The following is a 72089-nucleotide window of genomic DNA, read 5'->3' as shown; positions in this document are numbered from 1 at the left end:
TTTGGAGGTGGGAGGAAGGGGGGACATCCCCAATTTTTCTTCATTGAGAATATTGTTTTCTTCAAAGCTTATCCAGAAGAAGCCTACTCTAGCAAGTTTTTGGAACTGATACAAGATCTTACTCAGCTGGCTAATACACTCAGGTCTAATTCTATTTTTTATTTTATTTCTTGCTCGCTGGAACTTAGGTCTCCTCCACAGATCACGCTCTAAGCTTCCGGCTAGCAAATCAGGGTTGCTTCCTAGTCTAATTTCCAGTAAGCCTCCCTTTAAGCAGAGGATACCCTTCAGGCAAAACGGCCCAAGGCTCCCTTTTCACTTCCCAAACTCCAGTTCTCTCTCATGTAAATGAATGAGAGGTGAAAAAGAACTAGACCAAAACTAAACCCCTCGAGGCAAGATCCATCTTATCTTCCAGATCTGACCACATTCCTCTCTTTATTATGAGCCCATTCTGACATCCTAAAAGTCCCTTACCTGGTTTCCTTTCTTTAGTCTCTGACCTTTCCAGTCAATCCATCATTCTGAGAGCTTTGAAAACATCCTGCCAAGGTATAGAGCTTTCAAAAATCTTCAGTAGCTCCCTATTGCCTAAGAAACAAAATAAAACTCTCCACCTGATTTTTATATTTAAGACCCTTGGGGGGGGGCAGATAGGTGGCGCAGTGGATAAAGCGCTGGCCCTGGATTCAGGAGGACCTGAGTTCAAATTTGGCCTCAGACACTTGACACTTACTAGCTGTGTGACCCTGGGCAAGTCACTTAACCCTCACTGCCCCACAAAAAAAAAAAAAAAAAGACCCTTCACAATCTGAGTCTAAAGACCTTTCTGACCTCATCATTCCTCTTACTCTCCATTTCCAGTGAAGCTGCTTCCTGGTCTCATCCTGTTGTAATGGTGGGAAATGGAGTACGGGTGTGGTAGGGGTTGGGGTTCTTAGGAATTTCTCTTTAAAGAATTACACCCTCTTGCACACAAAACGTAGTTAGAATAAGGTGATAGTTTATTTAGGAGGCAAGGGAAGGGAAGGGTTGGGGGGAGGGGAAACCATGAAAGAAATCCTTGACTTTCATAGGGAGATTGGCATAAAGCACATGGCTCAGAGGTACCAAATCTCCCCAAACAGGAGACTGGAAAGTACTTTTATAGAGGCCTGATGGGGGTGGACCATCTGCCTGTGGGAAAGTTCCTTAGTGAGGGTGGGACCATCCCCCACTGGTGGTAGCTGGGGGGAATTGGGTGAGGAGTGGAGGACCATCCCCCACTGGTAGTGACTAAAGGAATTGGGTGAGGGGTGGCTACAGATAACTCTTCAGAACGCAAAGGCCGAAGCCACACCCAAATTTATCTCCCCAGGGTAAGGGGAGACCAGAATATAGGGTAGGAATCCAAAACTAGCTCAGTCCGATTTGGTTCAGCTTATCTCTCTGTCCTCTGGTTTAGTTTCTCAAGGAGAAGGTTCCTTATGTGCTCCAGAGAACTTCTGGGGTACTCTGCACCCCATGACACTGTTGTCTCCCATCTCCATGTACCTCTCATGCCTATAATGTGTGCCTCCTTATCCTTCTCTCACTTATTGAAATTCTTCAAAGTTTAACTCAGATCCAACCTCCTTTATACAACTTTTCCAGCTAAAAGTATCCTCTTCACTCTTCAGATTTTACTGGAGTACTTTGTCCAGATGTCTCATATTGTGTCTTCTCTTAGTAGATTGGTAAGCTTCTTGAGGGCAGGGACTGTTTTGTTTTTTTTTTTAACTCCTTATCCACAGCTCTCTGTAGGGAGCCTTGCACACACTTGAAATTTAATTAGTGTTTATTGAATTGAATTGATCTGAGCAAACTCAGTCCTCAATAAGATTACAGGCATATGTCATCTAACATTATTAACCTGTTTTTTATTATTATTATTAACCTGTTTTATGAAAGCATGATGTTAAGCAAAATGGCATTACAAGGGAACAATGTTATGAATGGATAAATAGGTTTTTTGGCTTTACAGTTGGGTTTGATTATAACATACTAATGAAGCAATTGTGAAATTGTGTTGGTCAGATAGGTTTTATGTAGTTCATGCCTAAATCATTAAGAATAACAGCAGGGGCAGCAAGGTGGTACAGTGGATAAAGCACCATCCCTGGATTCAAGAGGACCTGAGTTCAAATCCAGTCTCAGACACTTGATACTTACTAGCTGTGTGACCCTGGGCAAGTCACTTAACCCTGATTGCCTTACCAAAAAAAGAAGAAGAAGAACAACAACAACAACAGTAAGCAATTGGGAAGTTAAGTTGGTCAGACAGACCTTATGTAGTATATACCTGTATCATTAATAATAATGATGATAATAATATTTTTATGGTAAACTATCATGGAACTGTGTTGGCCAGATAGACCTTATTTAGTGTATACCTGGGGGCAGCTAGGTGGCAGTGGATAGCGTGCTGGGCCTGGAGTCAGGAAGACTCATCTTTTTGAGTTCAAATCTGGCCTCAGAACTTACTAGCTGTGTGACCCTGGACAAGTCACTTAACCCTGTTTATCTCAGTTTCCTTATCTGTAAAATAAGCTGGAGAAGAAAATGGCAAACCACTACAATATCTGCCCAAAAATCCACCCCAAACCCCAAAGGGGTCACAAAGAGTTGGACACAACTGAAAAATGACTGAACAGTGTATACCTGTATCATTAATAATAATATTTTTAGTGCTTTAAGATCTTCAGAGTGCCTTATATTATCCCAATTTATTCTTTTTTCTCCAACTTATTCTTAAAACAACCCCATGAAGTGGGTGCTGTTGTTATTCCCAATTTCAAAAGAGGTAACTGAGGCTAAGAGAGATTAAGATTACTTATTGTTACAGGGTTAGGACTATTAAAGTTTAACCTGGATAGCTGACAGGGGTCTTCTCCTTGAGACCCACCTTGAAGAGACAAGCCCATTAGGCATTGCCTGCTGCCATCATTTGCCCAATAACCACTTATCAAGGCTATTGATTACTTATCAAGAGGTTATGGTTCCTTAACAAGAGCCATTACAGCTAGTGAGTGGCTGAGAAAGATTTGAACTCAGGTCTTCTTGACTCTAACTGAACTGAATTTGTTTTATTTCCAGGGCTGGAAAGACAAGTCATTATGTAGCAAGAAATAAACTGTATTGGAATGTTACCCTATACCTGCAGAGGGGTAGGGGTAGGGGTGAGTGGAATGTTTCCCCTTAGTTCCTGGTTAGTTTAATAAGCTTCCCCCAAAAGGCAGTTCAACACCTGGAGGCATCCTAGTGATGATCTGATATGTCACTGAAACCAAAAGAAAGTAAGAAGGGGATGACTAGGAAAGAAAACCTCCTATGTGATCACTTTTAAAAGCAAATTAAAGGGGCAGCTAGGTGGCGCAGTGGATAGAGCATTAGCCCTGGAGTCAGGAGGACCTGAGTTCAAATCTGGCCTCAGACACTTGATGCTTACTAGCTATGTGACCCTGGGCAAGTCGCTTAACCCCAATTGCCTCACCAAAAAAAAAAAAAAAAGCAAATTAAAGGGAATATTAGTTATGCATCATGTTACCAGGAAGAGAGCTGGCAGGAAGACTGATCTCTTTATACTTGTTATGACTGTCAAAGGGCTCCAGGAATGTTCACCAAGGCCCAACAATGAAACCACAAGTCCATTATTCAACCTTTGTGATGCCAGAGAGTGGTAAAGCAGCTGTTCTATGGTTTGGCTGAGGCAGACAAACTGCAAGGACTTTTGGCTCCCATGAGTTAACACCAGTGGAATAAGTTTGTGTCAAATTGATGACCATTCCTGGAACATTCATCATAACTCCTTGTTCAGTGAGCCAAGGCATTTTGTGTCCTGGCTAGAGGCATAGTTGTGGTGTTGCCATGTGTTGACCACCAGTTGCTTGGATAAGATGAAATAGATGCTCTGTTTAATAAGTTAGAATCTGGGAAAATGGTGAACCCAAAGCTGATGCTGATTATTTCATTTTACCAGCCAAAACAGTGAAAAGCTTTTCTTCCTTTTTCAACAAGCATGTATTAAATACCTTCCATGTACAAATTTAGTTGTTAATTTGTTTCTTGAAGAGTTTAGTTCATCATAACTAAGATGTTGAGTGGGGGGCAGCTACGTGGCACAGTGAATAGAACACTGGCCCTGGATTCAGGAGGACCAGAGTTCAAATGTGGCCTCAGACACTTAACACTTACTAGCTGTGTGACCCTGGGCAAGTCACTTAACCCCAATTGCCACGCGCGCGCACACACACACACACACACACACACACACACACACACACAGATACACAAAGATGTTGAGTGGAAAGACTAATGGATTTAGAGCTACTGTTGTTTGTTAGAGGACCATGACAGATGTCACGACTTGCAATAAATTGGATTTAAGTGAGGAAGGCTGGGCAGAGTCACCAGCCTCACTTTCTTTTTGTGGGGACCAATTTTTAAATGGGGAGTATTAGCTAAGCAGCTCACCACAATATTGGGGCAAGGAAGGAGACTGGCAGCCTCCCTCAAAACAGAACAGGATTTATTTTAACAAGAACAAACTTAAAAAAACACAAAACAATACAAACAGGATCAGTAGGATCAAGGGAAAGGAAATAAAATGGGGAAAGGGAAATATACAACCTGAAAAATACCACTGCCAGGAATCAGCTGAAAATACACAGCAGAGCTCCTGTCGCCTTTCCAGCTTCCAGCTAGAAATGGCGACTTCTTCCCCGTTCTCAGAAACCCCACACAGCCCCCCAACCAATTGTCTAGCCACTCTGACAGTCACATGGACTGCCTTCACTAGCTTCCAATCATTATATTTTGCCAGGCCCATGTAGGCATAGGCGAGTGGTGATGACATGAGGTGCCAGCACCATGGCAACGGCTACAACCAGTGTGTGGAGCACCATGCGGTTTGCGAAGCCCAGGCCAGTGTGTGCCAAGGCATAAAAAACCTCAAATAACAATTAATTATTTACATCTTCCAGAGCCATTTGGGTCCAGTGGCAGGATATATATATAAGGACAACTGGAGATTGGCCCCAGATGTTGAGGCATTGGGGTTGAGGGACTGTACTCAGAGTCACACAGCTAGTAAGTATCAAATATCTGAGGCTAGATTTGAACTCAAGTCTCCGGACTCTTGACTCAAGCCTGACAGGGCCAGTGCTCTATCCACTGTGCCACCTAGCTGCCCAGAGCTACTGTATGACCTTGGGCAAGTACCTTAATCCTCTCTTAGACTCAGTTTTTCTCATCTGTAAATTAGGAGGTTAGATAAGTTGCCTCTAAGGACCTATCCAATTCTAAATCTATGATCTTAAAATGGTTTCAGGGGACAATAGTGTTCCCAGTTAAAATCAGTTCAAGTCAATTACAATTCAATTCAAGTCAACAAGACTGCATTAAGGACATATATACTACAGGTATACTTAGTATGCTTTGGACTTACTCTTCCAGAGCAGTCAGGCTACATCTGCACTTCCAGGGTTCTGGGGTACCCTGAAGGATTTGGGGAGTTTATTTCTCTGCTGCTATTGGCCAATCCCTTAGCATGTGTCTCCTCAATCAGCCAGTCAGAAAGCATATATTAAGTGACTACTATGTGTCAAGCATTGTGCTAAATTCTGGGGGATACAAAGAAAGGCAAAAGATTGTCCCTGTGATAAGAGTTCTCAATGTAAAGGGGGAGAAAACATTCAAACAAATAGGTACAAACAAGCTATGTACAGAATAAATAGGAAATAAAAAGGGGAAGGCATTAGAATTATCAGGTATTAGGAATGACTTCCAATAGAAGGTGGGATGTTAGCTGAGACTTGACCCCCACATTAAGTGCCAGTTAATTAGACCCTCCATTCCATTTAACTATATAACATCAATTCGCTTTTACAAAAATATATTTTTGAAGAACAAACTTAAAATGTAATGAGGCCAAGTAGAGGAGTGGGCCCTACATATGTAGTGAGGGCCCATATGTGTCAAGAAGTTGTTCCCTGCCTGTAGCATGGAGTGGGAGGGAAAGAAGTGTAGCATCAGGTGGCTTGAAGGGAGACAATAGATATCTCTAGCCTCTTCTCCCTGGTACCCTTCAGGAGAGGAAGTAGGAAGCTGGGGCCAGAGGCCACCAGTCTACTCCTCAGAGAGAGGCAGTGCCTGGCTAGGATTATATATCTATCTGTTCTCTTAAATAGTTTTAATCTAAGGAATATGATGATCAGGCTCATTTAAACTTTTGGTAGCTGTGTCATTATTGGGGGGAAGAGGGACCCCCAAGCTCCATATCCAAGGCTTGACCCCTCTCCCACTTAATATCAATTCCACAATGAATATACATAGCAAATGACAAAGAAATCCATTTATCTAAATCATAGCAAAACAGAAATCAGAGAAAGGATACTTAAGGAGAATATATGCCACGCAATAGAGTGAAGGAGCTTTCCCACTGAGAGGTGAGATAACTCAACTCAACCAAGAGAGTTCTAGAGCTCCCCGGAGTGGGAGCTCCTCAGTCTTTAGTGTAGCAAGCTGGGAATGGGGATATGAGGGAGACTTCTAGCTCCTCTCATGTCTTCCCAGAGTCTTTTCCTTCAGCAGCCTGAAGTGGGGTTGGCCTCTTCCATCTTCCCTTTCAAAGCTGGAAGCCTGAATCAGGCAAAGTAACTCAAAGCTTGAAATGTCCCAGAGAGTCCCAGTGGAAGCTGGAGCTCTCTCACTCTTGCCAATTCCACCCTCCCCCTCAAGCAGGGCAGGCCAGGGCAGGCCAGGGCATTCATGTCCACCAGTGAGGAGAGAGGTTCATGCCAGCGGGCTTTGGGGTTACACAAACATTTTACCCAATACCTCAGGGCACAGTCTCCCCTTACATGCCCTTGGTCTCTGTAAAGAATAGACTCAGATTTAGTCCCTACACAACAGTGGTCCCACCAAATTCATGGACAAAGGACATCCAAAGGTACATTGCTGTGGATAAGTTCTTGTCTCAGCTACTGCTAGGCTTGGTTCCCAAATGGTCATTTCTGAAGGTTACTCCCTTGCCTCTCAGTGCAACAATGCTGAGCTGGAAGGGAAAGAGATAAGCATTTATATAGCACTTACTGGTGTGCCAGGCTCTGTGCCAAGTACTTGACAAGTAGAATCCCATTTGATCCTCTCAACAATCCTTGCAAGGTAAGTGCTATTATTATCTCCATTTTATGGTTGAATAAACTAAAGCAAACAGAGGTTAAGTGACTTGCTCAGGATCACACAGCTAGTCAGTGTCAGGTCAAATTTGAACTCAGGTCTTCCTGACTCCAGGCCCAGTGTTCTATCCATTGTACCATCTAGCTGACTGCAAAACCTTACCTGCCTTCTGACTCTGGGATTCTTGTGGCTTGGTCTCTGGAAGTCCAAATGAGTCCCCTTCATCTAAATGAACAAACCCAGAGGCCTAAGCTCAGGCCCAGGTCCAGGAGTATGCTGGCAAATGTTTAACAACCAGCTCTCCAAAAACCAAACCAACAAACCAACCTTGCCCAGGACACACTTAAAGTTTAATCTACACTATCAGCATTTTCTCTATCACTTTCTTAAGTTTAGACAATAGATAAAAAAATGAAGTCTTTCTAGCATTTCCTCATTTCTAAGGTTTAAACACATGCTCATGCTAAATATTTAACAGCAGTTCTTGTGAGCCGGCTCCAACACACCCCGCCTCAGGACCGAGGATGGTTTCTCAGGGCCATACATCCATTCATTGCTATCTCTTACTGGACACTAAACAAAAAGAAGGCCAGACAGAAGCCTACTAATTAAAGAGCTTCCCGTTGGACGCCACAGTCTGCCAATTAGAACCAGTTCTTGAACGTGTATACTTACTCCATAGTCTCTCCAAGACCTGTCCTTTCTCTCTTCAGCTTCTCTACATTGGGACAATCTGTCCTTTAAGTGCCAACTAAAATCCCGCTTTCTACAGGAATCCTTCCCTAACACCTCTTAATTCCTGTGTTTTCCCTCTCTTATTTCTTGTTTATTTTGTTTATCGTTTGCTTTGTATATATTTGTTTGCATGTTGTCCCCCACCATTAGACTGTAAGCTTCTTGAGGGCAGGGAATGTCTTTTGCCCCTTTTTGTATGCCAAGCACTGTGCCTGGAGCTTAGTAGTTGCTTAATAAATGTTTATTGGATTAAATCGAAATAGTCTCTGGGATGAATCCTTTTGCTGCCAAGTGAATATTTATTGTGCTAAAGCATGATAGGATAACTGATTCTACAGATAAGAAAAGCAAATTTACTGGCCCACTAAAGATCTTCGCTTTAGTGTTCCTGAACTAGGCTACACAGGGAAGAAAATCATTTAAATTAACATTCTTTCTTATTTGCCTTTAAGAAATTGTGACTGAATCTAAAAACAGTCAACCAGTTTTCAATTGTTCAAAAACTTTAGATCCATTTGGAAGCATTTTGTTTCTCCACACCCACCTCCCTGCTAATGGCCTGTGTGTCATTTACCCCATTGTTGGCGATGTCAGGAAAGGAGGTGAAATTCCATTCAGATCATTCAAGTAATGAAGCAGCTGTTGAAAACATGCAGTAAAATGAGGTTTTTGCAATATCCATGGATTTTAATTATTGTGCTGCACTGTTATCCTTGTTCCCTATTGCCACAAACCTAGTGTTTGAACACAGGGCAGACCAGGCCATTGAAAAAGGATTTTGATTGGCAAATGCACAGGAATATGGACAAAGAGAAATCTCTTTCCTGTTGATTCGTTGGTTACAGCAGAAGAATAATTTCTTTACTTTTCCTTCTTTCAAATAGGGACTAGAATCTTTGGTGTCCATAAATGAAAATGAAGTCACCTTGCTGGTGAAGCATTGACCAGAGATGTTCTTAGAGAAACAGTCCCCTTCAGCTCCTTCCCCCGTTTGGGCCCAGTATTAACTAACCCCCTCAGGATTCTGGAGGTAACTCTTATGGGCAGGGTTTGGGGCACTGTACTTCATGAGCCTCCACTGTATGCTCTCCATTACCAGTTAGCTAGTAGATGCTAATTAGCTTTTAGAAAAGGGCTTTCTGAGAAAGTGCAGCAAGAAAAGTTGGTATGAAATATTTTCCTAAATATTTAGGGTCGCATTTCTTTCTTGAAAACACTAAGGCCCTGCAGCAAGGGTCTCAATGGCAGTGAGGCACATGTGGAGAGATACGGATGGCTTCAGAGTATCTCCCAACCCCTAGCCTTAGATGACCTATTCTCTCTTCTTAGAGTCTTCGTGAAGGTCCCCATAGACACATCTCTCTGCTGGGGGGTGGGGGGGGTGATCTGCCTCCAGGACAGACTTCTCATTTGCTATTGGCACCCTCTCTACCCCTCTGCTTAGGAGCTGGGAAAGGAGAAGATGCCAGCAGCTGTTCAGCTAGCATTCTGGCTTCTCCCTGGGCTTGGCTGTTTCAGGGCTAGGCCGTTCAGACACCAAACTGCAATTTCTTCAGACCTTGAAATGTCCACAAGACTGTTGCCTGAGCACAACTGCAGGTTGCTTCTGAGTCATCTCCCAACTTTCTTTGCTACTGATATCACCTACCCTGGGTTCTGCTACCAATTCCAATTCCCAATAAGACTTCTGATGGGATTTTGGTATGTCCCAAACTCATGTGGTCACTGCCTATAGGTAGTCACCTAATTGCCTGCTATCAAGAGAGAAAACACAAAACAAAAAGAGGAGCCATGTGGTCACAGAAACTCACGTGAGGCCTGGTTGAGGAATGTGGCTAGCTGCCTTACCCCTACTTGGCAGCTCAGAGTAGTCCTCACTTGAAGCTACAGAGAAAAAGAAACCCGAGAAAGGGGTCCTTAATCCCTTTTGTTTGCATACTCAATTCCAGTTTAGCACCTCACTCAGTCATAAGCGTTTATGAAGAACTGACTAGAGTCAGGCACTGTGCTAAGCAATGGTGATGCCAAGATAAAACCCTAACAGTCCCTGCCTTCAAGGAGTTCATGTTCTGTTGAGGACAACATGTAAATTACTAAGTAAACATAAGAATGTGCACACACACACACACACACACACACACACACAGAGTAATGGGTCTCCTGAATCATCAGTTTTTGCTCCACAGCCATTCCCAGTACCAAGCCCCGGTTCTTTCCTAGCTGTATACTAACTCCCTGTGTGGTTGCTTGGGCAAATTGTACATGCTCTAAGAACTGGGCCCTCATTGTACAGTGAGGCCCCAATTGTATTAATGCTCTGGAGAGTATATACTTTTTCCAGGGCAGGTCTTTAACCTGCTAGAAATGGCAGATGATTTTAGCATTGTTAACTTTCAAACAGCCCAAGGTGGTTTTGTGAGTTGTTTGAATTAAAGCAAATTGGGGGGGGGGTGTGCAGCTAGGTGGCACAGTGGATAAAGCCCCAGCCCTGGATTCAGGAGGACCTGAGTTCAAATCTGGCCTCACACACTTGACACTTACTGGCTGTGTGACCCTGGGCAAGTCACTTAACCCTCATTGCCTCACACACACACACACAAAAGTTAAAGTAAATTGGGGGTGAGTTGGGGTGGGGGTAGGGAGATGCCTTTAGCTCTGAGGGCAGAGGAGGACGTTTTGTGGCCCTCAGGTTGTCCCTGTGCCTAAGCAGAACACAATTGTCTTCTGCCCTGCTTGTCACAGCTACACTTACTGTGACCTTTGGGCTGGATTCTCCCTTGATAGACCTTGCTTGACTCAGGGGAATCCAGATGAGGTGAGTTGACTCATTTGATTGTCTTCCCCTCAGTGATTTCTGTACAGGGATAGTCTCTGCCCTTCAGGTTGCCCACACGAAGCTTTCAGAAGGCTCTTCAGATTAACTGAGCTGATCATGGTGATAAACTGGTTCCTGAATGCCTCTGAAATGCTGTTAAAACCCATCCCTTGACCTTCCAATTGCCAGGAACTTAGCAACCCTCTTCTTCTGTCTGAAACTGCTCTCTCTGCCCATCTCAGAAGCTTGACTTGGCCTTGACTCTGAATGGCCTCCACGTTCCTGCTTGCTGAGCCTTGTCCTTTACCTCTGCCAAAACCATTCATTTCCAAAAGTCTATTAAGCTGTCCCAGACTAACCTTAAGCGATTCTTGTCATCTCATTGTAGGATGGGTTGGATAGAAGCATGACCTGGAGAGACAGCCACACACACTTAGGGCCCATAAGACGGGACACATGTACTCTGGTCCCTTACAAGAAAGCATGCATAGAGGGCAGCTAGGTAGCACAGTGGATAAAGCTCTGGCCCTGGATTCAGGAGGATCTGAGTTCAAATCTTGCCTCAAACACTTGACACTTACTTGGACCTGCACATTCTGTTTCTATAATAACTCTAATAAAAGGTATAATGTATGGGAGAAAGCTGAAACAAAAAAGCATTTGGTTTCACTCTTATTTTTCATTATTTATGCTGCACCCGATCCCCACTCTGCTCTACCACAAGAGTAAGATATTACACAACAAATCTTTAATCATCCTGTAGGACACCTCCAATTAATCTGACCCACAATTACTGAGCCTCATGATGTTTTCTAACCACAAGTCATCCAAAGTCATAACTATACACTGGGGCAGATAAGGGGGGGGTGGGGGAACAGTCCTAGTGGCGTAGAGAAACTACATTCCTTTCTGGGGGGATGCCATCAAATTCCTTCTAGATAGAAGGATGCTGTTAGGGCATTTTCCCAAGATACAAAGTGTGGCCCCCGGAAGAGTGGGGATGGAGACATGATACCTTTGAGGGTGGGGAAGGAGAATGAAAAATCAGTGATCCAAAAGTATTGGATATTTTCAAATACAACTCCTGCAGGAATAAATCTACCTTTTTCAATGAAAATTCAAGTCAAAGTCAACAAAAGTGATACTAATGTAGGAAATCTGTTTCAACTGAGAATGAATACAGAAGTAGTTGTAATTATGTTATGTGGTATGTGCAGAGGAAGTCAAGTCTGAGTTGGTACCTGTGGGATCCCAACTTATAGGTAGCTACAGGCTCACGGCACAGATTCGTTGTGTCATCTCTCTTGCTGTATTTCAACTTGAAATATATAAACTCAAAGGCAAATAATTTTTGTATGGAAGTTAAGAGTCCCACAATATCTACTATTTATTTCTCACTGTCATTCATTTTAGTAAGTACAATTAAATACAGAAGCCCCCCAGACACTGCAACTTAAAAACAAAGTGAAATAACTTTAGGATGATCATAGTTAACCACTGGAGATTTTCAATAATTCAATTTATGTTGTTATAAAATTGTTAACAAATTCATAATTTTATTTTTAATAAATACAAGCTAAGAAAAATATTTGCATAGATCATTTCATGGGAAAGGGCCATGACAATTTTTTGATGAAAAAGAAAAGCTTGGAAACTGCCGCACTAGGGTAAACTGATAGTTATTGGGTTGGTTTTTTTTTTTAAATTTCTGAGGAACTAGCTACTTGTAAGAAATTGTTTTGTCTTGTTTGGGAAGCTGTGTTAGAACAGTAGGAGTTTCCTGTCACTGCTGGCAAACTGTAGCGCTTGTTGCAATTTCTTTTGGTCCTGAGCCAAATTCAAGAACCATTATTTTCACAAGTTTTCAGATCTGACAGATGGTGGCTTCTCTAGAAACAAAGACCTTACCCGAACTACCACTTATTTCTGTAACTCAAAAGGATTAAAACTAGACAGAGTTAAAGTCATTGTTGGCTTCTGTCCACTAGCAGTGGAGAACTATCTCGATCCCCTTCAAAAGTCATTTACTTCAATGAGTATTCTCTTCTCCAGCATGAACTTTGCGTAGGTTAGTGTTTATGTCAGTGAGAGAAGAAAAAGAGAAAAGACAAATTAAGAAGTGAGAAAATAAGTTCTAACCCCAAAATTTTCTAGAGATAAAATATAAAGATAAAATCAAATTATGCAATACAATATACACATAGCCTTGTTCCTGTCTCCCTCCTCCCCCCCCAATCTTGGTGGAAACCATCGATCAGAGCTTCCCACGATGAATTTTCCCTTAGAATTCCAAGTTGCCATTTTTTCCTCTTATAAGACCCTTATGCTCTTTGAGACTTCCCTAAAAACCGCAATGGTTTTTATTTTTAATCAACAGCAAGTATCAGATTCAGTCTAACTGTACCCATATTTGCAATTTAATCCACTCATTTCTAGATTAAAGCTTATACCTAAAGAAGAAAAAGAGTTTTAGTGCCAAGTGGTACAGTGAACAGCTGCCTTGGAACTAACCAAAGCCCATCTCAATTAATGAAAAGGATGAAAGAATTAATGATACCGAATATTCTGTTCCCCCTCCCCCAATGATTTTTTTAAAAATCCTAAACAGTAAGTAGTGCTAACATCTCTGAAAAGAGGTTTTTCTCTGGTTCACTTTAATAAATAGATAAGACTCATTTGTAAGAAACAGCACCATTTGTATACAGGAATACTTAGACTATACTTAGAATTATCAGTAATTCCTAATTAGAACTGAGAAACTTCTGAAGAACAAGTTGTGGTCTAGCTTTGCCAGGACTGGATGACTTTATCTTGCTAATGGTAATTGTCCAAATCCCCGTGGTGGGGGTTTGGGATCCCAAAGGACTTCTGCAAACAGCCCCTCTGAACTTTAAGGGAGTCATTTTTGTGTAAACTGGTTTTGAATGACTGTTTAGAAACATCAATACAGCTGAACTAGCAGTCCTATAGTTGTATTTGGGGCACAGTGGATAGAGTTCTAGGCTTGGAATCAGGAAGACATCTTCATGAGTTCAAATCTGGCTTCAGATACTTACTAGCTGTGTGACCCTGGGCAAGTCACTTAACTTTGTTGGCCTCATTTCTCTCATCTGTAAAATGAGCTGGAGAAGGAAATGGCAAACCACTGCAATATCTTTGTCAAGAAAACCCTAAATGGGGTCACAAAGAGCTATACTTAAGTGAAAATGACTGAACAATAACAAAATGGTTGTATATGAGCAAAACTAGCCATTGAGAGGTGGCATAAGGAACCAGTGCAAACCAAGGTAAATCCCTGGAATTTTAGGATTGTCTGCTAACTGTGCTGAAAAAACTGAATTTTGTTTAGTTTTTTTCATTTGGAATTTGAGACACCAACCGTAATTTCGTCACATGCATTATTTAGATTATTTGGTGCAAGCCATGGTGGGAGGCATTTGAAAGGACAATGCTAAATTCTCCCCAGAAGCCCAGAGATATTTCTGCAATGAAAGATGTGGACAAATGTGCCAATTGAACCCCCCATTTAATTAACCGAGGACAAGCATTTTAAGTTTCTACTTTCACATCTAAATTAAAAAATGTGAAGTGTGTACTGGAACATCCAGTGAAAGGCCCCTGAAGAGCATAGAACTTGGGACCCAGGAGCATTTGTGGAAGCCCAGCAGACATGTCTACTGCTTGTACATGGGAAATAGAATTGAGGGGAATGTACTTCCCCCACTTTTGTGTTACAGAGTGTCTTTCCCCCAGCATAGGAAGGCAGAGCCAATAACAGAACCCCCATCAATCCTACCAAACAGAGGAGGCCAGAGTCTGGCCAGGGGATTCAGGCCCTAGTGATGGCAGTGCAATAATTCTCAGGCCTATGGTAACACTGTCTCAGTGTAGGGCAGAAGAGTTTGTGTCCCAACAGTAGCAGTTGTCTTGATAGCAGTGGACCCTGGCAGAGGAGGCAAAGGGTAGAGGAATGGGCCCCATGAGTAGTGGGTAGAGACAAAGTCCCCAGCATTGGCAGATGGTGGATTTATCTCCCAGCAGTAGTGGTAGGAGAGTTGGCACTGTTATGTGGCAAAAGACAGGCCCACTGTGCCCTATTATTTACTTTAAAGTAAAACTTGGGTCCCACCCCATTGCTACCAATACAAAATCCAATGATCATTGTACAACGCCTCTCCAAGGAGGGCTTGGAACACCAAGCTGGTGGTATTATTGGGAGGAGACCTGTTTTCTGGCAACAAGGGGGAGTCAAAGTGTCTAACCAGCCCCCAAAGAAGAATAAAGGCAGTGCCTCAGAGGCCTGCATGGGGCAAAGATTTTGTACTGTATCCACCCCCCTCCCTTCAACTATGCAGTCAGTGTTGTCTTTACTGTAGCCCTGATGGTCCTAGTGCTGCTCCTGCTTATGGTCACCTTTTTACATCGACAGACCCACTGTGAACTGCAAAGATTTGGCATAAGCACATGGCCCTGATCCCTTAGACCTTGAACTCCATCCTCCCTGGGATTCTCCCATATGCAGTCACTCTTTCAGGGAACGGTTACGTTATTTTTTGTGTTTCTGCTTTAGTTTCTCTTTTCCTATTTTGGTGCTGCCTGTATCAGACTTCTCACATACCTGAGGTTAGAACTGAGCAGTAACAGCCCAGAAGTCAGTAAGTGTTGGAAGGTTTTCTAGAAGACCTTAACGACCTTATCACTAAGGGGTGGAGTGTGAGAGGACAAACATCCTAACCCTTCCCTCCCATGCAGGTTAAGCTAATTTTCCTTAAAAGTGATTGAGGGGCAGCTAGATGGCGCAGTGGTTAAAGCACCGGCCCTGGATTCAGGAGTACCTGAGTTCAAATCCTGGCTGAGACACTTGACACTTACTAGCTGTGTGACCCTGGGCAAGTCACTTAACCCCCATTGCCTGCAAAAAAAAAAAAAAAAGCAAAAAAAAAAAAAAGTGATTGAGACATTTCTTCAGATTTGGTTGTCTCAGGAAAGTAAGGACTTGGGCTGTTGTGGTAATCTTATTGCTAGAGTACAAAGCAGCTTCATGGAGTATGTGGGGGTTCAGATGTTTGCCTTTCAGATTGTGATGGGAGTTTTGCTCAGCCGAATCAACTCAAGATATTCTCAATGCTTATCCTTATTGAATGTTGTTGTTGTTCAGGTGTTTGCTGTGTTGACTCTTCATAACTCCATTTGGGGTTTTCTTGTTAAAGATATTGGAGTGATTTGCCATTTCTTCTCCAGCTCATTTTATGGATGAGGAAACTGAGGCAAACAGGGGTAAGTGATTTGCCTGAGGTCACATAGCTAATGAGTGTCTGAGAGATTTGAACTCAAGTCTCTTTAACTGGGCCTAGCGCTCTATCCACTGTACCACTCTAGCTGCCCACACATATTTTATTTTATGTTATTTTATTTTATTTTTTGCGGGACAATGAGGGTTAAGTGACTTACCTAAGGTCACGCAGCTAGTAAGTGTGAAGTGTCTGAGGTCGGATTTGAACTCAGGTCTTCCTGAATCCAGGGCTGGTGCTTTATCCACTGTGCCACCCAGCTACCACCTACCCACACATATAAATAGATTACTTCAATGAGGTGTCTAGTCAGTTCTATGTCACAATCTGGAAAACAGAGGCAATTTGATATAGTTGATTGAGTGCCAGAATTGCTGTCAGGAAAACTTGTATTCAAATCCTACTCCTGACCCTAGTGTGATATTCTGCCCTGAGAGCCCTAAAGGGAAGAGACTATTTAGGCTTATTAATGAACCTGAATATATCCTGGGATGCCTGACTCCTCCAAAAGGGAGAAGGAGGGTTCCAGTTTCTTTCTCTGGTCTATTATGAATATACCCTAGAGTAAAACCACAGGGAAATCTCTACAGCCGAGCTTAATGGTGTCCCCAAAATGTGGAGAACAGGGTCCCTTCTAGAAAAGGTGCTAAATGTAAACATGAATAGCAGATATAGGATAGTGGTTTATTTCTTCTATCTCAAAAAATGCTTAAGACATCAAAAGATGGAAAGATGGACAGATACAGGAAACCTAGGAATATCTTAAATAGCTCACAATACTCATTATGCCCCCCTGAAAGGTAAAGACACACCCTTTGTGGGATATTTGAAGAGTTATTTTGTATTCACCCCAAACCTGCCCCATCTGAGAAACCAACAAGCCCCAGATCTCCCAGCATCCAGGCATGGCTTGAGATGTCTTTAACTGATCAGTGATAGAGCCATCTATTGGCTCATCCTTTGAGAATGTTTCCTTCTTCTAACTCCAGAATCCTGGAACACTTATGTGATGAGGTTACCACCAAGGTTGAAAAATTCCATTTCTTAGAATCTGGCCTGGATTTTAAGAAGAAAATAGAAAAAGGTGGTGGTCAGAGACCCAGGCTCACCTAGGCAGGCACATTTTCCTGATGCCATTGGTATGTAGCTACCTTGGGAGGGGGGGGATGGAGAGGGAGAAATGGACCTTGCTAGAAGTCCAAGAGAAAACGTGGAAACTGAGAGAAGGGCTCAGAAGAGAGATAGAGATTTTCTCCTCATTCCTCTTAGGGACTACAGAATATAAGTGGTCCCTTCTAACTCTGTCTCTACCCAACTTCAAGTCAACCCTCCCCCTCCCCTCCCCATAGTAATGGAAACCAGAGGACCACTCAGGAGGTTCTGTGTCATTTCAGCAAAGTTCACATCTCTAAGCAAGGGGCCCTGATCACCCCTATGTGACCAAGTACCACTCACCCTTACTCTTGTTTTCATCTTCACGGTAAGAATAAGATCTTGAGTTCCCACCTTACAGGGCTTTTGCTTGGCTCTACTGACATAATGTTTACAAAGTTCTTTGTAAACTTTAAAAATGCTATGCTTTTGGTTAAATTTGCTTTTGGTTCAGATTTGACATCAGACACTTACTAGTGACCTTGGTCAAGTTATTTAATCTCTGTTTGCCTCAGTTTCCTAGTCTGCAAAATAGGAATCATAATCCCTCCTACTTCTGAGGATTGTTGTAAGGATCAAATGAGACCATATTTATAAAGTATTTAGCACATAGTAGATTCTACATAAATGCTTAGTTATTCTTAGTATTATCCATTTTGTGGATGTTTAAATAATGTATAAAGACGCTTTAAAAGCACATTCTTTTAATGAGGTTAAATATATTCCTTATAATCTTTTCACTAAACACTGCTTAATTTGCATAGCAAACCTTTCCTTCATAATGCAAATATAAACTTCCAACTCCCTTGGAATTATAAACATTACAAATTCTAACTTGGTGGAATTCACAATAATGAGGATTTTTCCATTATTTACCACAAAGCTCGGGAATTGTGTCACAATATTTTAGAGCTGATCTACTTAATACTATGCAAAAAAAAAACCCCAAACCAAACTAAAACAAACAAAACCCCCAAGCCCAAAGACTGGATTTTGAGCTGTCTTCTCCTCAGTGAATAAATAATAGATTTTTCAAATACTTAAAAAAATTTTTTAAAAATTCAACACGAATCTTATTAGTGTGGGAGCTCCCTAAACTGATACAGAGAGCAACTTCTCCATTCCTCAGTGTTCAATTTCATTGATTTCTAAGAGGAAAAAAAATAATTCCCTGGTTCCCAACCTTCTGGCAATGGTTCTCTCTGAGCTTCCAGTCCATTGTTGTTGTTATTAGTCCATCAGTTTCTAAGAGGACCATGTCATGTCGAGTCCTGTGTTTTCAGAGACTTTCTAGCAAGACAGAACCTGCCAAAATGTGATCCATGCTCACCTTCACACCATGATGAAACATCAGAGTCGGGCTTAATTTAAAAAATTTATTTGATAAGCTTAATTTCCCCCCCCTTTTTTTAACATTATAAAAGTGAAAAACCTTAGCAAACATGATCAATTCTCTAAAAAGAATAGGACAGAAAAAACCATGAACAATCACTACATTAGTTTGTAGTTTTATTCCCCATATATTTTCATTTTAACATGGTAGTTCCAATATTGCCCTGCTTGTCTTTGTGTCTGTACATTGGTTTCTTCTATGTATTTTTTTTTTGTGGGGCAATGAGGGTTAAGTGACTTGCCCAGGGTCACACAGCTAGTATCAAGTGTCTGAGGCCGGATTTGAACTCAGATCCTTCTGAATCCAGGGCCAGTGCTTTATCCACTGTGCCTCCTAGCTGCCCCCTCTTCTATGTATATTTTTTTTTTTTGTGGGGCAATGGGGGTTAAGTGATTTGCCCAGGGTCACACAGCCAGTAAGTGTCAAGTGTCTGAGGCCGGATTTGAACTCAGGAACTCCTGAATCCAGGGCTGGTGCTTTATCCACTGCGCCACCTAGCCGCCCCCTTCTATGTATTTTTAAATGATTCAGTGAATTTATTTCTTCCTTTTAAAAAATGGTATCATTATTACTACCCATCACTCTTGCCCTAACACCCCTGAAAAAGAATAACAAATAAGTAAACAGAAAACAAATCTACACGTTGGCCTTGTCTATAAATGCATTTTTCATTCTGCACCTCTGTCTTAACTTCTCTGTCAAAAGGTGGAAAGCTGCTTTATTATCAGGCCTCTGGCTTCAGGCACCCTCATTCATCAGCACCCTTAAGCCTTTCACATCTATTTTCCTTTACAATTCTGTCATTGTTTTGTAAATTGTTGTCAGAGTTCTGCTCACTGTCCTCTGGATCGATCATACCATAAAAATCCTACCAGGTTTCTCTAAATCTCCTTTTTCATCATTTCTTAGAGCAGAGTACTATTCTGTTATATTCACTGCCATAATGTGTTCAGCCATCCCCAATTGCTGGGCATCCCCTTAGTTTCCAGTTCTTTGTTACAACAAAAAAAAGCTGCTATAAATATTTTTGAACAGATGGGTCCTTTCCATCTGTCTTTGATGTCTTTGGGGAATAAGCCTGGTAGTGATATTGATAGGTCAAAGGGTCTTAGTGATGTTGGGGATATTGATCCAGTATGCTCTCTAGGAGGGTTGGCAGAGTAGAATTTTTGTTGAAAATAATAATAGCTCACATTTATGCATTATAGTGGTTCTCAAAATGTAGGAGTGGTGATGTTGATAAGCATTTATCAAGCATCTGCTAGTGTCAGGTCAGGCAACTAGGTGTCTCAGTGGATAGAGTGCTAGGCCTGGAGTCTTCCTAGCTGAATGACCCTGGGTAAGTCACATAACTTCTGTTTGCCTTGATACAATGGAAAAGGAAATGGAAAACTACTTCAGTATCTTTGCCAAGAAAACCTTTATTGGCCCACACCAATGGTCCAGGGAATCAGGAATACAAATAAGAAAAATATAGTTCCTGCCTTCAAGGAGCTTAAAAATCAAATGAGAAAAGATAATATACAAAAAGAAGCTGAAAAGGGCAGGAAGGGGGAGGGAAGGTACCAGTATGGAAGCACGATGATAGCGGAATAGTGACAGTTACTCAAATCCAAGGAGTGCAGTTGGTAGAGCACCATGAACCCTCTGTAAATGAAGTTTTGGGGAAGAATTTTTTGCTCTGCCCTCCAATCAGAGGTGTGAGGACTAAAGCTGATGTGGTCTCCAGGGTGATGAGTTTCCTGGATGATGATCTTTTCCTGAGGGCATGATGATGATGGAGTCGAATCCAAGGAATGCAGCTGGTGGGAAATAGAGGGGCTGTGGGCCCTCTTTTAAATTTCATAATAAGACTAAGATGTTTTCATTTCTAATACAATAAAAATCAATGGATAGAGCCCAGGTAAGCAAAAGCTCTTTGGGTGTCAATAATTTTTAAGAGCATTTAAGGGGTTCTGAGACCAAAAAGCTTGATAATCACTGATGTATTCTTTACCATTAATTCCTTCATAACAGCCGTAAAAGGTTAGTTATATAATGTTTTCCCATTTTGGGGGGGACCAGACTTGGGAACTCCCAGTGGAGAAATTCTACCCATGCAGATAATCACACATCTTCTCCACATCTGTTAGTCTTAGAGAGTTGCTCGACCACTGAGAATTTAAGTGACTCGCCCAAGTTTACATTGCCAAAACATAGTAGAGATGGGACTTGAACTCAGATTTTCCTGACTCCCTGTTTTACTGATGAGGAAATCAAGGCTCAGGTAGGTTCAGTGGCTGCAGCCCCAAGGCTGCCCAGGAAGTGGTAGAGTGAGACCTGGAACCTCAAGTTCAGTGCTTTTTATTGGTTTTTTAGTAATTTCATTTTAATTGAAAGCTATGTGACCTGGGCACATCACTTATTGTCTCTGAGCCTCAGTTTCCTCATCTGCAAAATGGGTATAATAACATCATAGGGTTGCCGTGAGGATCAAATGAGATTATATAGGTAAAACTCTTTGCAAACCTTAAAGTGCTATAAAAGCTAATTAATCATAATAACAATACTAGGTTTTGTGTCTTCAGGTTTCCAAAGTGCTTTGCATTACCATAATCATTCTGTGAGACTGGTGCTATAATATAATAATATTACAATATTACAATAATGTACAAATGAAGAAACCGAGGCTCTGAGAAAGTAAGTGACATGCCAGGTCTTTATGGAATGAAATAATGAAGACCAAAATGAGCAGAACCAAGAGAACACTGTATACTGTAACAACAATATTGTTGCATATTTGAACTGAATACAAGGAAGAGCTTCCTATCAATTCAAATTCTCCAAAATTGTTATGGACGGCTATGAAAGGTGTGAGTTCTTCATACTAGCCATGATTCAAGCAGGAAGCTGATGGAACACTTGTTGAGTGGGGCAGTTGAGGAGGGGATTCTTCTTTCAGGTTAGGGTTTGTCTTCAAAGAGCTATGCAGTAGTATGTTTCATCCATCAGTCACCAAGCATTTATTAATTGCCTACTATGTACCAGCCACTCTGTTCAGCTCTAGGAATTCAAATACAAAGAATGAAACAATCCCTCCACAAAAGGAGTTTACACTCTAATGGCATAAAGTGTTTATTTGTCTATCATTACTCCCACATAACGAATGAGGACAAAACAATCCTTGTGAAGTAAACTAATAGCTTGTCGTTATTGTTTAGTTAAATGTGTAATTTAAGGATATTTTGTTTAATTTAGAAGCTGGAAGAGGGGTCTTAAAAGGTCATCTCTTTCTTCTTTTTCTTTTTCTTTTTCCTTTCCTTTTCTTTTTTTTTTTTTTTTGTGCAGGGCAATGAGGGTTAAGTGACTTGCCCAGGGTCACACAGCTAGTAAGTGTCAAATGTCTGAGGTGGGATTTGAACTCAGGTCCTCCTGAATCCAGGGCTGGTGCTTTATCTACTTCACCACCTAGCTGCCTCCTCCAATCTGTTTTACTTGACTTGAAAATTGATAGAATTAAAACTTTCCAATGCAATTACTACTGAAATGTCTAGCTAGTAATATAAACATTACTGGAAATGTGGAAGTTGAGGTTCTCTAGGCAAGGTCTGTTCAACCACATTTGAAGTCATTGTTGGCACTGGTATTTATTAAGTATCTATTCTCACGTACACTACGTGATATAGCTCCAGATTCCTAGTTGAGTTACAAAATAGTTGAGACCACGCATGACAGAGTCTGGCTTGACTCAGTCTACTTAGGGCAAGAAAAAGCTTGAACCTAAGAGTCAGGCAAAACCTGGTTTTTCTCAATTTTCATTCTCTTTGCAATTTTTGGCTCTTCTGGTCACCTTCTCTTCCCGGATACTCTCTCTTTTCTGGGCTTTTGGGTCACTGCTCTCTCTCTTGGTTCTCTCCTATGGGTGTCCCCCAAGGCCCTGTCCTGGGCCCTCTTCTTTTTTCTCCTGTTTCACTTAAGTGATCTTATGAGCTATGTGGATTCAGTTGCCATCTCTATGCTGATGGCCCCCAGCTCTATATGTTCAGACCTATCTTCTGAGCTCCTATCCTACATCTCCAACTGCCTACTAGACATGTGGAGCTGAATGTCCAGTAGACCTTTCAAATTCGACAAGCCTATAGTAAAATTCATGATCTTCCCTTCCCCCTAGCCCATCTCTTGTCTCTAATTACTATCGATATCATCCTAGTCACTCAGCTTCTCAACCTAAGGTGCCAAATCACGTCCATTCTACCTTCACAACATCTCTGATGTCCCATTCTCTTCACTTACACACCACCACCCTAAATCAGGCACTTATTACTTCTTGCCTGCACTATTACAATGACCTAATCAGTTTGTTTTTTTCAAGTCTCTCCCCTCTCCAATCCATCATGCACACACGTGCCAAAGTGATTTTTCCTAAAATATAGTCTGCTCATACCCCACTGGGGCAGCTAGGTAGTGTAGTGGATAGAGTACCAGGCTCAGATAGGAAGATTCATATTTTCGAGTTCCAATCTGGCTTTAGACACTTACTAGCTGTGTGACCCTGGCCAAGTCACTTAACCCCATTTGCCTGAGTTTCCTTATCTGTAAAATAAGCTGGAGAAGGAAATGGCAAAGTACTTCAGTATCTTCAGAAGGAAACCATGAATGGGGCCATGCAGAGTTGGACAGGACTGAAATGACTGAACAACATGTCCCTTTTCCACCCTGCCCTCTCCACCAGTAAACTACAATTGTAGCCCATTACTTCTAGGATCAAATAAAAAAACCAAAACAAAACAAAACTTCTGGTATTTAAGGCTCTTCACAACCTGATCCCTTTCTCCCTTTTCTGTCTTCTCACTTTACTCCTTTCCAGGAACACTGTTTGAACAATACCAGTCTCCTTAACTATTCCTTGAATATGACACTGGATCTCCAGTCTCCTTTGCACTCTGTCCCCTCTGCCTACAATGATTTCCTTCCTTAGTCCTGCCTTTGGCAATACTCAAATACCACCCTTTGTCATAGGTCTTTCTCTATCAGCTTAAGCTCAAGCTTTCCCTTGCCAGGTTCCCTTCCTTCGGCTCTGTATGAACCCTGTATTACCTATTCTTTTGCATATTTTCTCCTTCCTTCGAAGGTAAGTTTTGTGAGGACAGGGACTGTTTTTTGTGTTTTATGCTTTCTTTATATTCCCTTAGTACTAATTTCACAGAGTTGCTGTGAGGCTTAAATAGGGTGCCTATAAAGTGTTATTTTATTTTATTTTTTTGCATGGCAATGAGGGTTAAGTGACTTGCCCAGGGTCACACAGCTAGTAAGTGTCTGAGGCTAGATTTGAACTCAGGTCCTCCTGAATCCAGGGCTGGTGCTTTATTCACTAAGTGTTAGCATTATTAAAAGCATTTGTCACTGTCCATTTTTGAAAATGAAGGATGGAGATAATAGAGCTGTGGAAGAAAAGACTAATTAATGGTTCTAGAATCTCTTTTCCACTCTGCTCACATATAAGCTGTCATTTTTTGGTTCTGCCCATGCTCTTTCAGCTGGAACAATACCTTATAAAAACTAAGCTTCCTCAGCCCTATTTCTGGTCTCTCTTAGATAAGTATGTATATCAGCCAAACAAGTCTATTGAATACTGAATTTGGGCTTTAGAAAGTAATCAGAGACTTTTTCATTGTGGGGAGGAAAGCACTGACCTGGAAATCAGACCAATATTCTAGTTCTGACTCTGATACTAATGATGTGATGATGGACTATTCACTTAAATTCTCTGTGCCTCAATTTCCCCACCTGTAAAATTAGAGTTACACTAGTTTTAAGGCGAAAAGGGTCCTTACAGTTCATCCAGTCCAACCACTTTATTTTCACACCCAAGATCATACAAATACAAAGTGGGAAAAGTCAGAATTTGAACCCAGATCCTCTGACTCTAAATTCGATATTCTTTCCACTCTATCAGGATGATCTAGCTCTAAAAATCCCATGCCTTCTCAACTTCTCTTGGTCTCTTTCCTTCTGTTCATCATATGCCTAAAGGTATATGTTTATATGTACATATACACATGCCTATATATAACTGTATATATACACATACACCTGCATATATAATATATATGCACATATACATATATGTAGATATTGTAGGTGTAATATATGTATATGTGTATAAACAGGTATGTATGTATGTCTATGTATACACATATACATCTATACACATACACATATACACTGAATATGTGTATGTCTATACACACACACACACACACACACACACACACACACACATATATATAGACATACAGATAAAACAAACCCCAAACGCTGCACATATTGACAGTTTCTGACCTCATCTGGTACCTCAGTGGATCAGCAGAGCATCACACTCAGTTTTACAGGCATACTTATCAGCTCTTTGGACATTTTCGAACATTCCTTCCTTATGGTCAGTGCACACAGACCACACAACACAGACCGGCTGGGTAACGGCTTTAACATTTCTCCTTTGTTGGCATAAACTTCTTGGCCTTCTTGAAACTAAAGATGTGAGTTGTGAGTTGTGGGCCAGAGGGAGAGACCAAGAAGAAGATGGTCAGGGAGAAGCCTGTCAAACTTTTTCTTCCTCTTCTAGTTTAACATGAACTGAAATCCCGGTACCATGAGACCCAACCAATGAAAGCCTGAGGAAAACGAATTCTAGCCCGTTTAACTCTTTACTGTCTGGAGTTCCTTAACCCCTTAGTGAATCCGCTATATCTCGGGAGTCAGTCCACCCCACCTTTTTCAGCCTTGAAACAGACGGAGCAAGAGGAAAGGTGAGGAGGAAGAAAGGATGCAGACAATGTGCATGGGATCTGGGAGAAAAGGCTCGAAGACGGGGGCTGGGGGTGTGTACGGGACTTCAGAGGTAAGTTGGTTGCTTCGAAGGACTGGTTGCATCCCCTCCTCCACCCCCGCCCCCGCCCCCTTCTTTTCCATCTCAAGGACCGGAGGAGGGAAAATTTAAAAACGTAGTTGGCTTCAACAAGTGTTCAAGGGGCCCTAGGCGGGGCAGAAGGAGTGGTCTTGCAAAGCTGTGGCTCGGTCCAAGCTGAGAGAGATTGGCAAATAGGGGGAAAGGAAGAGGAAGCCTGGAGAGGGGGCCACGATGCTCCCTAGATTAGGGAGGAGCAAATACACCCGGGCCAGAGATGACTGTCAGTTCCCTCTGAAGTCCCCAGTCTCTTCGAAAACGGTGAAGGGTGAAAGGGTGAGACCGATGCGGTGAGATTTGGGTGATGAGACTTGGGAAAAAAAAAAACCCTTCAACTCCAAACCACCCACTTGTGTTTTCATCTGCAGCCGCTCCCCCGCTGAGGGTCCCTAAAAGCCCCGCGCTGGTTTCCTTACTCCTACCCCCTTCTCAAATACCCCACCTTTTGGTTTGACGTCGAGTTCCCTCCCAAGTTTCGAAGACCAACACGTGATTTCCATGAAGCCGGGGGCCCCCCAGACAAGAAGCCTGCGAGGCGGAGAGGGGGGTGGGGCGGGACCCTGCCGGTGGTACCGAGGGATGGGGAATCTTCTCGGGGCTCGGGACTAAGCAGGGGAGGGTGAAGAAGTCACTGAGGACTTGGACGGGGCGGAGAGACACGGGTTCCAAGAGCTCAGAACACTGGGTCAGAATTTGAGGAAGGGGTTGTGATCGATAGGGAGACGGGCCGGGAGCTGGGCAGGGGGGTGGGGAAGAGAGCCGGGGAGAAGGAGCCTCGGCGGAAGGAAGAGCTAGAGGAGAGTGAGAGTGAGATCGGCGGGGCGGCGGGGGAGGAGGAGGAGTGCCTGCAGCCTGGCCCCGGCCGGCAGTGGAGGAGGGCAGCTCGGAGAGGTCGGGAGGAGGGCCAGGTGAGCGGGCGCCAAGGATGCCCCGGGCCGGAGGAGCTCCGTAGGCAGGCAAGGGGCGCGGCGGGACCTGCTGGCTGCTCCTCCCCTGGAGGCTGCGCCTGCTGCCCTGCCGGGGGCGGGTCGGGGGCAGTGGAGCTCTCGGCATGTCGCAAGGGCTCCCGGCCACCGGCAGCGTCCTGCAGAGGAGCGTCTCTGCCCGCGGGAATCAGCAACAGCCGCAGGTAGGCAGGGGAGATAGAGCCGGGCTGCTAGGGGTGGGGACGAGTGGCCGGGCGGGCGGGACGGCGAGGGAAGAGGCGCCGAGAGCAGACATGCTCCCCGGGCTGCCCTGCTGCGTTAGGGACTGGGCGGAGGTCGGGGAAGTGGCGGAGAGTGCCGGGGACCGGGTACGAGGCACTAGCTTGGGGCAGCAAGCAGTGGGGTGGCGGCGTAGGGCACACAGCCGTGACCTGGCTGGAGCGCAGCAGACGAGGCGTTCTGGCCGCTTCAGGATCAGGGGCGAGACCCGCCGGCTGTCCCTACACCTGAACTGTTACTTTACCCTCGGAGCACGGTACCAGAGCCCCACGGGCTGGCTGGGAACAGTCCTGCCCTTGCTCTGCCTTCGCAGCACGTGGGAACTCGGCTCCGGGCGCCGCGCCGCGGCCAGTCGGCAAAGCCCTCGCTTTGCCAGGGCGCTGTGGGTTCCTGCCTTCCCATCTCCCCGCCACCTGCTTCTCCAGCTCCTTTCATTCGGCACTTTCAGGTCGAGTAAGAGAGGAATGGGGTGCTGGGGAGAGGGGTTCGGCCTCTCCCCCCCTCCTTCCTCTCCTGCCCTAGCTTCAGGGAGCATTGCTCTTGAGGAGAGGAGGGTTAGTCCCAATGCTGGGGGGAAGGGGGGGGAGTGGAAGCACTCAGCAGATCGTAGAATGTTAGAGCTGCAAGAGATCTTAGAAATATTTTGGTTCATGACCACTCAGTCTTAACATTCGCCAGTGTTAATGCCATGAGCACTTATTTGCTTAATAAATTATTTTATTTGATTTTTGGAGGCAATCTGGGGTTGTGACTCGCTCAGGGTCACAGATAATAAATGTCAGAAGTTGGATTTGAACTCCGGTCCTTCTGACTTCAGGGCCTGTGTTCTACCAACTTCACCTAGCTTCTCTTTAATAAATGATATTCGAGTGATGGTGATGACCTTGAGCAAGCTGGTATGAATGAAAGTATAAACTTTTTTGGGGGAGGGTGTCCATACCTTTGATTTGATTGGTATGGAAAACTCCAGGTGAGGAATTTCCTTCTACCAGTGCAGATCTAGGACTTTTGTAGTCTTAGAAGGCTATCAGGGGGGCCTCTGGAGGATTGGGTGACTCATTTTTGGCCACATAGTCAGAGGTAAGACCTGGACCCTGACTCAAAATCTAGAATCAATACTTGATTGTCTGCAACAATGTGGGGAGAACATCTGAAAGTCTTGCTTCAGCCCTTTGTTAGTGCAGAGTTGTTTTCCTCTGGGTGTATGTGCACGTGTTGGAGTGAATAGAGTGCTGAGCAAGAGTCAGAAAGCGGCTGGGTTTGAATCCCACTTGGTATCTGTGAGATCCTAAGCAAGACATTTAAGTTCTGCTCTAGAGAACTCCCACCAATTACCTCCTAAGTCATAGATCTTTGTTATATGTAGTGTAAGTCCCCATGCTCAGAACCCAGAAGGTGGACAAAATCACTGAGCTTTCTGGTATTCTTATTGTGGGTGCATGTGTTGGGATTCCGTGTCCTTTTCCCCCCTGTTAGACTGTAATTTCTTCAAAGGGAGACCATAACTTCTTTTTCTTCAGTATTTTCTCATGAGTCCCAGCACAGCAAATGCCCAGTCATTATTTCACTAGGTTCTGGTTTTGACCCAACTTGGTGAGATCTCTGTTTCAACTTGACTATTCAGCCTTTCACATTGATTGGCTTAAAGGCTTTGAGGGATTTGACTTACACTAGCTATTGAGCACCAAGTCAAAGAGTTTCAAGATGGACCTGAAGTTCAATTTCTGGTTTGATCAGCCATCTTATAATAAAAAGCATGATTATTAAAATTTTCAAACAGCCTTATCTTAGATTAGAAAACTGCTAATTTTTTGATGGATTTAATGGAATATGACATGTCAATATAGGTTACAGGGAAGTGCTAGATGCACAGAATGACTAATAAAACCCATGCGTGTGTATTTCATTATTTTCAAAAGCATTTGGGTATCCATTTGTGCCACTATGTTGGAATCTATCCAAAAATAAGTTATACTGTGTGACCCTGGGCAACTCACTTAACCCTCATTGGCTCACAAAAAAAAAGAAAAGAAAAGAAAAGAAAAAGAAAAAATAAGTTATACAAAATCCTTACTTTCTGGGAGTTTAAAATCTAAGTCAGACAACACTGCCAACAACATATGTTCTGCGCACATATCAATTCAATAAGCATTTATTAATCACCATAGTATATAAATGGCCCTGTGCAACACACTGGAAATGTAGAGATAAAATTAAACGTTCCCTGCTCTCAAGGAGCTTACATATTCCTTTTTATTATTATTATTTTTGGAGGTGGAAGGATGCAGTTGTATAATATTTACAAAGATATGGAAATGCTAAATAATTTGAAGAGGGAAAGAATACTAACAATTATAGGGATTAAGGGTGGGTTTGTACAATAGTTTGTGCCTTATTTGAGCTTTGAAAGAAGCTAAGGATTTTAAGCTTGAAGGAAGCCAGGAAGAAAATTGAATAGGGAGAGAATTCCAGGCATGGGGGGCAGTCAATGAAAATATCTTTAAAAGATAGGTGGCCAGTGTCACTGGATCCCAGAGTATGTGAATGGGAATAAAGTGCAAGAACATTAGAAAGGTAGGAAGGGGCCAAGTTATGAAGGACTTTGAAAGCCAGACAGGAAATTTTATATTTGATCCTAGAGATAACAGGGAGCCACTGGAGTATTTATATCGATTTAAGATTGGGGACGGTGTGAGTTGACATGGTCAGACCTGCACTTTAGGTAGATCAATTTAACAGTGTAGTGGAGGATAGAATAGATACCAAAGAAATGGAGGAAGAAAACTTTTCTAAAAAAGGGAGAGAATTGGGGGCAGCTAGGTGGCACAGTGGATAAAGCGCTGGCCCTGGATTCAGAAGGACCTGAATTCAAATTCGGCCTCAGACACTTGACAATTATTAGCTGTGTGACCTTGGGCAAGTCACTTGACCCTCATTGTCCTGCACCCCACCCCACCCCCCTGCAAAGGGAGAGAATAGTCTGTAAACTATAGGCCACTGATCTTGACATCAATTTCTGGAAAAATTCTAGAACGTGTCATTAAGGAGATGGTTAGTGGTCATCTCAAAAAGAAAGCAAGGTTTACAAAGAAGATGGCTTCATCAAGAACAGATCATGCCAAACCAGCCCCTTCCTTCCTTCCTTCCTTCCTTCCTTCCTTCCTTCCTTCCTTCCTTCCTTCCTTCCTTCCTTCCTTCCTTCCTTCCTTCCTTCCTTCCTTCCTTCCTTCTTTCCTTCCTTTCTTCCTTCCTCCCTTTCCCTCTCTCTTTAGGATTACTAAACTGGTAGATAAGAGGAATGTTGTAGCTATATTTTGCCTAGATTTTGTCAAAGCATTTGACAAAGTAGCTTATGTTATTTTTATGAAAAAGATAGGGGCAGCTAGGTGGCACAGTGGATAGAGCACTGGCCCTGGATTCAGGAGGACCTGAGTTCAAATCTGACCTCAGACACTTAATACTTACTAGCTGTGTGACCCTGGGCAAGTCACTTAACCCCAATTGCCTCACCAAAAAAAAAAAAAAAAGAAAAAGAAAAAGATAGAGCTGTCTTGGCACATTAGATAAATTGGACTCAAAGAGTAGCCCAATGTCACCCTAGAAGGGGGTCTACAATATAGTCCTCCATGGGTCAGTGCTTGGCCCTGTGCTGTTGAACATTTTTATCGATGACTTAAATGAAGGAGTAGTTAGTATACTTAGCAAAGTTACAGATGACACAAAGCTGGGAAGGTTAGCAACACACTGGATGACAGGGTCAGATTCCCAAAGTAGCTTGAGAGGCCAGAGAATTGGGTCAGATCTAATAAGTGAAATGCAGTAGGGATGAACATAAAGTTTTACCTTTGGGTTAAAAAAATTAGCTTCAGGGGGGCAGCTAGGTGGCACAGTAGATAAAGCACCGTCCTGGATTTAGGAGGACCTGAGTTCAAATCTGACCTCAGACGCTTGACACTTACTAGCTGTGTGACCTTGGGCAAGTCACTTAACCCTCATTGCCCTGCCCCCCCCCCTCCAAATTAGCTTCAACAAGTACAAGATAGGGGAGGAATAGTGGTTTATCTGAAAAAGATCTGTGTGTTTTAGTGGACCTCCAGCCCAGTATGCGTCAGCAGTAAGATGTGGTAGCCAAAAAACCTTGATATGATCTTGGGTTGTCTTAAGAGACCTAGCTTCCAGGAGTAATGAGGGGACCAGGTCTGAAGTATTTTGTTCAGGCTTGCCCAGTATAGTTTGGGAAGGACATTGATAAGCTGAAAAGTGTTCAGAGGAAGGAAACTATAAGCGATGAAGTCCATGTCATATGAGGATGACTTGAAGGGATGAGAGATGTTTAGCCTGCAGAAGAATAGCCTCAGAGAAACATGATGTTGTCTTCAAGTATTTCATGGACTATCCTATGGAAGAGGGATTAGATGTATTCCTCAAGAGCAGAACCAGGAACAATGGGTGCAAGTGGCAAGAAGGCTGAAAATAAAATTCCTAAAAATCAGAGCTATCCAAGGAGCAGAGCTGACCACTTTGGGTTAACCATTGAGGTTCCATCTACTTCTATAATTCTGTAAAGATTTCTGAGCAGGGGAATGACAGCAAAAGAATGCAATAAGAAATACTTACATTTATTATAGACAGAGGCCAATTGGAAAGGGGCAAATGGAAACAACTCAGGGGAGAGACAAGTTGGAAGGCACCATTACCACTCTTGTAACTCACCTGCTCTTTTTCCTCCCTAGAGCCCTGAGGATGATGACCGGAAGGTTCGGAGGAGGGAAAAAAACAGAGTTGCTGCTCAAAGAAGTCGGAAGAAGCAGACCCAAAAGGCTGATAAACTTCATGAGGTAAGGATGTGAGTGTAGCTGTGGGCAATGGATGGTACGAGTAGAATGCTCATTGTTTGGCCCTTAAGCAAGGTTTTGCCATTATTTTTTTTGAGGGGCAATGAGGGTTAAGTGACTTACCCAGGGTCACACAGCTAGTAAGTGTCAAGTGTCTGAGGTCACATTTGAACTCAGGTACTCCTGAATCCAGGGCTGGTGCTTTATCCACTGTGCCACCTAGCTGCCCCTGTTTTGCCATTACTTTTGCAAAGTTCTTTATAAATATTATTATTATTATTATTATTATTATCAAGGACATATCCTTAATGTCAGTTGGTCAATAACCACAGACATTGAATTTTTTTTTAATGGGGCAATGAGGGTTAAGTGACTTGCCCAGGGTCACACAGCTAGTAAGTGTCAAGTGTCTGAGGCTGGATTTGAAAATCACAGACATTGAAAACTCACTGTGTGCCCAGACATTAGGTTGTGCACCCAGGGTACAATAGCTAATATCTTTTCAAGGCATAAATCCATTGGATACACAATCATAACAGACATTTTTATTTGTCGAGCTAAAGAAACTAAAAAGTAACTAATTTTATATTTTAAAAAATAAACAACTAAACTTTAGAAATGTAAACAAAAAATTCCAGTTTGGGGAGGTTCTTTTTGGAGATGTATGCCTGGGCACACTGAGCATACTCTGTACTCATGCCTATCTATGCATACCATCACTCAGTCCACTGCATGGAATTCCTTCTTTTCTTCATTCAACCAAAAGTCATTTAGCAGTTGCTATGTCCATTCTGAAAGGCACAATGGCGTAATGGATATAAGGCTGGCTATGAAGTCAGGAAGACTTGGATTCAACTCCTGCCTCTGACACATATTTCCTTTAAGAACTGGACAAGTCAGTGTCCAACAGGGACTTTTCTCATTGATATTCCCCCACGCCATTGAATTACAAGTCTGAACAACAACAAAATGGTTCTATTCCTTGCGCTAGGTTGAGGGAGAGAAATGTGGGGGTAAAAAAGGCATATTATTCTCATTATTCAAGGAGTTATCTCCTCTAATGATAAAGAGATAAAGCATATCCACTGATGAATGTCATATAAATGAAATCAGATGAAAGAGAGCTTACTCTCAGCTGAAGGGGCCAAGGAAGTCATCATCTGGAAATGCTGGGGGAGGTAGAAGGAAAGGCATTTCCCCTATAAGGAATGGTGCTGGGAAGGGTGGGAACACAGGATTGTAGCTGTGAAACTAGAAGGTCGTCCAAAGGTCATTTGGGTTAGCCCCCTTGTTTTACCACAGGCCACCATATTATCAGAAGCAGGACTGGAACCCAGTCCTCAGACTCCAGTGGTTCTCCATTGGGGAACTGCAACTATCCCAATTTTGTTTGGAGTATCTAATGAAGTTAAAAGAGTGTGAGATAAGATAGGAAAGGTAGGTCAAAGTAAGATCATAGGGGGCCTTTAATTCCAGACCAAGGCATTCACCTAAGAATATGCTGGGTTGGGTCCATGGTGTTTCTGGCCCAACATTTGCCAATGTTATTCTGGCCAAAGGACAGCTAGGTGACACAACGGATACAATGTGAGTCCTGGAATTAGGAGGACTCCTCTTTGTGAGTTCAAATCTGGCCTCAGACATATAACTAACTTTGTGACCCTAAGCAAGCCACCTTACCCTGCTTGTCTCAGTTTCCTCATCTGTAAAATGAGCCGGGGAAGGAAACAGCAAAGCACTCCAGTATCTTTGCCAATGAAATCCCAAGTGGAGTCACAAAGAATTGGACATGACTGAAATGACTGGAGACCTGGAAATGTCCAAAGAAGGCAGACCAAGATGGATTTATGCATCCTGAGGACAATGGGTAGATGACTGACTCCCCTCCGGAACATGAATGAAGGGGAATGACATTTTGCTCATCACTCTGTCCCTTTGTTCCCTGAGTCAGGTACCCTTTGACAAGGGGAAGCTTGATGAGCAATACGGGTAAAGTCTGGTGTGAGTACAATAAGAACTTTTCATAGTCATGTGTGAAATTAAAAGGAAAACCAAGCTCTAAGTAGTTTTGTTTTGGGGAGTTTGAGGCCTGAAATTTCATCTAAATGGGAACCTTCCAGTCTGAAAACCATCTCCACCCAAGCAGGTCGACAACTCATCCATGACTTAGAGTCTTTGAGAATTACTTGGGACACTGAGAGCTTAAGCAACTTGCCCCTAGTGACGAGGACAATTTGTATCAGTGACAGTACCTGAACCTAGGTCTTTCCGACTTCAAAACCATCCCTCTATGCCATGTTGTCCATCCTTGGTAATATTACATCTATTCTATTCATCTACATGTATAAATCTAAAGATGTGAACTATCAGTGAACACGTCTCTGACTTGGCTGCTTCTATTTAAGAGTCTGCATTCTCTCTTCCTGTTTTAGTGTATTCAGACCCTTTTTTCATCAGGTCATCCTTAGTTCTTCCTAATTACCCAGTGCAGAGGCAGCTAGGTGGCTCAGTAGATAGAGCACCAGACTTGGAATTAGGAAAATCGGAGTTCAAATACAGTTTGGACAAGTCACTTAACTTCTGCCTCAGTTTCCTCATCTTTAAAATGGGGATAATAATAGCACCTAGGATGGTTGTAAGGATCAAATGAGATACTTATAAAATGCTTGGAACATAATAGGCACTATGTAAATGTTAGCTATTATTATTACCACCAAAATCAATGTTTTTTTTTTCCAGCCCTTATTCTTTTTGCAGCATTTTATAAGGATAATTAACAATAGAGAGGGGGTTTTGCTTCTGGGTTCTCTGCCAAGAATGATCTTTGAACAGGAAAGGGCATAACAAAAATGTCTAGGGAGCTGCTATTAGTTATTAGAGAGCTGATACCCAAGCTAAGTTGTCTATAATCAGAGAGCACCTCGCTGTCCTTGGGGAGCTCAGATCTGCTCAGATGAGCTGAATGCCAGGGTATTGAAAGAACCAGAAAATGCAATAGGTGAACTATGAAAGATTGAAGATAACAAAAGACATCATGGGACCAAAGATCTAGAACTGAAGGGCCCTTAGGAGGACATTTCACAAATAAGGAAACTGAGGCCTAAGAAGGTGAAGTGACATGCCCAGGATTACACAGGTAGTATCAGATATGGGACTGCATTTGACCCAAACCCTCTGAGTTAGTGCTCTTTCCACTATATAACAGGACTGGAGAAGGCAAATAGTCTAATTAAAAAAAAAAAAAGGAGAGTGGAGGTTGCAGACTATAAGCTGATGAGTTTAACTTTGATTCCTAGCAAAATTTTAGAATGTTATTATTAAAGGGATGGTTAGTGGATATCTAAAGACCAAAGCAGTGATAACAAACAGCTTAGTGTGTCTTCTTGGAAAATGATTTCCTTTTTTTGGCAGGTTTAAACTTAGTAGATTAGGGAAATGTAATTTGGTTTACTTAGAGTTTAGCCAGATATTTGGCAGAGTCTCTCCTGGTATTCTGGTGGACAAGTTGGAAAGAGATGGGTTAGATAATAATACAGTTAGGGAGATTCTGAATCGACAGAACATATGGAACCAAAGAGTAGTCACCATTGTTTCAGTGGCAGCTTGGAAGTTATCCTGTCTAACACTCTTGTCAATGACAGTGAGAGACAGTGCTCTGTGGGGAATGGAGAGTGGGTTTTGAGGCTAGGGTGACATGGATTCAAATTGTGTCTCTGACACATTGTCTGTGTGACCCTAGGTAAGTCATTTAACTTCCTAGTGGTCTAGGCTATAGGTGTCGAGTAGCTCACTAGGCTCCATGAGACCCCATGACAGTCCTGTGTGGCAGAACTAGATTAAAATATAATCAGGAAGCACTTAACAATAGAAGTAAACATACAATAGAACATAGCTACTGTTAATGTGGCTTTCTATGCCAATGAGTGGCCAATAGGGATCCTTAGGTACAAATTAATGGTTCCCAATTTTTGTTTGGGTTTGACACTACTGGTCTAGGCAATTTTCTAAGGCTTAAGTTGCAGAAAAGGCGCCAAACTGCATGGTATAGGGAAGTGCCTGACTTGGGAGTTTTCTGATAAAAATAGAATTATTAGAGATAAATGTAAACTCTTATATTTGGTTCAAAAAATAACTTCCTGAGTCATAAAATGGGGGACGGTGTATGATTAGAGAGCAGTTTGAAAAATGTCTTGGGGTTTTAATGGACAGCCGGTAGTCTGGTAGATTCAAATACTGCCTATGGGATGTACTTAATATGTGACCATGCACAAGTCTCTTAGCCTCTCTGAGTGTCAATATCTACAGCTGAGCTAATGTATATAAAGGACTAAAGCACAATATAATAGCATTTATTTGGATATTTGAATCCCCATCACTTAGTCCAATGCTTTAGACTTAGTAGGTACTTAATAAATGTTTGCGGAATTTAATTTAAAAAAATCTTTGTATCCATTCAATCATACGGGTCAGTTTTCAGAAACTATTGGCCCAAAATGGCTGTCAAACCTATGGCTTGAAAGGACCTGTTGGAATTCCCATCTCGGGAAGTGTCTATTTCATCATTGTTGTGGGGACAGCTTAGTGTCCCTTCTCACTGTTGATAGTCACTTCGTTATTTCTTTGTCCTGATCCAAAGTAAATGCCTCAAGAATCGACTATAGCTGTTTCAAACCAATAGAATACACTCTCAGGAAGTCTATGAAGTAATTGAACAAGGAGAGCCTGAGGAGTGGACTTGGTGGTGATGTTATTTCTATGACTCTTGGATAGGTGGTTTTTCTGCTATCTGTTCTCAAACTGCCTCCTCAAGGACACACACCTGCTAAGTGATGCCTGAAATTCCTTTAACCAGGGTACGGAGCCTCTCTCATTTCGTAATGGTGGGACTGGGGAAGGAGGCAGAAAAGGACACTGGGGACATCCCAAGGCCGACTACACTTCACCCCAGTGCCTGGGGCTGGGCTTTTTCTTTTTTTTAAGCATAAAATCTACCATGACCTTCTGTGGGACAGAAACTCCCAGAGCAGAGATTTCAGGGTTTCTCCAGAATTATGTTAGGGGAAGCTCTTTCCCAGCCTTTTCATAGTTCTGTAAATTTCCACAGAAGGATTTTGTGAAGCCCCTTGTTTTCTTCCTCACTTCTGTCCCCTATTGCACTGAGGAAACGGGGCTCTCAGCTTCATGTTGCTGAAATACTACAGCTAACAGGAATAATCAGCAATCAACAAACATGTAGTGACCATTGTGAACCAGCCATTCTGAAAGGACAAGGAAAAACTAGCCTCTGTCCTCAAGGTTTCATGTAGATGATGGTATTAAAGTCCATAAGACCCACCCCCATCTCTGCTCACAGCACTGGGCTTCAGGGGAGCTGAGCCACTCAAACAGAGGACCCCGCCTTGAGGGGTCACCAGTGTAAGCTGGTTCCTACCAAGAAACAAGAGAAGACATGGAAAAGATTAACTGTTACACTCAAGCGCTTTTAGGGAACAATGAGAAGAGACCAGGTTGGAAAAAGTTATGCTTCATTTGTCTCTATCTCTTTTACTCTGTGTGTGTGTGTGTGTGTGTGTGTGTGTGTGTGTGTGTGTGTGTGTGTGTGTGTACTTACCCAGTGTCACACAGATAGTAAGTGTCAAATTTGAACTCAGGTCTTCCTCACTCTAGGTCTAGCACTCTATTCACTGATCCACTTTATAAATATTATCTTACAACAACCCCATAAGGTAGGTGCTATTAATTATCCCTATTATACAGTTGAGGAAACTGAGGCAACATATATTAAGTGACTTGCCTAGGGTTACACAGCTAGTAAGTGTCTGAGGTTGGATTTGAATTTAAGTCTTCCTGATTCCTGGCCCGGTGCTCTACTCACTGCACCACCTAGCCGCCTTAAGCCTTCCTTCATCTTGCTCATGATTTTTAGAATATTTGGATTTGATTGTTGGATGAGTCAGGAACTTAACTTTCTTTGTAATGTAGGCAGCATTCCATTGTTCCACAGTCCCACTATCAGAAACTTCTTCTATCTGTACCCTGCATCAATGACCTGTTGAAATGTCCTGTGGTGGTGGAAGAACAGAGGATACTGACTCTTCACCATTGATTGCCTTTAGAGAGCAAGGTCCTCAGGAAGCAAAAATCATGAGTTCCCATCCTTACAGGGAAAGCATAGTGATGGCTTGGAGTGGAAAGAGTGGGCTCGGAGTCGCTTTGCAAAATAGGGAAAGTCATTTGTTACTTGTTTCACAGGCTTGTGGGGAGTCTTAAGAGACATAATATTTGTAAAAAATTTTCTTTCAACACCTTAGAGTGCTATATAAATTTTACTTACTATTATTCACTTGGCCCAACTATCTCCCTCAAATGGGTTCCACAGGACAAGGGAGGGTTTGAATGGCTCAGGGAAAATTCACCCTCATGATTAGAGAAACAACCACCCAAACAGATATTTATATTTGTGAATTTAGTGGCAGCACGGTGTGGTGGAGAGGTGTCAAAAATGGGGCCCATGGCACTCCTGAGTTCAAGGAACCAGATTAAAAATGTCATTGGGAAATATTTAACAAAATGAAGAAAAATACAACAGAACATAGATAATGTTACTCTCTGGTTTTCTAAGTCAATGTTCCACCAGCAGGGATTCTTATATATGGTTTAGTGGCACCTATTTCTGTTTGAGTTTGACCCCACTGGTGTCATGTATAGAGCACTGGACTTGGAGTTGGGAAGACCTGAAATTCAAAGCAGGTGGGATGACCTCTCCTGATTGTATCAGGAGCATCATCAGTGCTTAGGAAGAGTATAGCATCTCCCCTTACACACACGTATACTCTACCATATTAGCCATAGCTCACTCCCAGCTTCCTCCTGGGTCAACTCAATACAGGACCCGTCCCATGGTTCTGTTGGCTCTGCTGAGTGCCTAACTCGTTAAGAAGTGAACGTGAAAGAAGGACCAGCCATTTCAATGGCAGTGCATATTTCAGCCGTTACAATTGTCTGATGGCAGGTTTTCAGCTTCAGAAATGGTGATGAAGGATAATTTCACAGTGAATCAGTGCAACAGATGTGTCCATATGGAAAGCCACTTGAGACTTCAAGAGTTATCTAACTCATATCCTAGAGAAAGTAGGAGGCAGCCAGTTAGTTCATAGTATGAGAGGGCATCAAACCTGAGGCCCTTCCAGCACCTGGAGAGAAATTTGAGGAGCTCAGGAGGCAGCATCTCATGATTTTCTTATTAAACAAATAACCACTGCAGATTTATTTTCCCTGCCGTTAAGTTGAATAATATTTCTAAAGCCCTTACTGTATACTAGCACTAGGGATACAAAAAGTCAAAAAGCATTTATTAAATACTTACTGTGTGCCAGGCATCGTATTAAGCCTGAGGATACCAAGAAAGGTGTGTAGATACGCTTCCTTCTTGGCATACTCTCAGGTTTACTCTGTCTACAATCCTAGACATGCTGCTTCCTTCCTTCCTCTCTGTTCTACCTTCACATGGGCTGCCTTGACCTTATCTCACCAACCCCTCCCTCCTCCTACCTCCCCTTGATGGGTCATCTTCTCCCATTAGAATGTGAGCTCCTCACGAATAGGGAATGTCTTGGGTTTTTGGTTTTCTTTTGTATCCATAGCGCTTAGCACAGTATCTGGGCATATAGGTATATAAAATAAGTATACATAACCTTTTACTATTGCCAGATTTTTTGTGACCCCCACATTTAGTTATGAGACCCCATGTGGGGTCAGGGCCCACAGTTTAAGAAGCTAGGGTTTAAGGTACTTCTAATCGTCATTCATTTCATGTATTCACTTGGCATAGAAACTTATCATGGTTATCTTCTATATCTTACTGCCCTTGAAGGTTGTGCATGGCACTGTTTTTCAGCATTGAAATATGACAGTCAGTTAGTCAAAAAGCATTTATTAAGTGCCTACTATGTGCCAGAAAGGCAAAAGACAGTTTCTGTTCTCAAGGAGCTTACAGTCTGATGGGGACACAACTGCAAACAATTATGTACAAACAAGATATAGACAGGATAAATTGGAGACAATCAATAGAGGGAAGGCATCAACATTAAGGGAATTGGGGAAAGCTTCTGGTAGATTTTAGCTGGGACTTGGCTTGATAACAAGCTCACTGAACTAAGTTCAGGAGTCTTTGGGATCAGAGGAGTGTTACCGTACCCTCCCTAGAATTCTGCTGCCCCTTTGCCTGAGGTTCAAGTGCCTCTAGGAGAGAAGCTTAGCTGTCCAACTCCAAGACAGTAATTATGTGGGGAATCTGGGTCCCAGGTATCATTGAAACAATGGCAGAAGCAAACCTCAGTGCAGCATAATGGAAAGAGAATTGAACTCAGGAGTCAAGGGATCTGGGTTCTAGTCCTGACTTTGCCACTCATGACTTGTGGGAAATTGAGACAGTCCCTTCTCTACTGGGGAGCTTCTGAGGTAAGTGACTGCCTCAAGGTCACACAGCTAGTGCCACAGACATGATAGCTCTGCCTGTGCCACGAAGATTACCTCCACTGTAAAACAAGGAAGAGGAGTTGTAGGATGAGAGATTTAGAGCTGGAAGGGCACTTGGAGTCCATCTAATCCAAGCATTTTATTTTACAGATTAAAAAAAATCTGAGGCCAAGAGAGTTTAAGTGATTTGGATGAGCAGGCTGAGAATTTTTTAGAAGAAAATCCTGTTCAATTATGGCTTGGAGTAGATCACCTCTGAAGTACCTTCTGACTTAAAAAAATAATATTTTATTTTTTCCAATTACATGCAAAGATAGTTTTCAACATTTTTTTTTTTTTTTTTTTTTTTTTTTTTTGTGAGGCAATTGGGGTTAAGTGACTTGCCCAGGGTCACACAGCTAGTAAGTGTTAAGTGTCCGAGGCCGGATTTGAACTCAGGTACTCCTGACTCCAGGGCCGGTGCTTTATCCACTGCGCCACCTAGCTGCCCCAACATTTTTTAATAGTATTTTGAGTTCCAAAATTTTCTCCCTCCCCTCCACCTTCCCCAAGATGACAATCAATCTGATATAGGTTATACATGTGCAATCATATTAAGTATATTTCCTCATTAGTCATGTTGTGAAAGAAGAAAGAGAACAAAAGCGAAAAAACATAAAAAAACAACAAAAAGTGAAAATAGTATGTTTCAATTTGCATTCAGACTCTATAGTTTTTTCCTCTGGTTGTGGAAAGCATTTTCCATCATGAGTCTTCTGGAATTCTCTTGGATCATTGTATTGTTAAGAATAGCTAAGTCATTCACAGTTGATAACATATAATATTTCTGTTTACCGTATACAATGTTCTCCTGGTTCTGCTTGCTTCATTTTGCATCAGTTCATGTAAGTCTTTCCAGGTTTTTCTGAAATTTGCCTGCTCATCCTTTCTTATAGCACAATAATATTCCATTACATTAATATACCGCAACTTGTTCAGCCATTCCCCAACTGATGGACATTCCCTCAATTTCCATTACTCTGACACCACAAAAAGCTGCTATAAATATTTTTGTACATGTAAGTCTTTTCCCCTTTTTTTATCATCTCTTTGGGATACAGACCTAGTAAAGAGTACCTTACAACTCTGATTTTCAGTGGCTGGATAATTTCTAAAGTCCAGTCTGGCTCTGCTATTTCCTAAGTCTAATTACAATGAGCTTGTCCTTTCTCTTCTTCTTCTTTCCCTTTCCCCTTCAGCCACCATTTCTGCTCTCTAATTCTCCATCTCTTCTCCCATTAAGCCAGCCCCAGTTAAACTTTAATAGCTTAAAACTGAACTAAGACTTTTGGAACACCATGTATGCCAATGAACCTGTGAGCGCATTGATGGGTGTGTTCTCCCCAACATTCCAGAATGCAGCCTGTTCATACCTGCTCATCATGTGGCATTCTGTTCCACATTCTCCCCTAAGTTTGACATAAGGGGTCCACCCGGTGTTCTGGAGACTTTTCTTGATTTTTCCTGACATTAAATGGGAACCAGGGCAACAGGCTGTTTTCCTGTCATCCTTGATAACATTTTAAAAACTTACTTTTCTTATTCTTGGAAGATTTAGAAATAGCTTACGGAGCATATCCCTCACAGCCACCCTTTGGGTGACTGATACAAGTATCTTCTCCCTTTTATACTCTCACTCACCCCACACATCCAATGCACTCACCAAATCTTGTCATTTCTCCCTTCCGGACATGACTCATATATGTCCCCTTCTCTCAGCTCACACAGCCACAACCCTAGTTCAGGCCCTCATTGTTATGAGGATGACAGATTGGGAGACTAAGGCTTAGAAAGGGTGATTTGCCCATGGCCACAGAGCTAATAAAAATGAAGGTTTCCTGCCTCCGACATCCCATCATTCTTTCTGTCATACCATGTAGTCTTGGGTTAGTCTTGGATAACCTGGTTGCCCCACCTTCTTTACAATACCCGCCGCCCCTTCCCCCAGCATAGTGTCTGAGGAGTAGAATTCTGGTCTTAGGTAGTAGTCTTGGTGCCTTTGGTCTCATTCTTTTCTTTGAAAAGATTTCCCAGCAACCAAAAAATGAAAGTAGGATAATGGCCTCAAATCCTGCTGCTGCAAACAGCTTAGAAAGTCAGTGGGGTTGGATGGCATTAAATCTGATCACCTCTTGTTTTTTTATCTTTTTATAATAACAAAGGACCAATGTGCTTTGCTCGTATCCAGGTAATTTCTGCTAAATATGAAAGTGGCACGGTGGTGTTTTTTTTTTTTCCCCTTCTCTGTTCCCTTTTGAAATTCTCTAGCCTCCAGCCCTTCTTTCCCCCTCCCAGCACCTCTTGATATTCCTGTGGTTTTCAAACAAGTTGGGTCCCCTACCAGCAGGTCACACAGCAAAGAGAATGCCACTTCTTGTTTACTTTTTTTATTTCCTCTTTCTTGCTTTTAGCTCAGACAAAGGCCCCTCCACAGGCTGGGAAGGCAAAGTTAAACCTACAAGAGAGAGTAATCCCTAAGGAAAACATTTAGATGTGTGGCTTATTTTTTGTCTTGGGTGACAGATGGATGACTCTGAGCCTGGTGTGGTGGAGTAAGCCAGGAGGGAGGTGTCAGCAAGGCTTGGATGGGAGACAGTTGGGAGGCAGCACTGGTTTAGTCTGTCACCAACAGCAGACTCATGGGGGCAATTCAATTAATTCCAACAAGCATTGATTAAGCACCTATTACATGCAAGGCACTGCATACAAAATGACACACTTATTTCCCCTGCTTACATTCCCCTAGGGGAGCTATGATAGGAACACATGCATAAGACAAGATGTGTCACCATTAGGAAAGAGAAGAGATCTAGCTAAGGTGAGGTAAACAAAGTGGGAAATCATTTCTGGTCTGGGGAGATGAAGACGTTGTAGATCAGGTAGAGCCTGAGGAAGAAAAGGATCTTGTAAGGTATTCCAGGCATGGAGTGGCTGGCACGAAGCAATATATCGAGGCAGGAGACACTATATCAAGTCCAGGGAATATGTAGTAATTCATTTCAGCTGGAACATAGTGTTCTGTTCATGAAGGAAAGAACTCTAGGAATTGTCCAGACGTGGAAAGGCTTGCTTGAGAGGGGGGGGTGCCCCCTCCTTGGAGGTCTTCAAGTAAAGGCTTTAGGAGCACTTAAGACTCTTATAGGAGAGAGCCCTTTCAGGTATAGATTCGATTAGATGGATACCTAGCCCCCTTGTAATTCTCAAATCCTGTGATTTTATAATTCTTCTTCTTATTATTTTTTTTTTAACGGGGCAATGGGGTTAAGTGACTTGCCCAGGGTCACACAGCTAGTAAGTGTCAAGTGTCTGAGGCCGAATTCGAACTCAGGAACTCCTGAATCCAGGGCCAGTGCTTTATCCACTGCGCCACCTAGCCGCCCCTGTGATTTTATAATTCTATTGATAATGTGAAATCTCTGGAAAGGTAGGTAGGGGACCTTCAATGCCACACTAAGGATTCTGTCATTTTTCCCACATGCAGTAAGAAGCTATGGGAGTCACTGAATGGCTCCAAGCCTTGATTTCATCATCTTTAAAATGGGAATGATAATACTTGCTCTACTGATCTCACTGAGCTGTTGTGAGGAAAACACCTTGTATACTTTAGACTTAATTTAATATTTCAATGGCTCTTTGATCTCAGCCATGTGGGGACTTCCTCCAGAAGTGCAAGTTAAAAGTCATTGGACTTCTTAACCTGTGCAAATCTTTTCCATTATCTTGGATAATTCTTAAATCTAGACCTGGAAGTCTTCCTTTAAACCCTAGCTTCTTAAACTGTGGGTTGCAACCCCATTTGGGGTTGAGTAACTGAATGGGGGTCATGAAAAATTTGGCAGCAGTAAAAGGTTATCTGTACCTGTTTTATACACATCTCTATACTTGGGGTCACATAAAAATTTCTTGGACTAAAAGGGATCATGAACAGAAAAAGTTTAAGCCCTGCTCTAGACAAGGGTTTCTTAACCATTTTTTTGTATCATGGACTGTTTTTGCAGTCTGGTCAAGCCTATGGACCCACTATCCAAACATTTCATTTTAAAGTTTTATTTAGGTGTTTTGGTTTTATGTTGCTTTTTGTTATGTTGTTTTTATGTTCTGTTTATCCATAAATTTATATTTACAGATCACTCCTACTTTTTTGAGAGGTCTCTTGTGACAAAGTAAAAGAATCAAGCAAAACTAATAATACAGTGATCTTATCTGAAAGTATGTACAGCATTTCATATCTGAAACCCCTCCCCACCTCTCTATTAAAAAAAAAAACAGAAATCTATTTTCTCTCCCTTCTATCCCCTCCATAAAAAAAGAAAATTTCTTGTAAGAGATGTACATAATCCCACAAAACAAAGCCCCTCAATGACTGTAACAAAAATAAATACTCATTCTCTGCTCTAAATCCATTACCTCTCTGTCATGGAAGGAAGGTTTCATCATCAGTCTGCTGGATCCACAAATGTCCTTGTATTGATAATGGTTCTTTTTTTGTTTTGTTTATTTGTTTGTTTTTTTTTGGGGGGGGCAATGAGAGTTAAATGACTTGCCCAGGGTCACACAGCCAGTAAGTATCAAGTGTCTGAGGTCGGATTTGAACTCAGGTCCTTCTGAATCCAGGGCTGGTGCTTCATTCACTGCCCCACCTACCTGCCCCCAATAATGGTTCTTATAGCTTTCCAAGTTGTTTTTAACTGGGTTGTTATGGTGAAAAATGAAATAAGGATAAACAGGAGAATAATGTTTTTAAATACATCAAATCAAATGCATTGGATTGCAAAGGAAACCAATTATGTTGAAATACAGTTATTATACTCTTTTTAAAGAACATAGACCCCAGGTTAAGAATTCCTGCTTCAGAGCTTTTAAACTCTGGAGTTTTTCCTGGCCTGGGCTGGTGATAACTGATATCAATGGATAATAGTATTTAAAACTGTAAGGTACCTTATTGATCATCCCTCCCCCCCTTTTAAAAATGTATTTTATTTAAAATTTTTAAAATTACATGTAAAGATTTTTTTTTGAGTTCCAAAATTTTCTCCCACCTTCCCTTCCCTCCCCCCTCCTGAAGCCAGCAAGTAATCTTATATAGGTTATATAGGTTCTATACATTACAATCATGTTAAATATATTTCCACATTAGTCATCCTTACTGATCATCTTATAAACCAGCCCCTTATTTCACAAATGAGGAAACTAAAGCCTAGGGAGGCTGAAGTGATTTTGCCAGGGTCACACTGGTAATAAGTAGAAGAGGTGAGATTTGAAATGAGGCCCTCTCACTCTAAATCCAGCCTTCTTTTTTTTTGGGGGGGGGGTAAGGCAATTGGGGTTAAGTGACTTGCCCAGGGTCACACAGCTAGTAAGTGTCAAGTGTCTGAGCCGGATTTGAACTCAGGTCCTCCTGACTCCAGGGCCAGTGCTTTATCCACTGCGCCACCTAGCTGCCCCCCAGAGGCATAATTTGAATACAGACTTTTTGACGAGAGCTGTACCATCCTGTCTCCCTGCTTTTCTTTTTAATGTCTCTCTTGTTAGTACTCTTGTGGCCTCTTCCCAATCCTCACCTGCCAATCTTCTGCCTCTGCCGCCCTCCTGTCCATTTTCCTGCCCTCCCATCCTATCCCCCCTGGCCCATGCAGGAATTTTATCCCATTGGTTTATGATAGTCCGATTTTAGAGCTAGATAATATGGGTTAATCAACCCCCAGGGACTTATTGGGAGCCTAGTGAGGGACAAAAGGAGGCGACTAGTGTGGGAAAGTATTTAGCTGGTCCTTTGTGGTCTTGCATCAGAAATAGAGAGAATAGATGCTGCCTCTGAGAAGTTCTGAGGAATAGATAAGGGAGTTCACCTTCAGATGGAGTTTACCTTGGATTGTCTCATTGTTCTCAGAAGAGTAGAAGGCAATTTCATCTGCTATAAATATGGGTGGGGGAGGGTCTGTTGCAGGGAGAAGAGAGAAGTTTGTGACAAGTCCAACGGGAAATAAGACAGGGACTCAGTAAGCATAGAGTTGGATTGTCAAGCATCCAGGCCCAGCTGAGGTTACATTAATGAACTGGCTGATGACGAAGACATGCTTGTTGAATTTTCAGGTGATGCAAAACCGAGAGCCATAGCTGATTCATGGATGACACATCTGAGATTAAAAAAAATATATATATATATATTGGAATGATGATCCCAAACCAACCTACCAACTCTTGCCTCTGGGTCACCTCTAAACCACTAGAAAAAGGAGTGGTATCTGGTATATTACTTCTTGTAACTCACTCATTCCTTAATCCATTGCAACCTCAAGTCTTTCTCACCACTTTACTGAAACTACTCTCTGAAAGGTCACCAACGATCCACTGATTGATTGATCCAACAGCCTTTACTTAGCTCCTATTCTCCTTGATTTCTACAGTATTTGTTACCATTGACCACCCCTTCCTCCTTGATACCTTTTCATCCCTTGCATCCTAGGACACCACACTCTCCTTGCTCCTGCCTCCTGAGTCCCGGATCCATATTTCCAGTACTAACTATAACTAATTAGATATCCTGCTGACACTTAAAACTTGACATATTCATTATATATAACGACAATTTATTATATTTTCCCCAAAACTCTCTCTTCTTTCTAACTTCATTATTTTTGGCAGAAGAACTCATCTTCCACTAAGCACACGCTTGAAACTTCACTTTTTATTTTTCCCTCTCCCTCATGGCCTAAACTTCCAGGTTCTGTCAATTCTACCTCCAAAATATCTCTTGAATCTGTTTCCTTCATTCTGTTTCCATTAGCATCTCCCTCACTGAGGCGGCACCCATTTCCACCCACCTGGACTATTAAAATAACTTCCTACCTTTCTATCTCCCTGTTTCCAGTGTCTCCTCTCTTCAGTCTCTCCTTGATAGTCCTGGCAGATCCATCTTCCTGAGGTACATATTGGATTGTGTCACTCAAGTACACAGAACCCTTCTGTAGCTCCCTATTGTCTGTTGGATAAAGTTTGATCCTGCTGCCTCAATACTTAAGAGCCTATACAATCTCACATGCCCTTAACCATCCAGCCTTATCATATATTTCTCCCAACCAGACATAGAAGTTATGTGTGTACTCTGTTTTCTAGCCAAACTACATGATGATACATCCTATATACTTAGGATCTTGTCTTGTTCTTTCCTCTCTCTGTGCCTAAAATGCCCTTCTCTCCATCTTTGAATTCCTGTCTAGTTTTCAAAGAGACCCATCTTAGATAACACTTTCTCAAGGAAACTCCTCCCCTCATTGGAAATTATCTTCCCTTCTTTCCTTGAACCTGCCATAGTACTTTGTATCTTTTCTATCTATTTGTTCTATTTTGTACTATAATTATTTGTGCACATTTCTCATCCCTAACTTAGATTATAAGCTTCATTGTGGGAGAAACTCTTATTAAAAATACATATATGTGTATGTATATATGTGTGTGTGTATGTACATACATATACATATACATATATCCATATCCATATCCCCCACCATGCCTAGCATAGCATTTAATAACTGTTGGATTTAATTGAACAAAAGTTGAAGGCACAGATAATAAAATTAGCTTGTAGTTATTGTATATAAATTTGGTATATACTTATATGTGCATGTTCTCTTTTCTGATTGTAAACTCCCCATACACACTTAGGAAATAAATGCTTGCTGATTAATTATAGGATAGGAGACAGTGGACTTGACAGTGTGATGATATGCTTGCCAAAAAAATTCCAATTCTATCTTAGGCAATACTAGTCAAAATGTAGTGTTTAGAGCAAAGGAAGTGAGAGTCTTGCTGTATTCCACACAGGTCAGACCACTTTTGAAGTATTGCTTTCCATTCTAGGTACCACCCTTTCTAGGGGACATTGGCAAACTAAAGCATACCCAGAAGGTGATAAGGTATTACATGAAATAATAGTTGAAGGAACAGGGCATATTTTATCTGGAAAAGGGAAAATTAAGGGGAGAGAAGACAAATTGCTTTCAAATATTTGAAGGGATTATATTGTATGGCTTCTAAAGACAGAACTGAGTTTCATGAGTGGAAGATGGAGAGAGAAAGAGTTTAAGAGACTATCCAATTAATAATACTTAAAGCTATTTCTCAATGCTTTGTGAAATAATGAGTTCTCCATCATTGGAAGTATTCAAGCAAAGACTAGATGACCACCTTTCCTAGGATATTAGAGAGGATTTTTGCATTATATTGCAGATTGGACTAGGTGACCTCTAGACTATTTTTGAATTCAAGGATTTTACATTTCTATTATAGAGTGCTATTTGTTGGTTTTTTTTTTTCACTCTTATTCAACTCTTAGTGAACTCATTTGGAGTTTTCTTGGCCAAGATACTGGAGTGGTTTGCCATTTTCCTTTCCACCTCATTTTACAAGTGAGGAACTGAGACAAACAGGGTTAAATGACTTGCCCAGGGTCACACAGCTAGTAAGTGTTTGAGGCTGGATAAGTCTTCCTGATTCCAGGCCCACTGCTCTATCCACTGGGCCCCTTAACTGCTCATCTATTATAGGGTGCTACAGATTAAATAGGCATGCCTACTGTCAAAGTAGAGAGTTTGGAGGTCTTCATGGTTCGTTGGGACAATTATGGAAGAGGTTAGTATTGGAATGGGGAAAGAACCATTGATGGCCCTAGAAATGATTTTGTTACCATCAGGCCCAAGCTTTATCTCAATTGCTTTCTCTTCATCCAGGAATATGAGTGTTTGGAACAAGAAAACACTTCCCTTCGGAGAGAGATTGGGAAGCTGACAGAAGAGCTGAAGCATTTGAGTGACATGCTAAAGGACCATGAAAAGATGTGTCCCCTGCTCCACTGCTCAATGAACTTTGTACCTGTGGCTCGGCCTGACCCCATTACCAACTGCCTGCCCAGATGAGGCTCAAGATTGGTCCTTGCCACAGGCTGCGGAAGGGAAGGAAGCCTGGTTGTTTTCAGCCAGGATGAGAAGTTTTCCAATTTATGCCTTCATGGACAAGACTCTGTGACCAGAACTCTTTGCCTGTGAGGTGGTGGTGAACCCCTGAATTGTCTCCAAAAGCTCTGAACACTTAAGTGGATCAGATCTTTAGTTCCACTTTTTATCTGTTTTGGCAGTTAGTGGCTTTCAGCTCTCACTCAAGTATTTGATGACTTTCCCCCATTCTCTAGAATTTGGTTAATAAAAATGATTCTTATCTCTTCCTCAGCATCTCATTTCTCTAGTCTTCTAACCCCCAGAGAATGTGACTTATTTGTGTTTGGGTTTTATTTGTCTTTTGTCTTGCTAGGTAAAGTCCTTAGCCTTAACTAACTTCCTTGTTTCTTGGCCAGTTTGATTTCATTTTTGATGTTTTAGTTTGTAGTTATTATCATCATTCCTGTTGTATTTCATGGATTTAGAGCCAGATGAGACTTGAGGAAATCAATTTGTCCACCCCTCTTCTTTAAAAAAAAGTTAAAAAAACCCAACAATCATGAACATGACAAATATCAACAAATATGAGCATTTCCATATACAAAGAACAGAAAAAAATTTATATGAAACCATAAAGAATATCTATTAGGTATAGACTTTTTTTGTAAAAGTATATATTAAATTTAATATGGTGCTACCAACCTTGCCTTGATTGTCTGTGTCCCCCTTTGAATTTCTTTCTCCTATCTTCTATGTATTATCATAAGGGCAGCTAGGTGGTGCAGTGGATAGAGCACCAGTCCTGAAGTTGGGAGGATCTGAGTTCAAATCTCACCTCAGACAATTACTAGCTGTGTGACCCTGGGCAAGTCACTTAACCCTGTTTGCCTTAAACACCTGGGGCTATCTCCAGTTGTCCTGATAACATATCTTACACTGGACCCAGATGGCTCTGGAGGAGCACAGCCCTCCCTCACTTAAATGCAATTCATTGAAAATCATGCCATCTATCATGGTCCTCTTTGAGAATGAAGGACAAACAACAACAATGTAATATCAACAGTGAGTCTCTCTCTTGCTCTCACTCTCTCCATATATGTGTGTATATATATATATATATGTATATATGTATACATACATCCACACATACATATATATCTTAGAACCTATGCTTTTTTGCAGATGAAACTGAGGCCCACACTGCATACCCTAAGATTGACCTGCCCTTTTTGGTCACAAGGTAGGCGACCCAAGAAATTGTGGATGACTCAAGACTAATCCATCCCAACTAATGGACAAACAATTGAAACTTATGTCCTACTGACATGAATTTCATCTTTGAATACAGAGAATGGTACAATCAGGGAATGATATTTTTGTGGAGAAAAGAGAGTTTTAGTAGGATTTTCCTTCCCATCTGCCTCTCCCCTGGGAAGGGAGCAACCAAAATATGTTCTTAGGATGTGCAGAGGTGGCATTTAGTTGGTAGCATGTTTGTTGTTTGTGTGAGATGGGGGAAGAGTCTTTAGCGATGGAAAGAAGGATTATCCAAATAAGTTCTAGGGCACAGGAGCATGTAGCTGAAGCTCTGTGGGAAACTCATGGAATTTTCTTGTTCAAAGATGTTCTGGGTAGTTTGGCAAGGCAGTTAGGATGGGGCAGTATAGGTGTTATGTTTATGTCTCCCTATAGCTTTCTGGCAGACTTTGGTTGTGTGAGGTACCTGCCCTAAAATGTTGAGGGAGGGGGTAAAGAGGGAGGACCAGTTCATCAAAAGGGTATCTGTGATATTGTAGTCATTTGGATTCCATTTTGGATTCTATGAACTACATATTTGTGAAAGTAATTAGAGAGCCCTCCCTATCCTTGTAGGCATGTATTTGAGAGCCCCAGATGTTTTTAGTTCTACTGGGGAAAGGGTCTATTACCAGAACTGTATCCATGAGGTGGTGCTGAAGTCCTGAATGGTTCCTAATTCCTGGAAAAGAGTGATCCACTCCTCACTCTGACTGGTGGTCTTGTTGCCACAACCTGTAGGTTACCTGACCTCCCACACACCCACCCCCTCCCCGCCTCCCACTATAGAATAATACCCATATTTAAGGGCAATGGAAATGCACATAGGCCCATTGATGGCTAGTATGGACCTGTACATATTGAAAACTAAACTTCACACTTTTGTGCTGTATTAGGTGCTTTTGTGATAGGAAAACTAGGATTGACCACAATTGGGAAGCTTCCCTGATAGAAACTGGAAATTGGAATGAATTAAGGGTCAGTTTTTGACCATGCTTGGGGGGAACAGCATCAGAAACATGATTCAACAAATTCTATGCTAGGAATATGTCTAGGAAACTGGTCACTAGGAGCATCATAATAATAAATGTGAGGGGGGTAGTGGTTCTGCCCACCTCTTAATTAATGGAATCACAGAAGGTTTGGATACCTCAATTCAATTAATCATCAGACACGATTAGACTTTAATGTATCCATAAAATCTACCCAGGAGAATCAATCAATCAACAGGATTTTTTAAAAAATTCCTATAAATGTATGAATAAGTTTTGATCATCAGACATGCAGATAGGATGTTGTAGTCACTGGATGAAGGCTGATACTACCACCCAGGAAACATCTTCCTATTAGCAGAAAGAATGAGACACATGCTTCCTCCTTTCCCCCCAGGCTTGGGGGCCAGGCTAACAGTGGACCAGTCCAGCAAGAGAGGATTTAGAGGTTCCAGAAGCACTAGCCATCCCTTCACCATTTTTTACAAGCCCAAGACATATGCACTCATGGATTGGATGCCCATATCTGAAATCCAATCTGCTACATAGGGTTCTGTGGGTAACCTTGTGAGTTGACAATCCTAACACTAGCTTCATGACCCACCCACCCCTCCTCATCTTGAGCGTCTTATTAACAATCAATAGAATAGTTTTTTAAAAAATAAAAGTATTTTATTATTTTCCATGTAGAAATAGTTGTCAACATTTGTTTATATAAGATTTCCAATTTCAAATTTTTCTCCCTCCCTCCCCTCCCTCCCCCCCTCCCCTAGACAGCAGGTAATTTGATATAGGTTATATATACATAATAACATTAAACATATTTCTTCATTAGTCATGTTATAAGAGAAGAATCAGAGCAAAAAGGAAAAACCTCAAAACAGAAAACCAACAGTACCAAAAACAAAAGAAACAGTATGGTCCAATCAGCATCCATATTCCACAGTTCCTTTTTTTTTTTTTCTGGATTTGGAGTCAATAGAATAGTTTTATACTTATATAGACCTATTTGTGTCTAATGGTAGCCATCTCTAGCTGGGGGCGGGGAGGAAGGAAAGAAAAAAAGGGAAAAAAAGAAATTTATACCATGTTTGTTGTATATTTGGAAGGAATAGCAAGTTGTACATGGTAGACTTACAGTTTCATGTACAATCATCTTTTTTTATTGTACAATATTATGGAAATGCTCATTTTGCTCCATGAATTAAAAATAAATTAAAAAAACCAATCAAGTAGGCTCAGTTCTTCTCAAAGTTGTTCAGTCTTGTCTAACTCTCTGTGACCCCATTTGGGGTTTCAGCAAAGATACTGGAGTGGTTTGTCATTTCCTTCTCCAGCTCATTTTTTATAGATGAGGAACCAAGGCAAACAGGATTAAGTAACTTGCCCAGGGTCACATAGCTAGCAAGAGGCCAGATTTGAACTCACAAAGATGAATCTTCCTGATTCTAGGCCCTCTATCCACTGCATTTACTCAAATGACATAACAAGAACATAATTACCAACCCTCCCTTTACAAATACACATGGGAAGATTGTGCTCAGAATATGATGAGGCACATGTGTAGCATGCACTTGTGGCAAAGGCAAGGCAACTCAGCACTGCTGTGATGTAAGACCTGAGAATTCTTTGTCTCATCAGAGTCCTCATGCTAGGTTCCCAGGATCTGCTCCTCTCCATAGGCTGACTCTTTTCTGTTTCCAGGGGACACATTCCTTGAAGCAACTTCCTCTCTCAGATAGCCATTTTTCTGTATCCATGTGGCTTGGAGTTTATATCTGTCTACCCTAGATGGTACAGTGGATAGAGTGCTGGGCCTAGAGTCAGAAAGACATCTCCCTGAGTTCAAATCCAGCCTCAAATATGTACTAACTGTGTGACCCTGGTCAAGTCTCTTAACCCTCTCTGCCTTAGTTCCTCATCTGTAAACTGAGCTGGAGAAGGAAATGGCAAACCACTCCAGTATTTTTGCCGAGAAAACCCCAAATGGGGTCACAAAGAGTTGGACACGACTAAAAAAAAAAAAAGACTGAACAGGCACCCTATAGATGCCTGGGGGTTGCAGGGAGGAGGTGGAGAAGAGAGAGAAATTCTCTCTCCCTACTCTTTTTTCTTTCTCTTTCTTCCTTCCTTCCTTCCTTCCTTTTCTTTTTTTTTTGTGGGACAATGAGGGTTAAGTGACTTGCCCAGGGTCACACAGCTAGTAAGTGTCAAGTGTCTGAGGCAGGATTTGAACTCAGGTCCTCCTGAATCCAGGGTGGGTGCTTTAGCCACGGCACCAACTAGCTGCCCCCTCCCTACTTTTCTGAAGGAGCCTTGGCTCCTTTCTTTAGCTCAATGAATAAAAATGTCTGTTATGATTGTGTATCCACTGGATTTATGCCTTGAAAAGATATTAGCTATTGTACCCTGGGTGTACAACCTAATGTCTAGCTCTTGGCTTGTGGTATTTTCAGTGGTCCATCTTGAACTGCTCTGAGACTTGGACTGCCTGATGCTCCTCAGAGTTTGGCTGTTTCACTCCCCTGGGGTAGAATTCATTTTTCACAATCATTCCTGCTGTTAACCTTCTTGACTCAAATCAGAGAGGTGGTCACACCTGTAAAATGGATTAGCTATCAGTCTCACCTCATTAATACCTGCCTTCAGTGACTGTATACAGCCAAAGTGGAGATGGGGAAAGGAATCCTTGCCCTACTGCAAGAAAAAGACTGGCAGTTCTTCTACACTGGGACCTTGATGGTTCAATAGCTTTCCCCTTCGTGTATGTTCCCTCCACCCCTCTAGGGACAAATTTAGACATCAAATGACTACTGGGAGGGACTAACAGTGAAAGTACATTTGAGTCATAAGGAGGTTCAACCAACTTTCAGTTGATAGCATAGCAGCAGCAGGGCCATTTTTGACCTCTACAAGGGAGGTGAGCTAGACTTCTGCATTGATTACTTGGACCCAAATGAAATAATCCTTTGTGACTCACTGCCACTGACCTAAGATTTCTTTTTTTTCTTTTTAAGAAGAATGCTAGAGGTTTGGAATCTTCTTGGAATTAGGGTCAAGGGTGAGTATAGGCCAGCCTTTCAGGCACAGTTTAGATGTTGTAAATACCAGTTCATGACTTACTTTCATGACATACTTTCCAATGAGGTTCTGGTAGACCTCAAACTGATATTGGATGCAGGGGACCTGAGAGTCAAATCCCACCTCAGAAACTTCCTAGTCCTTTGATCATTTCACTTACCTCTTAGAGTCTCCAAATTGTTACCTGTGAAATGGGCACAATAATATTTATACAGTCTACCTTGTTTATCTTGAAGAGCCATAGAAATGTGAGTTCCGCCTAGTGAATACACCGTCAGACTTGGCCGTTTTGTCAGTTAGTTTTGCTGACCTTTTTTCTCTTTCTTTTTTATAAGCGATAGATGGTTCAACTAGGTAGTGAAGGAAAGGGATGTGCTTAGAAATGAAGGCAATCTAAAAAAAAGAAATGTGAATCTTTTACCTAACATACCCTTGTAGAATGGAAAGTATACTGAACTTGGAGTCAGGAGGTCTTGGCTAGAATATATATCATGGCCTATTCAGATAATAATGCTGATTTTTCTCTTAGTGCTTATTGGGACATATCTTGAAGATTCAAGAAGTATTAGCCATAGTTAACCCTCGCTTGAGTATTTCACTAGAACAAGGTAATCTTTTTTTTTTGTTTGTTTTTTTCTGGTAAGGCAATTGGGGTTAAGTGACTTGCCCAGGGTTACACAGCTAGTAAGTGTCAAGTATCTGAGGCGGGATTTGAACTCAGCTACTCCTGAATCCAAGGCCAGTGCTTTATCCACTGCATCACCTAGCTGCCCCCCAAACAAGGTAATCTTAATAGTCTGGCTGTGTACTCACCCAAATAGACTCATCATATGTGGATGTTGGATAGGATTAGCATCACAGGCAGATGTCAAGGCGTTAGAGAATTTTCTAGGGATGGCGAATTTCTGTGGACGATTCATTTAATAGTATTTAAGGCTTATGGGACCCTCTTTGTTGACAAAGGAGGGGACCTTATAATTTAACCACCAGGTGGCGCTGAGAACTACTCGCTGAGGAGCCCCAAATTCACCCTGACAGTTTGCACATTCCCCACTCAGTACAAGTGCCCTACTCTAGAATTACCAGAAACTCAGAGACCTTCTGTCGGTCACATCTACCTCTCTTTATAGGGTAGCATTATTTAGATGCTTGTCTAGGAGTATGTGAATTTTCAGATCTACCCAATAATAGCAATATCAATAATATGTATATGGCACTTTAAGGTTTGCAAAATATTTTACGTACGTTATTAGCTTTGGGTTCCACCCCTGATTGAAACTTCTCCCTCAAGTAGATGTGTATGCCAGAACACTAAATGGTAACAATTCTACACAGCATAGAATCAATAATTAAGTAAATACTACATAATAATTAGAACATAAAGAATAATAAAACAAAAACATCTACCAAGTTGTCCCACAGTTGCTGTTTCATTGAACCCAGTAACTTAGGGTCACAGTGACTTAGGGTCAATCTGAACATTGGAATTCTAGGACATATTCAGTTTCAGTCTTCCCTTGAGCAGACAAAATAGCATAAGAACACGTTCTTACAGGTCTTTTGTTCATACTTATCGTAGAGCTGATATCTAGTGCAGTTGTAAGAACTCTGGAATCAGGGTCTCAGCTTAGTCACAGAATGGGGACAGAATGGTAGCCTTTGGTGTGACATCAAACTCAAGAGGGTTCATGGTTTGCTGGCTAGGCATCTAGGTTGCCTGGTAGATAGAGTGGTGGGCCTGGAGTCAGGAAGACCCACATTCAAATCCAGCCTCAGACATTCACTAGCTCTATGACTCTGGGTGAGTCACAACTTCTGTTTACCTCAGATTCCTCATCTATGAAATGGGGATAATAAAAGCACCTACTGGGGGCAGCTAGGTGGTGCAGTGGATAAGCACCGGCCCTGGATTCAGGAGGACCTGAGTTCAAATCCGGCCTCAGACACTTGACACTAACTAGCTGTGTGACCCTAGGCAAGTCACTTAACCCTTAAGCCCAGCAAAAAAAAAAATAATAATAATAATAACACTTACTTCCCAGGGTTGTTGTGAGGACCAAAGGAGATAATAATAATAATAAGGCACTTAGCTCAATACTTGGTGCATAATAAATGTTAGCTAGTATTATTATTAGAGAGGCCCTCTGACCTCACTTGGCCACCATTAGACCATCATGTAACATGGTTAGTGGAATTGGCAGCCTGCCTGGGCAAGAAGCAGGGACACCATTGTTTTTGTGTAGTATTTGCTCTCACTCCCATTGGTAGGTTGGGTCCCAGAAGACGGCTACAACATCTCCTCACATTTCTAGGGACAACCCTGAAGGGTGGGGGCAGGTTTTCTAATTGTATAACTCACAGGCCCCTATCAATGTTCTCTCTCCCCACCCCCAGTGACAATGAGACAATATCAATTAGCCAGCCAGATTTCATTAGCTTTTAGAATTGGGTATTTACTATGATAGTATAGTCGGTACAAAACAACACCCCCTCCCTAAAAAAGTGTGTGGTATACTTTCCTGCCAGTATACACAAAATTTAGGGGAAAGTGAACTCAAGCTAAGATCACACATGGCAAAAGGGGTAATTCACAGACTCTGGTTGTGGAAAGTCCTTTTCTGTTCTTCATGAACTACTCATCAAATTCCCCTTAGTTATCCTGTAGTTCTTCTACTGGGCACCTGGTAGTGCCTTGATCTATCTTTCTTTACCTCATTTACTCTAGCCCTTAGACTCCAATATAGACACTATCACTGGCCCAGTGTCCTGGGGACACTGCTAGGATGTGGCTGAAAAATCCAAATCTTCTGGTTCTCCAGAGTTCATAGATCCTCTTCCAGCCAAAAGGCAGGGAATTGATTCCTCCGTCCTTATGTCTATGCTCAGCTCCAACCCCAGCCATTCTGCATTTCAGGGTGTTGAATGAGGGCACACTGTACTACTCACTGGGAACTCAAGCAGGACTTGGGCTTTTTGACCCTGGAGAAAAGATTCGTGAGTGTTTCCTTGTTGTAATATCTAAAGTCAAGATGCATTTTTGTGTATATGTGGAGACAGTAATCTGGGGTAGCTACTGGAGCAGCATTGATACAAAACATAGTGTGAAAGGAGAAGGGATTATAATCTAAGGAAAACTTTCCATCCTCTAGTACCTAGCTTCTTAAACTGGGGGTATGGGGGTCACATAATTGAATCCGGGGGTCATGAAAAAAATTGGCAACAGGAAAAGTTTATGTATACCTATTTTATATACCTATATACCTGGGGTTGAGTAAAAATTCTTCTGGCAAAAAGGGGTCGAGAGTGGGAAAAGTTGGGGCAGCTAGGTGGCACAGTGGATAAAGCGCCAGCCCTGGATTCAGTAGGACCTGAGTTCAAATTCAGCCTCAGACATTTGACACTTACTAGCTGTGTGACCCTGGGCAAGTCACTTAACCCTCATTTCCCTGTGCCCCCCCCAAAAAAAAAAGAGTGGGAAAAGTTTAAGAAACCCTCCTCCAATACTTACTGCCCCTGCCTATAGACTTGGGTGGAAAGGAACTATGCCAAACAAATGGGAAACTACTAGCTATTAAGTGAGCACTGGAGATCTGTTGCCTTTACCTGTAGGGAGCTTGGTACTCAGTTACCCCTAACCATCCACAAATCTTCAGTGGCAAAACTAGGAATGACCTGCTCTATGTCAGGGAGCCTAGAGAGAACATATAGATCTTGGACAGAAGTAGAAACAGTGCTATTGCCCAGAGATGTGGCCCATGATACATAAAAACTGGCAGATCTTCCCTGCCTCTTCTTCGATAAATTTATAGGATCATAAATCTAGAACCATAAGGGGTGTTAGAGGCCATCGAGTTCAATACCCTCAGTTTACCAGTTGAGACCCAGAGAGGTTGTGACTTGTTCAAGACCACACAGATTATAAGCATCATAGGTGAGATTTGAACCCAGAGCCATTATATTTTCTAATTTACCACACATTTTACCACAGGTACCTGGAGAGTCCCTACTTCCTTCAGAGAAGGAGCCCTACAAGGTAGTTCTTGCTAGCATGATAATAACTATGGCTAGATTCAGGAGTCCCAATGGTTCAATGTCATTTAGAAAGTAGTTCTTCAATGAGTTCCCCAGAATTTGCACTGGATTCCATGTTGTTTAACATTTTAAGCAGTGACTTGGATATAGAGATACATGATATGCTTATCCAATTTTCAGATGACACAAAAGTGGGAGAGAGAGCCAATGCACTGGACAGCAGAGCCAGATTAGAAAACATCTTGATTGGTTAGAAGAGTGGGCTGATAAGATGAGGTTCAATAGGTGTAAAGGTAAAATCTCATACTGGGATTCAGAAAAATCAGCTTTGCTAGTACAAGATGGGGGAGGCATATTGAGATACCAGTTTGTCTGAAGAAGATGGAGTATTTTAGTGAACTACAAGTTCAATATGAGTCAGCAGTATGATATGACAGTCAAAAAAAAAGTTAATATGTTTTTGCATGAAAGACCTCAATTCCAGGAATAAGGAGATGATGATCCCTCTGTACTCTGCTCTGCTGTGTAATGCCTAGGGTATAATTCAGGAAGGACTTAAAGTGGAGAGTGTCTAGACAAGGGCAACCAGGACAATGAAAGGCCTTGAGTCCTTGCTGTATTAGTCTATTAGCATTTGACAAGTGCCTACTATGTGCTAGGCCCTGTGTTGTGTTCTGGGGACATAAAGAAAAGTACAGACTGGTAAAGAAAGGTTAAAGCTCTCAAGGAGCTCACAGTCTCATAAGGGAGACAGCATGCAAAAAGTAATGTACAAAAATACTATATTCAGGATAAATTGGAGATAATCAACAGAGAGCAGGTATTATATTGAGGATGGTTAGCCTGGAGAAGAGAAGATTAATGGGTAATTTGATAGCCATGTTCAAGCATTTGAAAGGTTGCCACATGACAGAAGGATGAGACTTATTCCATTTGCCACCAGAACCAGGACCAACAGCTGGAAGCCACAAAGGAACAAATTTAGGCTTGATGTCAGGAGAAACTTCCTATCCATCATAGCTATATAAAAGTGGGGTGGGTTGCCCTGAGAGATGGTGAGGTCTCACTTGCTGGAGGCCTCTTTGTGAGGACTGGATGGCCGCTTGTTAAATACAGGCATATCCTGGAGATATTGGGGGTTTGGTTCCAGACCACCACGATAAAGCAAGTCACATGAATTTTCTGGTTTCTTGGTGCATTCAAAAGTTATGTTTACCGTGATTGGAAAAGAGACTATTTTTAAAAATTAAGGTGTCCCACAATTAAAAGAAAGAAAGAAAGGAAGGACTGGGTATGTGGGATGAGTATGAGTGAGGATCAAGAAGACCTAGGCTAAAGTTGCAGGCAAGGGCATTTGGGAAGAAAATTTACTCTTTAATAGTAAAGGGGAAGATTGGAAAGAAGAGAGGGTTTGGTGAGAAAGATAATGAATTTCATTTTGGACAGCTTCAAGATGACTGCAGGATATCTAGCTTTAGATGTCCAGATGCCAAATGGTGATGTGAAACTTCAGGTTAGGAGAGAGATTAGCACAGTATAAATAGATCTAGGAATCATCTGCATTAAGGCCTTTCAAGTTGGGAGTTAGTAAGATCACTAAATGCCATAGGGTAATTTTATTGCGGTGCCATATATATTTTTTATTTGTACCTGTTGTCTCCCCTGGTGAAAAGAAAAGCTTCATGTGAGTAAGGAGTTCTTTAAAAAGTTATGTTTATTCTATACTGTATTCCATTAAGTGTGCAATAGTATTATATCTTTAAAATGTACATACCTTGGGGCAGCTAGATGGTTCAGTGGATAGAGCACCAGCCCTGGAGTCAGGAGTACCTGAGTTCAAATCCGGCCTCAGACACTTAACACTTACTAGCTGTGTGACCCTGGGCAAGTCACTTAACCCCGATTGCCTCACTAAAAAAAAAAAAATTAAAAAAAATGTTCATACCTTACTTAAAAGTGCTTTATTGCTAGAAAAAATTATAACCATCACCTGAGCCTTTAGCAAGTTGTAATCTTTTTGCTGATGGAGGGTCTTACCTCATTATAGATGACTGCTGACTGATCAGGGTTGAACTGAAGGTTGGGATGGGAAGCTGTTGAACTTAAAATAAGACAGCAATGAAGTTTGCTACATCCACTGACTCTTCCTTTCACTTGAACACTGAGAGGCCATCAAACAATAATTAATTGGCCTAATTTCAATATTATTGCAGGGAATAGGGAGGCCTGAGTAGAGGGAGAGAGATGGGAATGGCAAGTCAGTGGGACAATGAAAACACACACATTTATCCATTCAATTCACCTTCCTAAAAGGTGTTGGGCCCAAACTTAATATAGGGAGTGTTTATTGAGTGACTCGATGATATATTGGGGTCCCAGAAATAATGAAGGACCTCTAGGTTAAAAGCTCCTTCCCCTCTGAACTGCCCTTTTAGATATTTCTCCCAGGCCAATAAGAAAGGAGCCTTACAGCTTCTTTTCCACAAAAGGATCAAATTTTATTACTTGGGAGTTAATTAAACAACAAAGGTGAAATTAATAAAAAATCAAAGATAAGGAAACAGGAAAAAAGAAAAACAGATAAATCCTCCTAATTCTAACCTAAGTCTATGCAATCCCTAGATCATTTCCAATTAAGCTAATTCAAAGGAATGCAGGGTTTTGTTTTTTTTTAACTCACCATACCTGGAAAGTCTGCTAGCTTTCTCGAATCACCAGGAAACGGAGAAGAGAGAGAGCCTCCCCTCAAGGAGCGTTCAATCTCCCTCCCCCAAAAGGGGAGGTCCTTCAAAAACTGACTATGAAGAGTTCTCCTTCTGACCTCAGTAGCATCCATAGGGTGGGCCAGGTGTGGCCCCTCCCAAATGAGTCAGCTAAATTCCAATCTTTTTTTTTTTTTTTGCGCGGGGCAATGGGGGTTAAGTGACTTGCCCAGGGTCACACAGCTAGTTAAGTGTCAAGTGTCTGAAGCCGGATTTGAACTCAGGTACTCCTCAATCCACCTAGCCGCCCCCCAATCATTTTTACCACACATAATTTTTACCACAATGGGCAGGGTTCATGGCTTCCCCAAACAATTACAATAGTAACATCAAAGATCCCTGATCACAGATCACCATAATGGATATAATAATAATGGAAAAGTTTGAAGTACTTTGAGAATTACCAAAATGTGACACAGAGATGTGAGGGGAGCTCACTTTACTGGAAAAATGGTGCCAATAGACTTGGGTGACAGGGTTGCCACAAACCTTCAGTTTGTAAAAAAATGCAATATCTGCCAAGCTCAATAGAGCAAAGTACAATAAAATGAGGTATGACTAACTGCACATGATAGTAGTGATTCCTTTTAAAGGTATAGGTTGGACTTAATGACCACTGAAATTCTTCTCAACCCTGAAATTCCATGTGTAAAGGAAGATGTTCCTCCTCATCCCCACCTCAGATCCAGATCCAGAATCAATCAAAAAGTGTTTATGGGGCAGCTAGGTGGCGCAGTGGATAGAGCACCGGCCCTGGAGTCAGGAGTACCTGAGTTCAAATCCGGCCTCAGACACTAGCTGTGTGACCCTAGGCAAGTCACTTAACCCCGATTGCCTCACTTAAAAAAAAAAAAAAGTGTTTATGAAGCATTAAGCTAACCATAAAGATGCATCTATTGCACAATCCTTTATGAGGTGCCAATACCTCTCTGAGTCAAGAAAGGAATAAGGCGCTTGGCTAAACAGATATAATAGCCATTCCCCTGAAGGCTTTAAATAACTAAACCCTGGACCGATTTCAACAGTGTGAGAGTAGGAGAACTTAACTGTGGAGGAAGCCTCTGCTTTGAAGAAGATAGTTGCTAAGTAGAAGGTGCTGCATCTGGCAGGGATCAAAAACATGTGTACTTCAGAAAGACAGCCACCTGAGGAAGCATGCTTCTTCAAGGAACATGAACTTTGGCAAGAGAAAAGAGATTCTGACGACAGAGAGTAAGTAGCAAATCCTAGGAAAACCCAGCTGAGGAGCCCACCAGTCAAAAACATTCCACCCAAGGGGAACTCTTGGAAGACTTTATGAAGAGAGAAAAGATTTCCAGGCCATGTGCTATCAGGAATTGTGAACAGCCTTTCCACACTCTCCACATGCATCACCACCATCATACTTTCTATTTGTGCCTATTCTCCCCATGGATATAGTGTGTAAGAGTACACCCCAGGTTTATGGGGAGAATGTTCTGTAGCTACTGTTTTTACTGTGTCATCTTTTTTTTTTTAATTTTTCTCCAAAAAAATTTTTTATTCAATTGTTTAAGATCTAATCTTCACATAAACTTAGGTTACTGAATATTTTTTGTAAAAAGATGACCACAAATGAACTTACATTAAAGTTACCAAGTTAACTTCAATTGTATTAAAGGACTTAGGGGGGCAGCTAGGTGGCACAGTGGATAGATCACCAGCCCTGAATTCAGGAGGACCTGAGTTCAAATCCAGCCTCAGACACTTAACAATTACTAGCTGTGTGACCCTGGACAAGTCACTTAACCCCAATTGCCTCACCAAAAAGAAAAAAGAAAAAAAGGACTTAAGATAATACTTAAGCAATTAATTTCAAAACAGTGCATGTCAAATAAATTGTCCTTAATAAACCATGTTTGTATTATAGGACATGCTCCTACTGTGTCATCTTCCAACTAATTGTTCACAGGAATCTTACAGGTGGAGGCTCATGAAAGGTCTATTTCGACCCGGGCAAATCATTTAAACTCTGTTTGCCTTAGTTTTCTCAACTGTAAAATGGGAATAATGATAGCACCTACCTTGCAGGGCTATTGTGAGGATCGTCAGAAAATCCCTTTTAAAGTGCTTGGCACAGTGCCTGGCACATAGTAGGCACTAGATAAATGCCTGTTTTCTTCCTTTTCCCTTCCTCTAAAGTAGTACTAGTTTGGGTTTAGCAGTCACCTCTTGGAGACTCAACCTTTGAATGCTAACTTGAAAGACAACAGCAGAGAGGGTACTTAAGGTGATTATGGAATGAAGGAAGCCAATAGCATTGAAGGAAAAGGCTGAAGTGTATTGAAAGTGATAAAGCACAATTATGGCTTGTGGAGGTAGTTTCACTGAGATTGTTCAAGAAAAAGGAGGATGTTACTATTGCTAGTAAATGTGAGACTGACCATAACCCTATAGCCTTTATTTGTTTTGTTTTGAGGGGCAATGAGGGTTAAGTGACTTGCCCAGGGTCACACAGCTAGTAAGTGTCAAGTGTCTGAGGCCGGATTTGAACTCAGGTCCTCCTGAATCCAGGGTGGGTGCTTTATCCACTGCACCACCTAGCTGCCATGCCATAGCCTTTAAATAGGATTAGTTTATCACTGGAGCAAAGAATTGACCTAAATGTACCTTTGATTCATGGGGGAAGCGCATAGCCGCAGCGGTCAGTGGGTAACCTAAGACATGTTCCCTTTCCCTACTCTTCTGCGTGTTCCGCCTGTGTGCTGATGCACTAGGAAGACAGCCAAAGCATCAGAATGGACAGCTGTGGTGTTTCATCAACTTTAGCTATGTGCCAAGGTGGTCACCCAATTAAACCATTTACTAGGGACTCTTGTCTTACAGTGAGGGATAACTGGAAGGAATGGGAAAGGTTTGAAATACCAAGGATTAGAAAATGGGGAGATGGGAAGGGGGACAGAAGAAGTGTCTAAGGAACACATGGAGTAAATTCTAAAATGTAGCCTTACTAGGGACTTTGAACATTCCCTCCCCCTCAACCTCCACTGATAAAGTACCAAATATTTCCTTTATCCCTGTCTACCTTCCTCACCTGTTAAATCCTGTCTGTGAGGAAACTGCTACTTGGAGCCAATAGGACACTTGTAGAATCTGGTTTCTGGGAAAGGCTGACTTTTACAATTAAGCAGAGTAGGTGAGTGACTCAGAGCTATAACCGCCTCTACTAATGTCTCTAGGCTTAAATCCATTAAAAAAACATTACTAGATTATCGCGGGCGGCTTTTCTGTCAGAAACTTCACTCTGACTTATGGTTAGAAATTCCATATAACTCATGATGTTGTGTGGGGCTGGTACCTTTCAGTTATTTGGGAGATCCAAAATATTTAATCTGCCATGCAAATGAATCCTTCAAGCACACCAACTAAACCCTAAGGGCAAGGTACCATTCATCCAGCTGAGGTGATGAGCTCAAGGAGGAGCCAACCCAGCCTATCGGCAGAAGGAATCATCCATCAAGGACTGGTTCCCTTCCTCTGCAGTGAAAGTGATGAGTGTTCTTCAGAGAAAGAAAGGATATCTAAGCTCTTTTTTTTTTTTTTTTTTTTGGTGAGGCAATTGGGGTTAAGTGACTTGTCCAGGGTCACACAGCTAGCAAGTATTAAGTGTCTGAGGCTAGATTTGAACTCAGGTCTTCCTGACTCCAGGGCCGGTGCTCTATCCACTGCGCCACCTAGCTGCCCCACTTAGATTTTTTTTAAATGGTTTTTTTGGTTTTTTTTTGTTTTTTTGCAGGGCAATGAGGGTTAAGTGACTTGCCCAGGGTCACACAGCTAGTAAGTGTCAAGTGTCTGAGGCCGGATTTGAACTCAGGTACTCCTGAATCCAGGGCCAGTGCTTTATCCACTGCGGCACCTAGCCACCCCCCGAGATTGCTATTCTTAAGATAGAGAGGTGGCATACAGCCATACAGCACTCTGCACCTGGACCTGGCGTCAGAGAGACTCAGATTCAAATCCATTCTCAGACATGTGACCAAGGGCAAATCACTTAATCCTAGCCTGCCTTAGTTTCCTCATTTGTAAAGTGAGAATAATAATAACACCTACCTCCCAGAGTTGTGGTGAGAATAAGATGAGATAACATTTATAAAGTGTTTTGTGAATTTTATTAAAACATTGTGTATTACTAACTGTGTGACCCTGGGCAAGTCACTTAACACTCATCGTCCTGAAAAACAACAATAACAACAACAACAAAACCCACTGTGTAAATGCTTGCTATTCTATATTTTCTATGCCATTGGAGTAAATGTCTTTGCTAAGAGTTGATTCAATCTACTATTTGATTGTTCATAGGAGACACACCAGTGGGGAACAGTATTAGGAATGGTTACCTACAGGGTTACCCCTAGAACTGGAGGTCCCATTGCACCTCTGGGAACCCAACTGGCTATTATGAATGGGAGGTGAGAAATCAGTGGAAAGAGGGTGCTCCATAAAATTAGTGATTGGAATTATACAGAGTTATGACTATTATTGACTCTGTGGTAGGCTATCATCGACAGGATGAACGCATCCTTCACAAAGCAAGATAACACTCCTGACCCACCATCCATAAGAAAGATGTTTTTAGATTTCCAGTAATGGTGATAACAAAACTTGGAGAACAAAAAAATGTCAAACAAAACTTTCTGTGTTCTCTCACTTAGACCCAGTTCCAGGCATTGGTGGGAAGTGATTGGCCAAGGTTAAATGGCAGTCAAAGACATTAAATTATAAAGGCAAACTACTTGGAGTGTTGGTGAAATGATGGTGAGAAATTATGCCTTCCTAAGACTTTGACTTTTAATGGCAACTCTATACATTCCCTGACCCTGTCCTACACTGATGCTTCAGCACAAACCATGTACCATGTTCATTGTGCCCTTCCTGACTCAGTTATGCTGGCAAAGCTGTGTGGGCCCAGTCATCCATTGTCCCATGGGTACAGGCAATAGTTTGTTCCTTTAAAATTCTTCATCATACCTGTTGCAAGGGTGAGATTTCTCACTGGGGCAGCTGCTGGCCTAGATCATAAACCTGGTTTTTGCGGATTTCTTTTTTTTTTTTTTTTAAGTGTCAGAGGATTGGAGAGAGGAGGAGAAAAAGAGAGGCCTCTAATCTTTCATAGGTCTTCAAAAGTGGATCTAGTCTAACTGTATGAGCCCCACCATTTCTCTGGGACAACAGGGCAGTGAAGAGGGTGGGGCAGTCCCCTCACATAGGGAACCAGAAATGAGAACAGAAAGGAAAGGGTTTGGCTGCATATATGGGTCTAAAAAAATGGATTGCAACCCCTCCCCGGGCCTGAAGATGCTGACCTCATATAAATGTCAACATGGACAGCTTCCGATGAACCCACTTTTATTTCGAAGGGTGGAGATTTGCTTGTCCCTCTTCCCTCCCGTATGGAATGTACTTTTCCACAGCAACAAATGCAAACTTCTCGTTTCTTCATGTGCATCAGAATGAATTCTTTTATGGTGTTGACATTGGTGGGGCAGGGTCAGCTTCGAAGGCCAGTTAGCTTTTTGCTTATAACCCGTAACCAAATACTTAATGTACATAGTAATATTTGGGTGGAATTAAAGGTTCAGGTGTTTTTTGTTTGTCCCCCTGCCCCCCCTGCCCCCCCCCACCCCCCCCATCCTTTGAAATCATCTAAATCTATCCTTTTAATGAAAAAGTGTTTTTTGGCACATGTAAGAGTTTAAACCATCACCATAGAGACCTGGTTGGCACATATTGAAGAGATATATTTAGAAAGATAAGATCTGAGATTTGGAAAACCCCATTCCATGCCTCTACCAGAGACTTCAATTTCCATTTTGGGGCACAGCAAGAGGAGAGTCATAGTTTAGTGTTCACTCCTCTAATTTGTCAGTCTGCAAGCATTAATTAAGCCCCTACTATGAGCCAGGTATTGTGCTAAGTGATGGGGAGACAAAGAAACTACCCCCCCCCCAAAAAAAAACAGTTCCTGCCTTCAAGGAGCTAATAATCTAATGGTGGAGGGCAAACCTGCAAACAACTATGTGCAAGTATGTTATATCCAAGATAAATTGCAGGTAATATTAGAGGGGAAGCACTAGCATTAAGAGAGATCAGGAAAATCTCGTAGAAGGGATTTAGTTGGGACTTCAGGGAAGACAGGGAGGTCATGAGACAGAGATGAGGTGGGAAAGCATTCCAGGGATGGGGGACAACCCTCAAAAATAAGTGTCTTTGAAATGTCCAGTCGTCAGCTGGTGATGCAAGACTCGAGCTCAGGAGACAGCTAGGTGGTACAGTGGTTAGAGCACCAGCCCTGGAGTCTGGAAGACCTGAGTGCAAATCTGTCCTCAAACACTTACTAGCTGTGTGACCCTGGGCAAGTCACTTAATACCGATTGCATTCCCAAAAAGAAAAGACAGAAAAATAGCAAGTTCACATAACTGTTAAGAAGAGTGGGAAGGTAGGAAGGAGACAAGTTATGTAGACTTTTATGTTCTGGGAGTAATATGGAATTGCTAGCATTTATTGAGTAGGGAGGTGATATGTTCAGCCTGGAGCATTAGGAGATCAATTTGAGAGTTGAGTGGAGGGTAGACTGGAGTAGGGAGAGACAGCAGTCTATTGTTATAGTTTAGGTAAGAGTGCCTGGACCAGGATGGTCCAATGTCAGAAGACAGAGGGGAGAGATTTTACAATGGTAAAATTGACAGGATTTGGTCAAAGATTGGCTTTAGGGTGAATAGGATGAGGGGAAATAGAGGATGACACTTAGGTTGTAAGCCTGGGTGACTGGGAAGAAGGTGGTACCCTTAGAAAGTTAGAAGAGGGGAGAGTTTAGGGGAAAAGAGAATGAATTCAGTTTTGAACAACTCCACTCTCCTATCTCCAAGAGGTGTGCTGGCTTAAAATTATATCATCTACTACACATCAGATATTCGTAGCCTTGGTATATGATGCTCTTTGGGATGGGTCAGTCAAAAGACACTTTTCCTAGTCACTATAAAGGGAAAGATAACTACTTTCTGCCACCTTAATTAGTTCCTTCCTATTAAAATTTTATTACAAAAAGTCACAGAAAGTGCACAAACATTTTCCCAAGGATGTCATAAAACAGAAAAATCTTCTTTAGGGTAGATGATAGAATGCACATGTGGCTTCCTTAGTTTGGGATTGAGATAAAATCTCAGCTTAACCAAGGAAAGAACAGATTTCTCCAGAGAAATCTGCTCTAAAAAGCCTCTGGGGGTGCTGCACTAGTAATCAAGGGAATTGGCTGGGAGGGGGGCGGGGTTTCCTCACGGTTGTCACTCCATGGGCTCTTGTTAGTCATTTCAAATTTTGTGCCTTCTGTCTTTCCCCTTTTCTCTCAAATTCCACTTTTTTCTCTCCCCTCCTCTCCTATCTCTCCTCCCTTTTTTCCCTCCTTTCCTTTTTCCTTCTCTTCCTCTCTCCCTTCACACTCTCTCCTCCCTTCCCTTATCCTCCTCTCTTGTTCTCTCTCTTTTCCTGCTCTCTCACACATATATCCTGTATTTAGTTTTATAAGCTCAGAGGTCTCTCGGCCTATTGGGAGTTATATCTCCCTAGACATATGCAGCACCACGGGACTGTCCTTCAGGGAACTATAGAGCTCACCTGGGCCAGGGGGTTACTTAAAGGTGAGAAAAGGCAGGCTCAGAAAAACAAGATGCTAGTCCCACTGTCTTCTGCCCTGGTCAGGCAACAACAGGAATGTGGTATTCCGTTCTGGCTGCCTTATCTTAGGAAAAACATGGATAAATCTAGTGAATCTCTAGAGAAGGACAACCAAGCTAACAAAGAGCCTTATGGTCAATCTAGAGGATCCTTTGAAGGAATTAGGACTATTTAGCCTAGAGAGAAAACAACAGGAGGAGATAACAGCTGTCTTCAAGTATTTGAAGAAAAACTACAGTTGCTACCAGTTCTAGTCTCTGGAGATAATGTAGTGAAGTGACGGAGAGTCAGATTTAGGTTTGATTTAAAGAAAAACTTCCTAATGTAGTCAAGAGGCCTCCTTATATCTCAGCTCTGCCTCACTTAAATCTAATTCATTTAAAAGTCAAGACATCACCCTTGGGATGCCATAGGTGCTCTTCCACAGCAAAGGGCCAACAGCAAGCATTGTATCTATTACCTTTCTTTTACAAGCCTTAAGTGCATTGCGGGAAGATACTCCGTTGGTCTGGCCTCTACTTAGCCCGATCTACTCAAACAATTAGCACTATCCACATGTGAAGGGGGCTGCCTTGAAAGGCTTTTCCCTGATTGGAGGTATTGAAGCAAAGACTGGATGTCCACTTGTTAACTATGTTGTAGGAGGGGTTCTTTTTAGATATAGGTTGGACTTGATTGTCCCTGAGGTACCTTCTAACTCTGAAATTATGTGACCCTATAACTTACTTAAGGTTATTCAGTAAGTTAGTAGTTAGTGGTGGAAGTGGGATCCAGGTCTCCTGATCTGGCAGCTAGGTAATGAAATAAAACACTGGGTCTGGAGACCTTTGTTGAAATCTGATTTCAGGTGCTTACTAGCTGTGTGACTTTGGACAAGTCACTTAACCTCTGCCACCTTCAATTTTCTCACCTGTAGAATAGGGATAATAACAACATCTTATCTCCTAGGGTTGTTGTGAGGATCAAATGAGATAATATTTGGAGGGTGCTTAGCACAGTTGCCTGACACATTAGTGGATTCTATATAAATGCTTACTCCCTTCTCTTTCTTTAAAAATATTTATTTACCGCAGTGGATAGAGCACCGGGCCTGGAGTCAGGAGTACCTGAGTTCAAATCCGGCCTCAGACACTTAACACTTACTAGCTGTGTGACCCTGGGCAAGTCACTTAACCCCAATTGCCTCACTAAAAAAAATATATATATATATATTTATTTACTTATTTTTGTCATTCTCTTTTTAAAAATTTTGAGCTCCAAATTACTCCCTCTCCTCCCCCCCCTTTTCCCCCCAGAGCAATGAGGGGTAAGTGACTTGCCCAGGGTCACACAGCTAGTAAGTGTCAAGTATCTGAGGCTGGATTTGAACTCAGGTCCTCTTGAATCCAGGGGCAGTGCTTTATCCACTGCACCACCTAGCTTCCCCTCCCTTCCCTTTCTATTAAAAATTACTTATTTTTAATATTTAAAACATTTTTGAGTTTCAAATTACTTCCTTTTCTCTCTCCTTGCCTCCTCTGTATTTCTATCTGAAAATAATAGGCACTTACTGCAAAGTTTTCCTGTTTTCTAAGTCAGTTTATAACTAATTTAATTAGTGTTTTCAAAAATGTTTTACTTTGGCATAGAGTCTAGAATCATTTTCAACTATGTCAGGATGCATGTTTATAGTTAACTGTCTTCAGAAGGGCAAATTGGAGGACCCTATAACTGGGTCAAAGATTTAACTCAGTCAAAAACATTAGGATGCTCTTAACTGGGGGTTCTGTGAGTTGTACAGTATGAGAAGATCTGGTTATGATTTTTATTAATAATGTTTTATAGGCTTCTAAAAGAGTAGATAGATGTCCTTAAAGGGACAAGGACCAACTCACCCTGCTCTCCCTTCACATACCAGTAGTCCACATGGCACAAAGGGAATTTTCTTCCACTTCCTGGTAAACAGGTCCCTTGACAGGGTTAGGGCACCCAAGGTTTTGAAGTTGGCATGGGTAGACTGAGATCTTGTGTTGGCCCTGGGCTCTCCCTGGGAACAGGATGCAGGAATATGGTAGATTGGGTTCCCAGGCCTGATCAGGGAAAAGTGGACAAAAATGTGTCCTGTGATGATTAAAAAATTTATAGAAACAGTTTCTGGATAATTTAATAATTTTATTAATAAGACCAACAGGTTATTAATAAAGGATGGTCATTTGGATGTCTCTCTTAGACCCCTAATGGAAGTGGGGTCACGGTTTATATGCCCTTTGAAGAGTAAGAGTTCTTAAGGGATGACAATCAACTCAAATTGGTTAACTCAGTGAGAGGTGTGGGCTATATTGAAATGAAGGTCTTGGAGTATTTGGCTTAGGTCACTCAAATCTTGATCAAAGAGACATAATATCAATATCACCTGTCTTGATAATAGGGAGAATCAACCTTTCCCCAGACCTGTCTGAGCAAACATAATGAGCAGGATTATTGCCATTAATTAGCCTAAACTTAGAATTTTTTTTATTGTTTGCTTAGATCTTGACTGAATAAAGAGATTTCCCACACTGGTTGGTTTCTAGATGAGGAAGTAGAGACGTGAAGAAAACCATGGTCCTAATACAATAATTAGTTACTAATATAAAAGAGAAATATTCTTTTCTCACAGTCCTCTAATCCCCTTCAGAATCTTCCTGTTCCAGTTGAGTTGCATCTCAGCCTATCTTGCTCATTAAAAATGGCAACTACTATTAAAGGGCCCTTTTGTGGAGAGAGAGAGAGAGAGAGAGAGAGAGAGAGAGAGAGAGAGAGAGAGAGAGAGAGGAAGGAAGGAAGGAAGGAAGGAAGGAAGGAAGGAAGGAAGGAAGGAAGGAAGGAAGGAAGGAAGGAAGGAAGGAAGACAAACTCTAGTAAATACAAGAAAGGTTTGGTTTCTACCAACTTTTGACTCTCAATCCCTTCTGCATCTCGGATTCACCTCTGTGAATGCTCCTCCTAGAAGACATAGTATTATTCCCCAATAGATAAGTGATCAAAGGATAGGAATAGGCATTGTTCAAAGAAGAAACCAGGGCTCAGAGAAATTAAGTGACTTACCCTTGGCCACATAGCTAGTATGTCAAAGCTGGGACTTGAAAACATAATTTCTGAATTACCCAGCTATTTTTTCCACCATACCAAGCAGCTTCCTCCTCATGTTCCGAGGGGGCCAAACTTGGGTTATATGGCTTTGGCCCTTGAAAGGGGT

General features: G+C 41.9%; 1 protein-coding gene across 3 annotated transcripts; it reads left to right on the top strand.

The window, feature by feature from the left end:
• The first annotated feature begins 25363 nt into the window (after positions 1-25363).
• Positions 25364-49369, top strand: BATF3 (basic leucine zipper ATF-like transcription factor 3). Of its 3 annotated transcripts, none has more exons than XM_043962718.1 (3): positions 25364-25463; positions 31468-31572; positions 48816-49369. In XM_043962718.1, exons 1-3 carry the CDS (start codon positions 25389-25391, stop codon positions 48999-49001), a joined length of 366 nt encoding a protein of 121 aa, XP_043818653.1. In that variant the 5' UTR covers positions 25364-25388; the 3' UTR covers positions 49002-49369. The 3 variants fall into 3 exon arrangements, with proteins under 3 accessions (XP_043818653.1, XP_043818651.1, XP_043818652.1); XM_043962716.1 differs by lacking the exon at positions 25364-25463 and adding an exon at positions 26359-26658; XM_043962717.1 differs by lacking the exon at positions 25364-25463 and adding an exon at positions 26742-26823.
• The last annotated feature ends 22720 nt before the right edge of the window (positions 49370-72089 follow it).

This window comes from Dromiciops gliroides, chromosome 4, assembly GCF_019393635.1.
Source record: "Dromiciops gliroides isolate mDroGli1 chromosome 4, mDroGli1.pri, whole genome shotgun sequence".
In the NCBI taxonomy this organism is placed as follows: Eukaryota; Metazoa; Chordata; class Mammalia; order Microbiotheria; family Microbiotheriidae; genus Dromiciops; species Dromiciops gliroides.
This window is presented reverse-complemented; position numbering and strand designations above follow the sequence as displayed.

What these genes read in the sequence shown, in the direction of transcription:
- BATF3 (XM_043962716.1), top strand. Translation starts at nt 26,581, where the DNA reads ATGTCGCAAGGGCTCCCGGCCACCGGCAGCGTCCTGCAGAGGAGCGTC. An exon ending in GGAATCAGCAACAGCCGCAG is followed by an intron (nt 26,659 to 31,467) that starts GTAGGCAGGGGA and finishes TTTCCTCCCTAG; the next exon opens with AGCCCTGAGGATGATGACCG. An exon ending in AGGCTGATAAACTTCATGAG is followed by an intron (nt 31,573 to 48,815) that starts GTAAGGATGTGA and finishes CTCTTCATCCAG; the next exon opens with GAATATGAGTGTTTGGAACA.